The following is a 70,183-nucleotide window of genomic DNA, read 5'->3' on the forward strand; positions in this document are numbered from 1 at the left end:
GGGGTCGAGAGGGTCGGACTTGACCGTCTCCGTTGGTTCGAAGTTGCCGGCGTGGCGCTTCACATCGGGCGCCTCCCTAGAGAGGCTCTCCAGGTCAGCGATGAGGGCCTCGGATTCGGCGAGGGCCTCGGCGTACTCCACGCACTCCACATCGCATTCGTATGTGTGTCGGTACGTGGGCCTGACGGTGATGACCCCGTTGGGGCCCGGCATCTTGAGCTTGAGGTAGGTGTAGATGGGGACGGCCATGAACTTGGCGTAGCATGGCCTCCCCAGCACTGCGTGGTAGGTTCCTCGAAACCCGACCACTTCGAACGTGAGGGTCTCCTTTCGAAAGTTGGAGGGCGTCCCGAAGCAGACGGGTAGATCGAGTTGTCCGAGGGGTTGAACGCGCTTCCCGGGGATGATCCCGTGGGAAGGCGCGGCGCCCGTCCGGACCGAGGACAGATCGATCCGCAGGAGCCCGAGGGTCTCAGCGTAGATGATGTTGAGGCTGCTGCCTCCGTCCATGAGGACCTTGGTGAGCCTGACGTTGCCGACGATGGGGTCAACAACGAGTGGGTATCTCCCCGGGCTCGGCACGTAGTCTGGATGGTCGGCCCGGTCCAAGGTGATGGGCTTGTCGGACCAGTCTAGGTAGACTGGCGCCGCCACCTTTACCGAGCAGACCTCCCGACGCTCTTGCTTGCGGTGCCGAGCCGAGGCGTTCACCACTTGCCCGCCGTAGATCATGAAGCAGTCGTGGACCTCGGGGAACCCCCTGCCTTGTGATCTTCCTCCTTTGCGTCGTCGAGGGCCTTGCCACCCTCCGCGGGTGGCCCGGCCTTGTGGAAGTGTCGTCAAAGCATGGCACACTCTTCAAGGGTGTGCTTGACGGGCCCCTGATGATAGGGGCACGGCTCCTTGAGCATCTTGTCGAAGAGGTTGGGACCTCCGGGAGGCTTCCGAGGGTTTTTGTACTCGGCGGCGGCGACAAGGTCCGCGTCGGCGGTGTCGTGTTTCACTTGCGACTTCTTCTTGCCCTTCTTCTTGGCGCCGCGCTGAGTTGACGTCTCGGGAGCATCTTCCGGTGGGCGGCCCTGGGGCTGCTTGTCCTTCTGAAAAATGGCCTCAACCGCCTCTTGGCCAGAGGCGAACTTGGTGGCGATGTCCATCAGCTCGCTCGCCCTGGTGGGGGTCTTGCGACCTAGCTTGCTCACTAGGTCGCGGCAGGTGGTGCCGGCGATGAACGAGCCGATGACATTTGAATCGGTGACGTTGGGCAGCTCTGTGCGCTGCTTCGAGAATCGCCGGATGTAGTCCCGGAGAGACTCTCCCGGCTGCTGGCGGCAGCTTCGGAGATCCCAGGAGTTCCCAGGGCGCACGTACGTGTCCTGGAAATTGCCGGCGAAGGCTTGGACCAGGTCGTCCCAGTTGGAGATCTGCCCCGGGGGCAGGTGCTCCAACCAGGCTCGAGCGGTGTCGGAGAGGAACAGGGGGAGGTTGCGGATGATGAGGTTGTCATCGTTCGTTCCACCCAGTTGGCAGGCCAGCCGATAGTCCGCGAGCCACAGTTCCGGTCTCGTCTCCCCCGAGTACTTTGTGATAGTAGTCGGGGTTCGGAACCAGGTCGGGAACGGTGCCCATCGTATGGCGCGGCTGAAAGCCTACGGACCAGGTGGTTCGGGCGAAGGACTCCGATCCTCCTCGCTGTCGTAGCGTCCCCCACGCCTGGGGTGGTAGCCTCGGCGCGCCCTGTCGTCGAGGTGGGCCCGACGGCTGTGATGATGGCGCTCGTTGCCGAGGCGACCCGGGGCCGCAGGCGCTGTGTTGCGTGTGCGCCCGGAGTGGACCGAGGCTTCCCGCATGAATCGGGGAGTCGCGGCGCGATGTTCCGAGGGGAACTTTTGCCTTCGGGAGGCAGAGCTTTCGGCCCATCGGACCGCGGCGTCCTCCAGGAGATTCTTGAGCTCTCCCTAGATACGCCGCCCCTCGGTGGTTGATGGCTCCGGCATCGCGCGGAGGAGTATTGCCGCTGCAGCTAGGTTCTGGCCGACTCCGCTGGAATCCGGCGGCGGCCTCACCCTGCCGTCGTCGGTGATGTGGTGCTAGATGTCCTGGGGGAGATGACGCGCTTCTCCGGCCGGGGGTTGGATCGCCCATTCCTGCCCGATGTCCCGGCGGATCGGCACAAGCGTTCCTGCTCCCTCGTCGAGCCTGGCCTGCCTCTCGCGGATTTGCTCGAGCTGTGGGTCAGAACCCCCCGTCAGGACGGGGACCACAGCTAGCTCCTGAAGGATGTCAGCGCGAGGCACGGGCCTAGGGGGATCACCGTTTTCCGGCATACCAAGATGGTTGCCTTCACCGGGACCCCCTAGATCGACGTGGAAACATTCACGACTTGGGCCGCGGTCCTCATTGTCGAGGCCGCGGCTTTCGGTCGACGGTCGGTGATGAGGTCGCGTCTGGGACTGACTGCACCGTTGCCTCAGGTACGAGGGTGACACCCAGCAAGTCCCTCGCAAGCGTGCTGGCGTCGTGCGTTTGCTTGAGATTGGCGTGTTGCGGGGAAGCGGCGCTCGTCTTCGTCTCAGACGCGAGATCGATGCCCGACGCGCCCTCTGTTGGGGCGCCGGCGCCGTCGACTCGCTCAACAGCCAACGAGGCGCCGCTTGGCCTTGGTTGCCCCGCCTCCTCCTCCATCGGCGGGGGAGGGGATGGGACAAGCCTGAATGTCGTCCTTCCACCACGTGGGGAAGGCGTCGTCGATTTCCCCGCCGGCGAGCGGGTTGTCGACCGCCATTGTCGCTGTCGCGCGGCGGGAGAAGGAGTATCATGTCGCAGCTGCCGTCGAGGGACATGAACTCAAGATTCCCGAAACGGAGCACCGTCCCGGGCTGGAAAGGTTGCTGGAGACTGCCCATCTGGAGCTTGACAGGAAGCTGTTCGTCAACACGCAGCAGGCCCCTACCTGGCGCGCCAACTGTCGGTGTTTCGAAACCCGGGGGGTCCCTGGATCGACGAGTGAATTGTCGCCGCCTGCCCCAGCCCAGATGGGTCGACGCGAGGCGGAACGCAAAGGGGGAAAGGAGGCAGCCGGAGGGAGGCAGACGTGAGAGAGTGGATCCCGCGGCCTTCGTGTTAGCCCCGCGTCTGGGTCGGGTGCGCTTGCAGTAGGGGGATACAAGCGTCCACGCGGGAGTGGGAGCGAGCGGCCTTGCGCGAGCGCCGTCCCGTCCTTCTCCGCGCGGGCCAACCCTCCCGTAAGAGGGCCCTGGTCCTTCCTTTTATAGGCGCCAGGAGAGGATCCAGGTGTACAATGGGGGGTGTAGCAGAGTGCTACGTGTCTAGCGGAGGAGAGCTAACGCCCTAAGTACATGCCGTCGTGGCAGCTGGAGAGGTTTTGGCACCCGGTTCATGTGGTGTCGTGGCCGTCGGAGGAGCGCTGGAGCCTGGCGGAAGGACAGCTGTCGGGGCTGTCGAGTCCTTGCTGACGTCCTCTTGCTTCTGTAAGGGGGCCGAGAGCCGCCGTCGTCACAGAGCGTGCGGGGCGCCATCATTGCCTATCTGGCGGAGCGAGCCAGATGGGACGTCGGTCTTGTTCCCCGTAGCCTGAGTCAGCTCGGGGTAGGGTAATGATGGCGCCTCCTATCAACTTGGTCGGTCCACGCCCTAGGTTGGGCAATGTGGAGGCTCCTCCGAGGTTGAGGTCGAGTCTGTCTTCTATGGCCGTGGTCGAGTCCGAGCCCCTGGGTCGGGTGAGGCGGAGACCGTCGGCTGAGGCCAGGGCTGAGTCCGAGCCCTGGGGTCGGGCGAAGCGGAGTCCATCGTCTCCTGGGGCTGAGCCCAAGTCTGAGCCCTGGGTCGGGTGGAGCAGAGTTCGTCGTCTTCTGGGGCTGAGCCCAAGTCCGAGCCCTGGGTCGGGCGGAGTGGAGTTCATCGTCTTCTGGGGCTGAGCCCAAGTTCGAGCCCTAGGTCTGGCGGAGCGGAGTTCGCCGTCTTCCGGGGCTGAGCCCGAGTCCGAGCCCTGGGTCGGGCGGAGCGGAGTTCGCCGTCTTCCGGGGCTGAGCCCGAGTCCGATCCCTGGGTCGGGCGGAGCGGAGTTCGCCATCTTCCGGGGCTGAGCCCGAGTCCGAGCCCTAGGTCGGGCAGAGCGGAGTTCGACGTCTTCCGGGGCTGAGCCCGAGTCCGAGCCCTAGGTTGGGCGGAGCGGAGTTCGCCGTCTTCCGGGGCTGAGCCCGAGTCCGAGCCCTGGGGTCGGGCGAGGCGGAGTTTCCTATGACGCCCGAGGCCGGGCTTGGCTGCTGTCAGCCTCACTCTGTCGGGTGGCTCAGCAGTCGGAGCGGCGCAGGCAGCGCTGTCCTCTTGTCAGACCGGTCAGTAGGGCGGCGAAGTGACTGCGGTCACTTCGGCTCTGTCGACTGGAGGGCGTGCGTCAGGATAAAGGTGTCAGGCCACCTTTGCATTAAACGCCCCTGCGATTTGGTCGGTCGGCGTGGCGATGTGGCCAAGGTTGCTTCTCGGTGAAGACTGGGCCTCGGGCGAGCCGATAGTGTGCCCATTGCTGGAGGGGGGTCCTCGGGCGAGACGTAGGTTTTCCGGGGTCGGCTTCCCTTGCCCGAGGCTAGGCTCGGGCGAGGCACGATCATGTCCCTTGAATGGACCGATCCTTGACTTAATCGCACCCATCAGGCCTTTGCAGCTTTGTGCTGATGGGGGTTACCAGCTGAAATTTAGGGGTCTTGAGGGTACCCCTAATTATGGTCCCCGACAGGGGTCTTGAGGGTACCCCTAATTATGGTCCCCGACAGTAGCCCCCGAGCCTCCAAGGGAGTACTAATACTCGCTTGGAGGCTTTTGCCGCACTTTTTTGCAAGGGGACCAGCCTTTTTCGGTTGCATTCTGTTCCGGTGGGTGCGCGCGAGCGCACCCGCCGGGTGTAGCCCCCGAGGCCTCGGAGGAGTAGTTTTACTCCTTCGAGGTCTTAGTGCATTTCGCAACACTTCGGCTGGTCTAGTTGTTCCCTCATGCGAGTTGGCCGTAGCCCGAGTGCACGGTCGGGTCCCAAGTTCTCGGGCTGGTATGTTGATGCTGTCAACGGTTTGGCCGGAGCCAGGTTTGCGAGAGCAGCCCCCGAGCCTCTGCACAGGGCGAGAGGACGGTCAAGGACAGACTCGTCTTTTTTACATACGCCCCTGCGTCGCCTTTCCGCAAGGAGGAGGGGGGGAAAGCACCATGTTGTCCTCGGAGGGCGCCGAACATGGTGTTTCCGGTGAGCTGCTGGCGGGTAATCCGAGCGGACGCCCGTGCCCCATTTGCTAGGGGTCGGCTAGAGGCCCGGAGGCGTGCTCCAAAAGTACCTGCGGGTGATCTGCCGGACCCGGTCCCCTTTGACGGGGTCCGAGGGCTCGATGCCTCCCTCTGATGGGATTCCGTTACAAGATCGCTCCCGCTGGTCTCGGAAATGTCCTAGGGTACCTCGGGAGCGTAGCCCGAGCCTTGGTTATGTATCGAACGTACCCAGGGTCATCCCTCGCTCTGTGTCTGAGGCGACTGTGAACCCTTCAAGGGCCAGCCTACGAACCCCTGATCAGTAGTGGGCGCGGAGCCCGAGTGGCCTGAGGCAGCTGTTGAACCCTTCGAGGGGCCGGCCATCGAACCTCTGACCAGTAGTGGGCGCAGAACCCAATCGATCTGAGGCGGCCGTTGAACCCCTCCGAGGGGCCGGCCTTCGAACCTCTGATCAGTAGGGAGGCTCGGAGCCTGTTTCCTTCACGGAGAAGGGTCCTTTTCGGGGTATCCCCCTTTCCCGGTCCCTGTTGTAAGAGAGAGAAAGAGGAAAAGGAAAAGGACACGAAATCGAATGACGCGGCGTACCTTTTTCGACGCGGTCATTATGACGAAGGCGAAGCGTCGCTTGCTTCTCCCGCCTGAGGCGCCGCCTGTCCTGCCGCGGAGTTAAGGCGACGGGGCGAGTGGTTCGCGAGACGGTCGTCGCGCGTGTGCGAGCCGTTCGAGGAACGGATCACGGGCGCACCGTCTTCACGCCGTGGGAGAGGGCTCCCTCACTGCCCCTGGATGGGACGTAAGCCTGGCTGACGACGTGACCGCTGCTCCTGCCCGCCTGTCACCGCCATTACTGTCGGCCCATTTTTTACCGCATTTGACCGTCGCGCTTGGCTGGCACTGCAGGGTTGCCTCGAGTCGCGGTATTGACTCCGCAATCGAGGAGGCGCGGTAATGGCGCGAGTAGCGGTGCAGTTGCTCGCACGTAGCAGCAGGCGTGCCGGTTGCATGACGCGCGGGCCTGGACCTCCATGCTGGGCGCGTTGGAGTCGAAGGGGCGCGCCCACTTGGCACGGTTGCATGCCGCCTGCATGGCTGTCCGCCCTTTCGCCCGCTGGTCTGGGCGAAAGTGGAGGAGTGGTTGTAACCGCCGGGTGGTTGCATGCACCGCGCGCTTGGTGGGTTGGCTTCTTCTCCCCTGGACCGGCTTGCATGACGTGTGGGACCCAGCCCCCGCGCCGTGGGGGGAGAATCTTGGAGCGTGTCGGAGAAGACTCAACCCGCAACGGTTGAGGGCGCAAGTGGGGAGAGTCGCCTTTAAAAGGGGGGCGACCCCCTTGGAGGGCAACCATGTCCTTCGCGCTCCCCTCATGCATCGTGCCTTTCCATCTTCCGAGCCCCCTGGATGGGGGACGCCCGCAGTCCTTCCGCCTTGTCGTCGGAGGAACGCAACTTCGTGGAAGTTGGTACCTCTCAGCCATCGTTCGGCTTCAAGGATTTTCATCAGGCAGCACGACTGCATCCCCTCGCTGGTGGTCACCCAAGACGGTGACCACCAGCTTGACGTCGGGGAGAAGCAAGCCGGGCTGCGGCCTCTGCCCCTCCCTCAGCCTCAAGGATTTTCATCACCAGTCCTGGGGAGGGGAGTGTGCCGAGTTGGGGTCGGTCCCTGTGCGGGCGGCGACCCGCTCCTTCCCTCAGTGATCAGGGGGAAGGGCGTCCGCCGTTCGCGGCATGGGCAGCTGCCGCGTGCCCGGCTCTCTGAGCCGAGTGGCTTCGGAGCCGCTCCCGGTGCCGCCTTCCGCCACGGCAGCTGGAAGAGGTTCCGTCGCCGACGAGCTAGCCGGCGCCACCCATGGACCGACCTCCAACTCTACGGCCTCTTGCCCATCCTTGCCTCTCGAGTTGGGGGCATGGGCGAGGGCCTCATGGCAGCAGCATCCGCCCTGAGGTCATCACCGCTGCTGTTTGGCCCTCCAGAGCAGAAGTCGTCGTCGTTGCCGCTGCTGGGGTGGGCGGCGACGAGCCGTTCGTCGGTCTTCTGTTGCTCCGCAGGCCCCCCCCCCCAATCGCGTGGGGTTGTTCGTACCTGCGGAGGTGGAACCGGAGTTCCATTTGTAAAGGCACCTTAAGTGCCGGTGTTTTGTTCAATGCGGCTGTCGAGGCCTGAACGTGTATGTATTTTTCGGCACGGAGCCGTGTTTTTTCTTCATTCCGAGCACTGAGACTCGCCTTGTCGATTATCTGAACCGCTTCACCGAGCGTGAGTTGCCTCGTGCAAAGGCGACGAGTGAGGTATCTGTATCCCGGAGGAGTAGGAGTCCCTCGGCTCGGTCGGCCTTGCTGTCCGAGGCCCCTCTTGCTTAGTTAAAGGAATCCCTCGGCCGCCCTTCGATGAGCCAAAGCCGGAGGTTGCGGTGTCAGCACGGACGGAGGCAGAGTTGGCTTCGAAAAGGAGGTGTAGTTGGCCAGAGCCTGGCCGGGTCGTCCACTAGCGGGACCGACGCCGGAGTTGAGCTGCCGAGGCCACAAGCCGAGCTGATGTCTTTGGGGGTCAGCTGGCCGAGGCCTCGGGGTGGCCGGATTCTCGAAGAAGACCCTAGCGGCGATGGCCCGGGTGTGGTGCTGATGTCGTCCTTCAGAGTGGGGGCCCTCCGACCGCGTCGCCGTCCGAGGCTAGGTCAGACCCCGCCGAAGGTGTAGTTGATGCCGAGGGTGCTGCTGCCCCCTTCAGCTGTGACGTCTGAGCCTGCAGGATCAGGTTGTCTTGTAGTGTGTGTATGTTTTCTGCGGCCGCCGAGGCCTAAACACACCGTCGTCGTGTTGTAAAGCTGCGTTTCTTTTCCTCTGGTTTCGAGTATCCGGACTCATTTATCGGTAACAGAATTGTTTGTGCGGGCGAGAGTTGCTTTTCACAGAAGGCGATGAGTGAGGTATCCATATCCCGGAGGCATAGGAATCCCTCAGCTCGGTCGGCCTTGCCGCTTACGCGTGCTCTTACTCGTCCATAGGGTTCTGTTACCGACGCAGTCGAGAAGGCCCGAGAAATCATTTCGGCAGAGGAGCTTCTAGAGTATGAAGACTTGTTCGGTCCACGGAGTCAGTTATCCGAACGCGAGTCACTTATCGCAGAAGGTGATGAGTGAGGTATCCGTATCCCGGAGGCGTAGGAGTCCCTCGGCTCGGTCAGCCTTGGCTGCTTACGTGTACTCCGTCGTTTTCAGGATCCACTTTTGAAGTAGTCGAAGAGCACGAAAGGCATTCTGGCAGAAAAGATTTTTTTCTTTTTTCGAGGAAAATTTTGACGCAGAGGGGGTTGCCCCCTTCTAGCCCCCGAGGGAGGGTCGGGCTTTGTCGAGGCAAGGCTGGCCCTTCCTTGATGACCAGACTTGGTGTGTGAACGAGGTATACGAGCAACTTGAAAGCATCTTAAGGGTAGAAGCGATGTAGCTGTTGGATGTTCCAAGCATTGCTGTAGACCTCGCCTTGGCTGTTGGCCAGCTTGTACGTTCTGGGCTTCAGGACCTTGGCGATGACGAATGGCCCTTCCAAGGGAGGCGTGAGTTTGTGCCGCCCTCGGGCGTCTTGTCGCAGCCGAAGCACCAGGTCGCCCACCTGGAGGTCTCGGGACCTAACCCCTCGGGCGTGGTAGCGTCGCAGGGACTGCTGGTACCGTGCCGAGTGTAGTAAGGCCATGTCCCAAGCCTCCTCCAGCTGGTCCAGTGAGTCTTCTCGGTTGGCTCAGTTGCTTTGGTCGGTGTAGGCCCTCGCCCTCAGGGAACCGTATTCCAAGTCTGTGGGCAAGATGGCCTCGGCCCCATAGACTAGAGAGAACGGTGTGATGCCCGTGGCTCGGCTCGGCGTTGTTCTCAGACTCCAGACCACCAAGGGGAGTTCCTTCATCCACTGCTTGCTGAACTTGTTGAGGTCATTGTAGATCCGAGGCTTGAGTCCTTGCAGGATCATACCGTTAGCCCGCTCCACTTGCCCATTCGTCATGGGGTGAGCCACGGCAGCCCAGTCCACCCGGATGTGGTGATCCACGCAGAAGTCCAGGAACTTTCTGCCGGTGAACTGGGTGCCGTAGTCGGTGATGATGGAGTTCGGGACCCCAAAGCGATGGATGATGTTGGTGAAGAAAGCCACCGCCTGTTCGGACCTGATGTTGTTTAGGGGTCGGACCTCGATCCACTTGGAGAATTTGTCGATGGCGACCAACATGTGCGTGTAGCCCCCGGGTGCCTTCTGCAAGGGGCCAACGAGGTCCAGACCCCACACAGCAAATGGCCAGGTGATGGGTATGGTCTGCAGAGCCTGAGCGGGCAGGTGGGTCTGCCTCGCGTAGAACTGACACCCTTCGCAGGTGCGGACAATTCTAGTAGTGTCGGCCACCGTCGTCGGCCAGTAGAATCCTTATCGGAAGGCGTTTCCAATGAGGGTTCGAGGTGCTGCGTGATGGCCGCAAGCCCCCGAGTGTATCTCTTGCAAGAGCTCCTGGCCTTCGGCGATGGAAATGCATCGCTGGAGGATGCCTGAGGGGCTGCGATGGTAGAGCTCCTTTCCATCTCCCAGCAAGACGAAAGACTTGGCGCGCCGCGCCAACCGCCGAGCTTCGGCTTGGTCGAGGGGCAGCTCCCCTTGGTGGAGATATTGCAGGTACGGGGTCTGCCAGCCTTGATTAGGCGTGACCTCGCTCGGTTCCCCCTCAACGCGCAGTGCCTCACCCTCAGGGGCCGAGGGTACCTTGGGCTGAGCCGAGGGTACCTCGGACCGTGCCGAGGGTACCTCGGACTAGGCCGAGGGTACCTCGGACTGAGCCGAGGATACCTCGGGCGGAGCCGAAGGTGCCTCAGGCTTGGGCGTGTCCTCGGTCTTGACGGAGGGTTGATGCAGGTCTCTGGAGAATACGTCCGGGGGAACTGTTGTTCGTCCCGAGGCTATTTTAGCCAGCTCGTCCGCAGTCTCGTTGTAGCGTCGGGCGATGTGGTTGAGCTCGAGCCCGTAGAACTTGTCTTCCAGGCGCCGAACCTCATCGCAGTAGGCTTCCATCTTCGGGTCGCGGCAGTGGGAGTTCTTTATGACTTGGTCGATGATGAGCTGCGAGTCACCGCGAGCGTCGAGGCGTCGGACCCCTAGCTCGATGGCGATTCACAACCTGTTTACCAGAGCCTCGTACTCTGCCACATTGTTGGACGCCGGGAAGTGGAGGCGCAGCATATAGCGTAGGTGCTTTCCGAGGGGCGAGACGAAGAGGAGGCCTGCGCCGGCCCCTGTCTTCATCAGCGACCCGTCGAAAAACATGGTCCAGAGCTCCGGTTGGATCGGAGCTGTCGGGAGCTGGGTGTCGGCCCATTCAGCCACGAAGTCCGCCAAGACCTGTGACTTGATGGCTTTCCGAGGGGCGAACGAGATCGTCTCGCCCATGATCTCCACCGCCCACTTCGCAATTCTACCCGAGGCCTCTCGGGACTGGATGATCTCTCCCAGGGGGAAGGATGACACCACAGTCACCGGATGAGACTCGAAGTAGTGTCGCGACTTCCGCCGTGGCAGGATCACCGCGTACAGTAGCTTCTGGATTTGCGGGTAGCGGATCTTGGTCTCAGACAGTACCTCACTGATGAAGTAGACTGGCCTCTGGACGGGCAATGCATGCCCTTCTTCTCGTCTCTCAACCACGATCGCGGCGCTAACCACTTGGGTGGTTGCGGCGACGTAGATCAAGAGGGCTTCTCCGGCAGCGGGGGGCACCAAGATGGGCGCGTTCGTGAGGAGCGCCTTCAGGTTCCCGAGGGCTTCCTCGGCCTCGGGAGTCCAAGCGAAGCACTCGGCCTTCCTTAAGAGGCGGTACAGAGGCAGACCTCTTTCGCCGAGGCGCGAGATGAAGCGGCTCAGAGCCGCGAGACATCCCATGACCCTCTGTACGCCTTTCAAGTCCTTGATTGGCCCCATGCTGGTGATGGCTGCAATCTTCTCCGGGTTGGCTTCGATGCCCCGCTCGGAGATGATGAACCCCAAGAGCATGCCTCAGGGGACCCCGAAGACACACTTTTCAGGATTAAGCTTCACGCCTTTCGCCTTGAGACATCGGAATGTCGCTTCAAGGTCAGAAAGGAGGTCGGAGGCCTTCCTCGTCTTGACTATGATGTCATCGACGTAGGCCTCGACCGTTCGGCCGATGTGTTCGCCAAACACATGGTTCATGCATCGCTGGTACGTTGCCCCCGCATTCCTCAAACCAAACGGCATTGTAACATAGCAGTACATGCCGAAGGGTGTGATGAATAAAGTCGCGAGCTGGTCGGACTCTTTCATCCTGATCTAGTGATACCCTGAGTAGGCATCGAGGAAAGACAGGGTTTCGCACCCAGCAGTGGAATCCACGATCTGATCGATGCGAGGCAGAGGGTAGGGAACCTTCGGACATGCTTTGTTTAGACCAGTGTAGTCTACACACATCCGCCATTTCCCCCCTTTCTTTCTCACAAGCACAGGGTTGGCAAGCCATTCGGGATGGAATACCTCTTTGATGAACCCTGCCGCCAGTAGCTTGTGGATCTCCTCGCCTATGGCCCTGCGCTTTTCTTCGTCGAATCGGCGCAGAGGTTGCTTCACGGGTCGGGCCCCAGCTCGGATATCCAGAGAGTGCTCGGCGACTTCCCTCGGTATGTCGAGCATGTTCGAGGGGCTCCACGCGAAAACGTCGGCGTTTGCGCGGAGAAAGTCGACGAGCACTGCTTCCTATTTGGGGTCGAGCTCAGAACCGATCCGGATCTGCTTGGAGGCGTCATTGCAGGGGTCGAGAGGGTCGGACTTGACCGTCTCCGCTGGTTCGAAGTTGCCGGCGTGGCGCTTCACGTCGGGCGCCTCCCTAGAGAGGCTCTCTAGGTCAGCGATGAGGGCCTCGGATTCGGTGAGGGCCTCGGCGTACTCCACGCACTCCACATCGCATTCGTATGCGTGTCGATACGTGGGCCCGACGGTGATGACCCCGTTGGGGCCCGACATCTTGAGCTTGAGGTAGGTGTAGATGGGGACGGCCATGAACTTGGCGTAGCATGGCCTCCCCAGCACTGCGTGGTAGGTTCCTCGAAACCCGACCACTTCGAACGTGAGGGTCTCCTTTCGAAAGTTGGAGGGCGTCCCGAAGCAGACGGGTAGATCGAGTTGTCCGAGGGGTTGAACACGCTTCCCGGGGACGATCCCGTGGAAAGGCGCGGCGCCCGTCCGGACCGAGAACAGATCGATCCGCAGGAGCCCAAGGGTCTCGGCGTAGATGATATTGAGGCTGCTGCCTCCGTCCATGAGGACCTTGGTGAGCCTGACGTTGCCGACGATGGGGTCAACAACAAGTGGGTATCTCCCCGGGCTCTGCACGTAGTCTAAATGGTCGGCCCGGTCGAAGGTGATGGGCTTGTCGGACCAGTCTAGGTAGACTGGCGCCGCCACCTTTACCGAGCAGACCTCCCGACGCTCTTGCTTGCGGTGCCGAGCCGAGGCGTTCACCACTTGCCCGCCGTAGATCATGAAGCAGTCGCGGACCTCGGGGAACCCCCCTGCCTTGTGATCTTCCTCCTTTGCGTCGTCGAGGGCCTTGCCACCCTCCGCGGGTGGCCCGGCCTTGTGGAAGTGTCGTCGAAGCATGGCACACTCTTCTAGGGTGTGCTTGACGAGCCCCTGATGATAGGGGCACGGCTCCTTGAGCATCTTGTCGAAGAGGTTGGGACCTCCGGGAGGCTTCCGAGGGTTTTTGTACTCGGCGGCGGCGACAAGGTCCGCGTCGGCGGCGTCGCGTTTCACTTGCGACTTCTTCTTGCCCTTCTTCTTGGCGCCGCGCTGAGTTGACGTCTCGGGAGCATCTTCCGGTGGGCGGCCCTGGGGCTGCTTGTCCTTCTGGAAAATGGCCTCAACCGCCTCCTGGCCAGAGGCGAACTTGGTGGCGATGTCCATCAGCTCGCTCGCCCTGGTGGGGGTCTTGTGACCTAGCTTGCTCACCAGGTCGCGGCAGGTGGTGCCGGCAAGGAACGCGCCGATGACATCTGAATCGGTGACGTTGGGCAGCTCTGTGCGCTGCTTCGAGAATCGCCGGATGTAGTCCTGGAGAGACTCTCCCGGCTGCTGGCGGCAGCTTCGGAGATCCCAGGAGTTCCCAGGGCGCACGTACGTGCCCTGGAAATTGCCGGCGAAGGCTTGGACCAGGTCGTCCCAGTTGGAGATCTGCCCTGGGGCAGGTGCTCCAGCCAGGCTCGAGCGGTGTCGGAGAGGAACAGGGGGAGGTTGCGGATCATGAGGTTGTCATCGTCCGTTCCACCCAGTTGGCAGGCCAGCCGATAGTCCGCGAGCCACAGTTCCGGTCTCGTCTCCCCCGAGTACTTTGTGATAGTAGTCAGGGTTCGGAACCGGGTCGGGAACGGTGCCCGTCGTATGGCGCGGCTGAAAGCCTACGGACCAGGTGGTTCGGGCGAAGGACTCCGATCCTCCCCGCTGTCGTAGCGTCCCCCATGCCTGGGGTGGTAGCCTCGGCGCGCCCTGTCGTCGAGGTGGGCCCGACGGCTGTGATGATGGCGCTCGTTGCCGAGGCGACCCGGGGCCGCAGGCGCTGTGTTGCGTGTGCGCCCGGAGTGGACCGAGGCTTCCCGCATGAATCGAGGAGTCGCGGCGTGATGTTCCGAGGGGAACCCCTGCCTTCGGGAGGCAGAGCTTTCGGCCCATCGGACCGCGGCGTCCTCTAGGAGATTCTTGAGCTCTCCCTGGATACGCCGCCCCTCGGTGGTTGATGGCTCCGGCATTGCGCGGAGGAGTATTGCCGCTGCAGCTAGGTTCTGGCCGACTCCGCTGGAATCCGGCGGTGGCCTCACCCTGCCGTCGTCGGCGATGCGGTGCTGGATGTCCTGGGGGAGATGACGCGCTTCTCCGGCCGGGGGTTGGATCGCCCATTCCTGCCCGATGTCTCGGCGGATCGGCACAAGCGTTCCTGCTCCCTCGTCGAGCCTAGCCTGCCTCTCGCGGATTTGCTCGAGCTGTGGGTCAGAACCCCCCGCCGGGACGGGGACCACAGCTAGCTCCCGAAGGATGTCAGCGCGAGGCACGGGCCTAGGGTGATCACCGTTTTCTGGCATACCAAGATGGTTGCCTTCACCGGGACCCCCTAGATCGACGTGGAAACATTCACGACTTGGGCCGCGGTCCTCATTGTCGAGGCCGCGGCTTTCGGTCGACGGTCGGTGACGAGGTCGCTTCTGGGACTGACTGCACCGTTGCCTCAGGTACGAGGGTGACGCCCAGCAAGTCCCTCGCGAGTGTGCTGGCGTCGTGCGTTTGCTTGAGATTGGCGTGTTGCGGGGAAGTGGCGCTCGACTTCGTCTCAGACGTGAGATTGATGCCCAACGCGCCCTCCGTTGGGGCGCCGGCGCCGTCGACTCGCTCAACAGCCAACGAGGCGCCGCTTCCCGCTTGGCCTTGGTTGCCCCGCCTCCTCCTCCATCGGCGGGGGAGGGGACGGGACAAGCCTGAATGTCGTCCTTCCACCACGTGGGGAAGGCGTCGTCGATTTCCCCGCCAGCGAGCGGGTTGTCGACCGCCATTGTCGCTGTCGCGCGGCGGGAGAAGGAGTATCATGTCGCAGCTGCCGTCGAGGGACATGAACTCAAGATTCCCGAAACGGAGCACCGTCCCGGGCTGGAAAGGTTGCTGGAGACTGCCCATCTGGAGCTTGACAGGAAGCTGTTCGTCAACACGTAGCAGGCCCCTACCTGGCGCGCCAACTGCCGGTGTTTCGAAACCCGGGGGGTCCCTGGACCGACGAGTGAATTGTCGCCGCGTGCCCCAGCCCAGATGGGTCGACGCGAGGCGGAACGCAAAGGGGGGAAAGGAGGCAGCCGGAGGGAGGCAGACGTGAGAGAGTGGATCCCGCGGCCTTCATGTTAGCCCCGCGCCTGGGTCGGGTGCGCTTGCAGTAGAGGGATACAAGCGTCCACGCGGGAGTGGGAGCGAGCGGCCTTGCGCGAGCGCCGTCCCGTCCTTCTCCGCGTGGGCCAACCCTCCCATAAGAGGGCCCTGGTCCTTCCTTTTATAGGCGTAAGGAGAGGATCCAGGTGTACAATGGGGGGTGTAGCAGAGTGCTACGTGTCTAGCGGAGGAGAGCTAGCGCCCTAAGTACATGCCGTCGTGGCAGCCGGAGAGGTTTTGGCACCCGGTTCATGTGGTGTCGTGGCCGTCGGAGGAGCGCTGGAGCCTAGCGGAAGGACAGCTGTCGGGGCTGTCGAGTCCTTGCTGACGTCCTCTTGCTTCCGTAAGGGGGCCGAGAGCCGCCGTCGTCACAGAGCGTGCGGGGCGCCATCATTGCCTATCTGGCGGAGCGAGCCAGATGGGACGTCGGTCTTGTTCCCCGTAGCCTGAGTCAGCTCGGGGTAGGGTAATGATGGCGCCTCCTATCGACTTGGTCGGTCCGCGCCCTAGGTTGGGCGATGTGGAGGCTCCTCCGAGGTTGAGGTTGAGTCTGTCTTCTGTGGCCGTGGTCGAGTCCGAGCCCCTGGGTCGGGCGAGGCGGAGACCGTCGGCTGAGGCCAGGGCTGAGTCCGAGCCTTGGGGTCGTGCGAAGCGGAGTCCGTCGTCTCCTGGGGCTGAGCCCAAGTCCAAGCCCTGGGTCGGGTGGAGCGGAGTTCGTCGTCTTCTGGGGCTGAGCCCAAGTCCGAGCCCTGGGTCGGGCGGAGCGGAGTTCGTCGTCTTCTGGGGCTGAGCCCTAGTCCGAGCCCTGGGTCGGGCGGAGCGGAGTTCGCCGTCTTCCGGGGCTGAGCCCGAGTCCGAGCCCTGGGTCGGGCGGAGCGGAGTTCGCCGTCTTCCGGGGCTGAGCCCGAGTCCGAGCCCTGGGTCGGGCGGAGCGGAGTTCACCGTCTTCCGGGGCTGAGCCCGAGTCCGAGCCCTGGGTCGGGCGGAGCGGAGTTCGCCGTCTTCCGGGGCTGAGCCCGAGTCCGAGCCCAAGGTTGGGCGGAGCGGAGTTCGTCGTCTTCCAGGGCTGAGCCCGAGTCCGAGCCCTGGGGTCGGGCGAGGCGGAGTTTCCTATGACGCCCGAGGCCGGGCTTGGCTGCTGTCAGCCTCACTCTGTCGGGTGGCTCAGCAGTCGGAGCGGCGCAGGCAGCGCTGTCCTCTTGTCAGACCGGTCAGTAGGGCGGCGAAGTGACTGCGGTCACTTCGGCTCTGTCGACTGGAGGGCGTGCGTCAGGATAAAGGTGTCAGGCCACCTTTGCATTAAACGCCCCTGCGATTTGGTCAGTCGGCGTGGCGATGTGGCCAAGGTTGCTTCTCGGTGAAGACTGGGCCTCGGGCGAGCCGATAGTGTGCCCATTGCTGGAGGGGGGTCCTCGGGCGAGACGTAGGTTCTCCGGGGTCGGCTTCCCTTGCCCGAGGCTAGGCTCGGGCGAGGCACGATCATGTCCCTTGAATGGACCGATCCTTGACTTAATCGCACCCATCAGGCCTTTGCAGCTTTGTGCTGATGGGGGTTACCAGCTGAGATTTAGGGGTCTTGAGGGTACCCCTAATTATGGTCCCCGACAAGGGTCTTGAGGGTACCCCTAATTATGGTCCCCGACAGTAGCCCCCGAGCCTCCAAGGGAGTACTAATACTCGCTTGGAGGCTTTTGCCGCACTTTTTTGCAAGGGGACCAGCCTTTTTCGGTTGCATTCTGTTCTGGTGGGTGCGCGCGAGCGCACCCGTCGGGTGTAGCCCCCGAGGCCTCGGAGGAGTAGTTTTACTCCTTCAAGGTCTTAGTGCGTTTCGCAACACTTCGGCTGGTCTAGTTGTTCCCTCATGCGAGTTGGCCGTAGCCCGAGTGCACGGTCGGGTCCCAAGTTCTCGGGCTGGTATGTTAACGCTGTCAACGGTTTGGCCGGAGCCGGGTTTGCGAGAGCAGCCCCCGAGCCTCTGCACAGGGCGAGAGGACGGTCAAGGACAGACTCGTATTTTTTACATACGCCCCTGGGTCGCCTTTCCGCAAGGAGGAGGGGGGGAAAGCGCCATGTTGTCCTCGGAGGGCGCCAAACATGGTGTTTCCGGTGAGCTGCTAGCGGGTAATCCGAGCGGACGCCCGTGCCCCATTTGCTAGGGGTCAGCTAGAGGCCCGGAGGCGCGCTCCAAAAGTACCTGCGGGTGATCTGCCGGACCCGGTCCCCTTTGACGGGGTCCGAGGGCTCGATGCCTCCCTCTGATGGGATTCCGTTACAAGATCGCTCCCGCTGGTCTCGGAAATGTCCTAGGGTACCTCGGGAGCGTAGCCCGAGCCTTGGTTATGTATCGAACGTACCCAGGGTCATCCCTCGCTCTGTGTCTGAGGCGACTGTGAACCCTTCAAGGGCCAGCCTACGAACCCCTGATCAGTAGTGGGCGCGGAGCCCGAGTGGCCTGAGGCAGCCATTGAACCCTTCGAGGGGCCGGCCATCGAACCTCTGACCAGTAGTGGGCGCAGAACCCAATCGATCTGAGGCGGCCGTTGAACCCCTCCGAGGGGCCGGCCTTCGAACCTCTGATCAGTAGGGAGGCTCGAAGCCTGTTTCCTTCACGGAGAAGGGTCCTTTTCGGGGTATCCCCCTTTCCCGGTCCCTGTTGTAAGAGAGAGAAAGAGGAAAAGGAAAAGGACACGAAATCGAATGACGCGGCGTACCTTTTTCGATGCGGTCATTATGGCGAAGGCGAAGCGTCGCTTGCTTCTCCCGCCTGAGGCGCCGCCTGTCCTGCCGCGGAGTTAAGGCGACGGGGCGAGTGGTTCGCGAGGCGGTCGTCGCGCGTGTGCGAGCCGTTCGAGGAACGGATCATGGGCGCACCGTCTTCACGCCGTGGGAGAGGGCTCCCTCACTGCCCCTGGATGGGACGTAAGCCTGGCTGACGACGTGACCGCTGCTCCTGCCCGCCTGTCACCGCCATTACTGCCGGCCCATTTTTGACCGCATTTGACCGTCGCGCTTGGCTGGCACTGCAGGGTTGCCTCGAGTCGCGGTATTGACTCCGCAGTCGAGGAGACGCGGTAATGGCGCGAGTAGCGGTGCAGTTGCTCGCACGTAGCAGCCGGCGTGCCGGTTGCATGACGCGCGGGCCTGGACCTCCATGCTGGGCGCGTTGGAGTCGAAGGGGCGCGCCCACTTGGCACGGTTGCATGCCGCCTGCATGGCTGTCCGCCCTTTCGCCCGCTGGTCTGGGCGAAAGTGGAGGAGTGCTTGTAACCGCCGGGTGGTTGCATGCACCGCGCGTGTGGCGGGTTGGCTTCTTCTCCCCTGGACCGGCTTGCATGATGTGTGGGACCCAGCCCCCGCACCGTGGGGGGAGAATCTTGGAGCGTGTCGGAGAAGACTCAACCCGCAACGGTTGAGGGCGCAAGTGGGGAGAGTCGCCTTTAAAAGGGGGGCGACCCCCTTGGAGGGCAACCATGTCCTTCGCGCTCCCCTCATGCATCGTGCCTTTCCATCTTCCGAGCCCCCCGGATGGGGGACACCCGCAGTCCTTCCGCCTTGTCGTCGGAGGAACGCAACTTCGTGGAAGTTGGTACCTCTCAGCCATCGTTCGGCTTCAAGGATTTTCATCAGGCAGCCCGGCTGCATCCCCTCGCCGGTGGTCACCCAAGACGGTGACTACCAGCTTGACGTCGGGGAGAAGCAAGCCGGGCTGCGGCCTCTGCCCCTCCCTCAGCCTCAAGGATTTTCATCACCAGTGCTGGGGAGGGGAGTGTGCCGAGTTGGGGTCGGTCCCTGTGCGGGCGGCGGCCCGCTCCTTCCCTCAGTGATCGGGGGGAAGGGCGTCCGCCGTTCGCGGCATGGGCAGCTGCCGCGTGCCCGGCTCTCTAAGCCGAGTGGCTTCGGAGCCGCTCCCGGTGCCGCCTTCCGCCACGGCTGCTGGAAGAGGTTCCGCCGCCGACGAGCTAGCCGGCGCCACCCATGGACCGACCTCCAACTCTACGGCCTCCTGCCCGTCCTTGCCTCTCGAGTTGGGGGCATGGGCGAGGGCCTCATGGCAGCAGCATCCGCCCTGAGGTCATCACCGCTGCTGTTTGGCCCTCCGGAGCAGAAGTCGTCGTCGTTGCCGCTGCTGGGGCGGGCGGCGACGAGCCGTTCGTCGGTCTTCTGTTGCTCCGCAGGCCCCTCCAATCGCGTGGGGTTGTTCGTACCTGCGGAGGTGGAACCGGAGTTCCGTTTGTAAAGGCACCTTAAGTGCCGGTGTTTTGTTCAATGCGGCTGTCGAGGCCTGAACGTGTATGTATTTTTCGGCACGGAGCCATGTTTTTTCTTCATTTCGAGCACTGAGACTCGCCTTGTCGATTATCTGAACCGCTTCACCGAGCGTGAGTTGCCTCGTGCAAAGGCGACGAGTGAGGTATCCGTATCCCGGAGGAGTAGGAGTCCCTCGGCTCGGTCGGCCTTGCTGTCCGAGGCCCCTCTTGCTTAGTTAAAGGAATCCCTCGGCCGCCCTTCGATGAGCCAAAGCCGGAGGTTGCGGTGTCAGCACGGACGGAGGCAGAGTTGGCTTCGAAAAGGAGGTGTAGTTGGCCAGAGCCTGGCCGGGTCGTCCACTAGCGGGACCGACGCCGGAGTTGAGCTGCCGAGGCCACAAGCCGAGCTGATGTCTTTGGGGGTCAGCTGGCCGAGGCCTCGGGGTGGCCGGATTCTCGAAGAAGACCCTAGCGGCGATGGCCCGGGTGTGGTGCTGATGTCATCCTTCAGAGTGGGGACCCTCCGACCGCATCGCCATCCGAGGCTAGGTCAGACCCCGCCGAAGGTGTAGTTGATGCCGAGGGTGCTGCTGCCCCCTTCGGCTGTCGACGTCCGAGCCTGCAGGATCAGGTTGTCTTGTAGTGTGTGTATGTTTTCTGCGGCCGCCGAGGCCTAAACACACCGTCATCGTGTTGTAAAGCTGCGTTTCTTTTCCTCTGGTTTCGAGTATCCGGACTCATTTATCGGTAACAGAATTGTTTGTGCGGATGAGAGTTGCTTTTCACGGAAGGCGATGAGTGAGGTATCCGTATCCCGGAGGCGTAGGAATCCCTCGGCTCGGTCGGCCTTGCCGCTTACGCGCGCTCTTACTCGTCCATAGGGTTCTGTTACCGACGCAGTCGAGAAGGCCCGAGAAATCATTTCGGTAGAGGAGCTTCTCGAGCATGAAGACTTGTTCGGTCCGTGGAGTCAGTTATCCGAACGCGAGTCACTTATCCGCAGAAGGTGATGAGTGAGGTATCCGTATCCCGGAGGCGTAGGAGTCCCTCGGCTCGGTCAGCCTTGGCTGCTTACGTGTACTCCATCGTTTTCAGGATCCACTTTTGAAGTAGTCGAAGAGCACGAAAGGCATTCTGGCAGAAAAGATTTTTTTCTTTTTTCGAGGAAAATTTTGACGCAGAGGGGGTTGCCCCCTTCTAGCCCCCGAGGGAGGGTCGGGCTTTGCCGAGGCAAGGCTAACCCTTCCTTGATGACCAGACTTGGTGTGTGAACGAGGTATACGAGCAACTTGAAAGCATCTTAAGGGTAGAAGCGACGTAGCTGTTGGATGTTCCAAGCATTGCTGTAGACCTCGCCTTAGCTTTTGGCCAGCTTGTACGTTCTGGGCTTCAGGACCTTGGCGATGACGAACGGCCCTTCCCAGGGAGGCGTGAGTTTGTGCCGCCCTCGGGCGTCTTGTCGCAGCCGAAGCACCAGGTCGCCCACCTGGAGGTCTCGGGACCTAACCCCTCGGGCGTGGTAGTGTCGCAGGGACTGCTGGTACCGCGCCGAGTGTAGTAAGGCCATGTCCCGAGCCTCCTCCAGCTGGTCCAGTGAGTCTTCTCGGTTGGCTCGGTTGCTTTGGTCGGTGTAGGCCCTTGCCCTCGGGGAACCGTATTCCAAGTCTGTGGGCAAGATGGCCTCGGCCCCATAGACTAGAAAGAACGGTGTGAAGCCCGTGGCTCGGCTCGGCGTTGTTCTCAGACTCCAGACCACCGAGGGGAGTTCCTTCATCGACCGCTTGCCGAACTTGTTGAGGTCGTTGTAGATCCGAGGCTTGAGTCCTTGCAGGATCATACTGTTAGCCCGCTCCACTTGCCCATTCGTCATGGGGTGAGCCACGGCAGCCCAGTCCACCCGGATGTGGTGATCCTCGCAGAAGTCCAGGAACTTTCTGTCGGTGAACTGGGTGCCGTTGTCGGTGATGATGGAGTTCGGGACCCCAAAGCGATGGATGATGTTGGTGAAGAAAGCCACCGCCTGTTCGGACCTGATGCTGTTTAGGGGTCGGACCTCAATCCACTTGGAGAATTTGTCAATGGTGACCAACAGGTGCGTGTAGCCCTCGGGTGCCTTCTGCAAGGGGCCAACGAGGTCCAGACCCCACACAGCAAACGGCCAGGTGATGGGTATGGTCTGCAGAGCCTGAGCGGGCAGGTGGGTCTGTCTCGCGTAGAACTGACACCCTTCGCAGGTGCGGACAATTCTAGTAGCGTCGGCCACCGCCGTCGGCCAGTAGAATCCTTGTCGGAAGGCGTTTCCAACGAGGGTTCGAGGTGCTGTGTGATGGCCGCAAGCCCCCGAGTGTATCTCTTGCAAGAGCTCCTGGCCTTCGGCGATGGAAATGCATCGCTGGAGGATGCCTGAGGGGCTGCGGTGGTAGAGCTCCTTTCCATCTCCCAGCAAGACGAAAGACTTGGCGCGCCGCGCCAACCGCCGAGCTTCGGCTTGGTCGAGGGGCAGCTCCCCTCGGTGGAGATATTGCAGGTACGGGGTCTGCCAGCCTTGATTAGGCGTGACCTCGCTCGGTTCCCCCTCGACGCGCAGTGCCTCACCCTCGGGGGCCGAGGGTACCTTGGGCTGAGCCGAGGGTACCTCGGACCGTGCCGAGGGTACCTCGGACTGGGCCGAGGATACCTCGGACTCAGCCGAAGGTGCCTCGGGCGGAGCCGAAGGTGCCTCGGGCTCGGGCGTGTCCTCGGTCTTGACGGAGGGTTGATGTAGGTCTCTGGAGAATACGTCCGGGGGAACTGTTGTTCGTCCCGAGGCTATTTTAGCCAGCTCGTCCGCAGTCTCGTTGTAGCGTCGGGCGATGTGGTTGAGCTCGAGCCCGTAGAACTTGTCTTCCAGGCACCGAACCTCATCGCAATAGGCTTCCATCTTCGGGTCGCGGCAGTGGGAGTTCTTCATGACTTGGTCGATGATGAGCTGCGAGTCACCGCGAGCGTCGAGGCGTCGGACCCCTAGCTCGATGGCGATTCGCAACCCGTTTACCAGAGCCTCGTACTCTGCCACATTGTTGGACGCCCGGAAGTGGAGGCGCAACACGTAGCGTAGGTGCCTTCCGAGGGGCGAGACGAAGAGGAGGCCTGTGCTGGCCCCTGTCTTCATCAGCGACCCGTCGAAAAACATGCTCCAGAGCTCCTGTTGGATCGGAGCTGTCGGGAGCTGGGTGTCGGCCCATTCAGCCACGAAGTCCGCCAAGACCTGGGACTTGATGGCCTTTCGAGGGGCGAACGAGATCGTCTCGCCCATGATCTCCACCGCCCACTTCGCAATTCTACCCGAGGCTTCTCGGGACTGTATGATCTCTCCCAGTGGGAAGGATGACACCACAGTCATCGGATGAGACTCGAAGTAGTGTCGCGACTTCCGTCGTGTCAGGATCACCGCGTACAGTAGCTTCTGGATTTGCGGGTAGCGGATCTTGGTCTCGGACAGTACCTCACTGATGAAGTAGACTGGCCTCTGGACGGGCAATGCATGCCCTTCTTCTTGTCTCTCAACCACGATCGCGGCGCTAACCACCTGGGTGGTTGCGGCGATGTAGATCAAGAGGGCTTCTCCGGCAGCGGGGGGCACCAAGATGGGCGCGTTCGTGAGGAGCGCCTTCAGGTTCCCGAGGGCTTCCTCAGCCTCGGGAGTCCAAGCGAAGCACTCGGCCTTCCTTAAGAGGCGGTACAGAGGCAGACCTCTTTCGCCGAGGCGCGAGATGAAGCGGCTCAGAGCCGTGAGACATCCCATGACCCTCTGTACGCCTTTCAAGTCCTTGATTGGCCCCATGCTGGTGATGGCTGCAATCTTCTCCGGGTTGGCTTCGATGCCCAACTCGGAGACGATGAACCCCAAGAGCATGCCTCGGGGGACCCCGAAGACACACTTTTCGGGATTAAGCTTCACGCCTTTCGCCTTGAGACATCGGAATGTCGCTTCAAGGTCGGAAAGGAGGTCGGAGGCCTTCCTCGTCTTGACTACGATGTCATCGACGTAGGCCTCGACCGTTCGGCCGATGTGTTCGCCAAACACATGGTTCATGCATCGCTGGTACGTTGCCCCCGCATTCCTCAAACCAAACGGCATTGTAACATAGCAGTACATGCCGAAGGGTGTGATGAATGAAGTCGCGAGCTGGTCGGACTCTTTCATCCTGATCTGGTGATACCCTGAGTAGGCATCGAGGAAAGACAGGGTTTCGCACCCAGCAGTGGAATCCACGATCTGATCGATGCGAGGCAGAGGGTAGGGAACCTTCGGACATGCTTTGTTTAGACCAGTGTAGTCTACACACATCCGCCATTTCCCCCCTTTCTTTCTCCCAAGCACAGGGTTGGCAAGCCATTCGGGATGGAATACCTCTTTGATGAACCCTGCCGCCAGTAGCTTGTGGATCTCCTCGCCTATGGCCCTGCGCTTTTCTTTGTCGAATCGGCGCAGAGGTTGCTTCACGGGTCGGGCCCCAGCTCGGATATCCAGAGAGTGCTCGGCGACTTCCCTCGATATGTCGGGCATGTCCGAGGGGCTCCACGTGAAAACGTCGGCGTTTGCACGGAGAAAGTCGACGAGCACTGCTTCCTATTTGGGGTCGAGCTCGGAACCGATCCGGATCTGCTTGGAGGCGTCGTTGCAGGGGTCGAGAGGGACGGACTTGACCGTCTCCGCTGGTTCGAAGTTGCCGGCGTGGCGCTTCACGTCGGGCGCCTCCCTAGAGAGGCTCTCCAGGTCAGCGATGAGGGCCTCGGATTCGGCGAGGGCCTCGGCGTACTCCACGCACTCCACATCGCATTCGTATGCGTGTCGGTACGTGGGCTCGACGGTGATGACCCCGTTGGGGCCCGACATCTTGAGCTTGAGGTAGGTGTAGTTGGGGACGGCCATGAACTTGGCGTAGCATGGCCTCCCTAGCACTGCGTGGTAGGTTCCTCGAAACCCGACCACTTCAAACGTGAGGGTCTCCTTTCGAAAGTTGGAGGGCGTCCCGAAGCAGATGGGTAGATCGAGTTGTCCGAGGGGTTGAACGCGCTTCCCGGGGACAATCCCGTGGAAAGGCGCGGCGCCCGTCCGGACCGAGGACAGATCGATCCGCAGGAGCCCAAGGGTCTCGGCGTAGATGATGTTGAGGCTGCTGCCTCCGTCCATGAGGACCTTGGTGAGCCTGACGTTGCCGACGATGGGGTCAACAATGAGTGGGTATCTCCCCGGGTTCGGCACGTAGTCTGGATGGTCGGCCCGGTCGAAGGTGATAGGCTTGTCGGACCAGTCTAGGTAGACTGACGCCGCCACCTTTACGGAGCAGACCTCCCGATGCTCTTGCTTGCGGTGCCGAGCCGAGGCGTTCACCACTTGCCCGCCGTAGATCATGAAGCAGTCGCGGACCTCGGGGAACCCCCCTGCCTTGTGATCTTCCTCCTTTGCGTCGTCGAGGGCCTTGCCACCCTCCGCGGGTGGCCCGGCCTTGTGGAAGTGTCGTCGAAGCATGGCACACTCTTCAAGGGTGTGCTTGACGGGCCACTGATGACAGGGGCACGGCTCCTTGAGCATCTTGTCGAAGAGGTTGGGACCTCCGGGAGGCCTCCCAGGGTTCTTGTACTCGGCGGCGGCGACAAGGTCCGCGTCGGCGGCGTCGCGTTTCGCTTGCGACTTCTTCTTGCTCTTCTTCTTGGCGCCGCGCTGAGTTGACGTCTCGGGAGCATCTTCCGGTGGGCGGCCCTAGGGCTGCTTGTCCTTCTGGAAAATGGCCTCAACCGCCTCCTGGCCAGAGGCGAACTTGGTGGCGATGTCCATCAGCTCGCTCGCCCTGGTGGGGGTCTTACGACCCAGCTTGCTCACCAGGTCGCGGCAGGTGGTGCCGGCGAGGAACGCGCCGATGACACCTGAATCAGTGACGTTGGGCAGCTCTGTGCGCTGCTTCGAGAATCGCCGGATGTAGTCCTGGAGAGACTCTCCCGGCTGCTGGTGGCAGCTTCGGAGATCCCAGGAGTTCCCAGGGCGCACGTACGTGCCCTGGAAATTGCCGACGAAGGCTTGGACCAGGTCGTCCCAGTTGGAGATCTGCCCCGGGGGCAGGTGCTCCAGCCAGGCTCGAGCGGTGTCGGAGAGGAACAGGGGGAGGTTGCGGATGATGAGGTTGTCATCGTCCGTTCCACCCAGTTGGCAGGCCAGCCGATAGTCCGCGAGCCACAGTTCCGGTCTCGTCTCCCCCGAGTACTTTGTGATAGTAGTCAGGGTTCGGAACCGGGTCAGGAACGGTGCCCGTCGTATGGCGCGGCTGAAAGCCTGCGGACCAGGTGGTTTGGGCGAAGGACTCCGATCCTCCCCGCTGTCGTAGCATCCCCCACGCCTGGGGTGGTAGCCTCAGCGCGCCCTGTCGTCGAGGTGGGCCCGACGGCTGTGATGATGGCGCTCGTTGCCGAGGCGACCCGGGGCCGCAGGCGCTGTGTTGCGCGTGCGCCCGGAGTGGACCGAGGCTTCCCGCATGAATCGGGGAGTCACGGCGCGATGTTCCGAGGGGAACCCCTACCTTCGGGAGGCAGAGCTTTCGGCCCGTCGGACCACGGCGTCCTCCAGGAGATTCTTGAGCTCTCCCTGGATACGCCGCCCCTCGGTGGTTGATGGCTCCGGCATCACACGGAGGAGTATTGCCGCTGCAGCTAGGTTCTGGCCGACTCCGCTGGAATCCGGCGGCGGCCTCACCTTGACGTCGTCGGCGATGCGGTGCTGGATGTCCTGGGGGAGATGACGCGCTTCTCCGGCCGGGGGTTGGATCGCCCATTCCTGCCCGATGTCCCGGCGGATCGGCACAAGCGTTCCTGCTCCCTCGTCGAGCCTGGCCTGCCTCTCGCGGATTTGCTCGAGCTGTGGGTCAGAACCCCCCGCCGGGACGAGGACCACAGCTAGCTCCCGAAAGATGTCAGCGCGAGGCACGGGCCTAGGGGGATCACCGTTTTCCGGCATACCAAGATGGTTGCCTTCGCTGGGACCCCCTAGATCGACGTGGAAACATTCACGACTTGGGCCGCGGTCCTCATTGTCGAGGCCGCGGCTTTCGGTCGACGGTCGGTGACGAGGTCGCGTCTGGGACTGACTGCACCGTTGCCTCAGGTACGAGGGTGACGCCCAGCAAGTCCCTCGCGAGCGTGCTAGCGTCGTGCGTTTGCTTGAGATTGGCGTGTTGCGGGGAGGCGGCGCTCGTCTTCGTCTCAGATGCGAGATCGATGCCCGACGCGCCCTCCGTTGGGGCACCGGTGCCGTCGTCTCGCTCGACAGCCAACGAGGCGCCGCTTCCCGCTTGGCCTTGGTTGCCCCGCCTCCTCCTCCGTCGGCGGGGGAGGGGACGGGACAAACCTGAATGTCGTCCTTCCACCACGTGGGGAAGGCGTCGTCGATTTCCCCGCCGGCGAGCGGGTTGTCGACCGCCATTGTCGCTGTCGCGCGGCAGGAGAAGGAGTATCATGTCGCAGCTGCCGTCGTGGGACATGAACTCAAGATTCCCGAAACGGAGCACCGTCCCGGGCTGGAAAGGTTGCTGGAGACTGCCCATCTGGAGCTTGACGGGAAGCTGTTCGTCAACACGCAGCAGGCCCCTACCTGGCGCGCCAACTGTCGGTGTTTCGAAACCCGGGGGGTCCCTGGACCGACGAGTGAATCGTCGCCGCGTGCCCCAGCCCAGATGGGTCGACGCGAGGCAGAACGCGAAGGGGGGAAAGGAGGCAGCCGGAGGGAGGCAGGCGTGAGAGAGTGGATCTCGCGGCCTTCGTGTTAGCCCCGCGCCTAGGTCGGGTGCGCTTGCAGTAGGGGGATACAAGCGTCCACGCGGGAGTGGGAGCGAGCAGCCTTGCGCGAGCGCTGTCCCGTCCTTCTCCGCGTGGGCCAACCCTCCCGTAAGAGGGCCCTGATCCTTCCTTTTATAGGCGTAAGGAGAGAATCCAGGTGTACAATGGGGGGTGTAGCAGAGTGCTACGTGTCTAGCGGAGGAGAGCTAGCGCCCTAAGTACATGCCGTCGTGGCAGCCGGAGAGGTTTTGGCATCCGGTTCGTGTGGTGTCGTGGCCGTCGGAGGAGCGCTGGAGCCTGGCGGAAGGACAGCTGTCGGGGCTGTCGAGTCCTTGCTGACGTCCTCTTGCTTCCGTAAGGGGGCCGAGAGTCGCCGTCGTCACAGAGCGTGCGGGGCGCCATCATTGCCTATCAGGCGGAGCGAGCCAGATGGGACGCCGGTCTTGTTCCCTGTAGCCTGAGTCAGCTCGGGGTAGGGTAATGATGGCGCCTCCTGTCGATGTGGTCGGTCCACGCCCTAGGCTGGGCGATGTGGAGGCTCCTCCGAGGTTGAGGTCGAGTCTGTCTTCCGTGGCCGTGGTCGAGTCCGAGCCCCTGGGTCGGGCGAGGCGGAGACCGTCGGCTGAGGCCAGGGCTGAGTCCGAGCCCTGGGGTCGGGCGAAGCGGAGTCCGTCGTCTCCTGGGGCTGAGCCCAAGTTCGAGCCCTGGGTCGGGCGGAGCGGAGTTCGTCGTCTTCTGGGGCTGAGCCTAAGTCCGAGCCCTGGGTCGAGCGGAGCGGAGTTCGTCGTCTTCTGGGGCTGAGCCCAAGTCCGAGCCCTAGGTCGGGCGGAGCGGAGTTCGCCGTCTTCCGGGGCTGAGCCCGAGTCCGAGCCCTGGGTCGGGCGGAGCGGAGTTCGCCGTCTTCCGGGGCTGAGCCCGAGTCCGAGCCCTGGGTCGGGCGGAGCGGAGTTCGCCGTCTTCCGGGGCTGAGCCCGAGTCCGAGCCCTGGGGTCGGGCGAGGCGGAGTTTCCTATGACGCCCGAGGCCGGCCTTGGCTGCTGTCAGCCTCACTCTGTCAGGTGGCTCAGCAGTCGGAGCGGCGCTGTCCTCTTGTCAGACCGGTCAGTAGGGCGGCGAAGTGACTGCGGTCACTTCGGCTCTGTCGACTGGAGGACGTGCGTCAGGATAAAGGTGTCAGGCCACCTTTGCATTAAACGCCCCTGCGATTTGGTCGGTCGGCGTGGCGATGTGGCCAAGGTTGCTTCTCGGTGAAGACTGGGCCTCGGGCGAGCCGATAGTGTGCCCGTTGCTGGAGGGGGGGGGTCCTCGGGCGAGACGTAGGTTCTCCGGGGTCAGCTTCCCTTGCCCGAGGCTAGGCTCGGGCGAGGCACGATCATGTCCCTTGAATGGACCGATCCTTGACTTAATCGCACCCATCAGGCCTTTGCAGCTTTGTGCTGATGGGGGTTACTAGCTGAGATTTAGGGGTCTTGAGGGTACCCCTAATTATGGTCCCCGACAATTTGACTCTCTATTTACCTTTTCATAAAGATTATATTTTATATGTAGCATCTACACTCCAACAGATTAGAGCAACTCCAAGAAATTAGCTAAAAAGACTAGCCAAATTTACTGATTTAGCTACTCTCTAAAATAGATTTTAGAGAAAAAGTGTAGGCTAATCCAACAAACTCGGTAAAACCTACGGACTGAATAGAGAGTGAAGCAGGCTATCCAAAATTGGAGAGCGAAGATAGAGAAATAGAGAGCCACTAAATTTGAAGAGTCGTTTACAGAGTCTATTGGATACAATTTTCTTTTAATATTAGCTAAATTTACCTTTACAAAACCATATACCTAGTCTCTTGGAGTTGCTCTTATCTATCTAGTTTGGCTAGTTAGGTGGGTAGCCAAATTTAACTAGTGAGGGAGTCAATTTGAAGAGTCATATAGCTAGTTTGTTGGAGAGTTATTTTGCTGTTGAGTAGCTAAAATTTGGCTTGGCGAACCATTTAGCTAGTCTTTTGTAGATGCTTTTATAGTTAACTATATGTAACATAGAAATTGTTAGCTATATTACTCCCTCCGTCCAAATTAAAAATTGTTTTAGGTTTCTAATAAGTTCGTACAATGATATCACTTATGTGTTTTATCTATTTATCTATTCATCATTAGAATAGATACATTAAAAATAACTCTCTCCCGTGTGAGGCGTGTCCACCATTGCCATTTGCCGGTAGGGAAAACACGTTTTGCAGTTAAGCCCTGGGAGAAGGTGGTAAGCCTATTAAATCCCTCATCGTCGTCCCCTGCCAGCTGCCCTGCCTTCTCTCTCCTGTGCAATCTTCTCTCTCGGTATCCCTACCCTTCTTCAATCCCCAACCAAACCCCTCCTCTCCGCTCTCACTCTCGCCCGCGTCGCAATCATTCTCGTGGGGGCGGGGGGCGCTTTAATCCCTCCCCGGATTTCTGTGGCGTCTGCTCCCTCCACCCGGATTCCGCCAGGATTGAGTTAATCGCATCGCATCCTCTCTCTTCCTCCCCCCGATTGTTCCATCTGGGTCGCGTTGCTTCTTTCTTCCCGATTTGCCGCCGCCATCCACGTCTTGCAGGAGTAGGACTCCGCCCTGTCCGTCCTATCCACCTGTCCTCGCTTCCGTCCACGCCATCGCCGCGCTCTCTCTCCCTGCTGCTGCTTTCTTGGGCCGGTCCGGGGCTTCGTCCCTGCCGGGCGTAAATGCGCGTCCGTGCAGCGGATCCCAGCCTTCGCCGCTCCAAGTCCTGTCCTCGTCTGATTCCAACTAGGAGCAGGAGGAGGAGAATCTTCTGCGCATGCTAATCCTAGCAGCGGTGGCCAGAGATGACGAAATCGTTCTGACTTCACCTGCGCTGGCGGCTGCTCAGCTCCGAGCCCCGAGTACTGAGCCCCTCCACTGCTATGGACATCTTCTTGATCCGCGCCTGTCTCCTCCGGCTGCTGCTGGTGCTCTTCGCCGCCGCCGCCACCTCTCCGGCGGCGGCGCAGTCGCAGCCGCCGTCGCCCGCCAGGATACTCGACGCGGCGCTGCAGGACTACGCGTACCGGGCCTTCGCGCGCCCCCGCACCGGCATTGTCTACAACGCCACGCTCCCGGGCAACCTCACCGGCATTGCCGTCTCCGCGGTCCGCCTGCGCAGCGGCAGCCTCCGCCGGAAGGGCTTCCCGGGCTACTTCCAGTTCGGCGTCCCCACGGGCGTCGTCGTGCAGCCGTACGTCGAGCGGGTGGTGCTCGTGTTCCACGACCTCGGCAACTGGTCCGACCACTATTACCCGCTCCCCGGGTACACCTACCTGGCGCCGGTGCTCGGCCTGCTGGTCTACGACGCCGCCAATCTTTCCGCCGCGGGGCTGCAGGAGCTCAACGTCATCGCGTCGGGCGGCCCAATTTCGGTGCGCTTCGGCGGTAATGTCAGGGCGGTTCCGGCAGGCAGTGCAGCGCCAAGGTGCGTGGTGTTCGATTTGGATGGCGTGCCGCAGTTCCGGGACCTGGAGGCAACCGATATGTGCTCGACGTATCGCCAAGGGCATGTCTCGATAGTGGTGAACTCCAGTGGGATTGCTCCTGCTCCACCTCCACCTGGCGCGATAGCCCCGTCGATTCCGACCACTGGAGGAAATACCAAGGGAAGCTCAAAGGCGTGGAAGATTGCCGTCAGTGTGGTTGGTGCTGCCGTAGCACTGGGTCTCATGGCTGCGCTTCTGCTGTGTTTGGTGAGGCATAAAAGGGATAAGAAGCTTCAGGTGATGGAACGGAATGCGGAGGTTGGAGAGACATTGCGGATGGCGCATGTTGGGCGGACACAAGCACCGGTGGCGTTGGGGACACGGACACAGCCGGTGATTGAGAACGATTACACCGCATAGTGGAGTTTTGGGGTCTTCTGCATGATTCTACTAACATGAAGACATCACCATGGTGATGGCTGGAGATGAGATTGTCCATTGGTTGCTTGACGCGGACAGTTTTCCATATCAGCAGAGGGCAACTGCAGCTGCTAATTTTCAGGTCCAAGGTTCAGCTCCATGAGGGTTCAGCACATTATTTTGGTGGGTTTGTTGTGATGCTCAAGTTTTCTACTGCAAGACAATGGCTATTGTTTGTTCATGTTCATATGTGAGGAGTTCCTTTTCATTTCCAAGCAAGCAGGCAGTGTTGTGGAAATCTTATTCCTATCAGACTTGGAGTCCTCAGTTATTCTTTTGGGGGTATCTGTATTCAATAGAAAAACAGGCTTGGCAATGGAGCTGAGGTAACATTCATTGCACATTGCGATCACGCAGCATGAGTCAGGCGGATTCATGCTGTGCTGGAGAAATTCATTCATCCAGCTTCAATAATTCGATTCCATTTCTTTTTTTTCTTCTTCTTCTTGGTTTCATGTTTAGACAACTGCTAAGATGATGTAGTGCTGCACATGTTTACTGCTTATCTGTTGTTGTGGTAGTTAGTCTGATTGTGATCATCTAGATTTCTGGACATTTATTTTACATCCGTTGTGATTGTTCTCTTGGAAACAACTTATGTTCTAATTGCATCATTTTTTTTCCGACCTGGCAAAGAAGTTATGGTTCATGTAGTCGGATTACAATTACCAGCGATCAAAAACATAAGGCAAAGAAGCAAGTTATGGTTAATGTAGCCCATGCCAGTCGGCAAAAGAACTTTGAATTAGCAGAGGGATTCATGGCGAATATGCACAAGGAAGGTCTGGTTGATGTAAAAGTTAGAAGAAGAAAAAAAAATTCTGAAGTTTCTTCTCTGCTAGTGTTCTGGCATTGTCCATTGCCTCGTTACGAGTATTGCAAGTCTCATCATGTAGAGCTGCTAGTGTGGACCTAGATGTTCAATGAAGGAACCGTGCAAGTGCGAGCAGTTTGCAGAGTAAAAATATGAGCTGGACAGAAGGATTCAAGAATGCTCCATTAGAAAGAAGAAGAAGAAAGAAAGAAAGAAAAAAAGTTCCGAAAGCTTGTCTTTCTGCCTGGTAGTGTTCTGGCCTGGGTGGCGATGGTCGAGTTGGTTAGAGATATTATAAGGTTTAGGTAGAGTTGTCAGTGGAGACCTACATAAGGACTGAAGAACGCTCCATTAGAAAAGCTCCAAAGCTCATCTTTTCTTCCCCTGGTAGGGTTGTGGCCTGGGTGGCAACAGCACGAACGATGTGTGACACACACCAGTATGAGATCTGGGCAGACGAAAATGAAACCCGCATGTGTGAGAGAGCATGAACAAATGTGTGATGAGTATCAATGTGAGGAAAGGAGAGGTGGCAAGAGCTCCAGCTAGGCCACCCACTTTTTAAAAATTTTTTGAGCATGAAGTGTTCTTTTTTGGGGAGGGTGGGGGGGCATTTCATGCTTGGAATCATGGGATCATGAGTGAACTGAGCTGACAGGCACATGATGTGCACTTGGGAGTCTAGGAACCGGTGCTGGGAATGTGGTTGCCGCCACTTGGGAATTAGAGGTGGACTTAGTTATGATGCGTCGTCCCAAAGCCCAGTTGCTTTGTTCAAGGTGCAGTGCTGCTGGATTGTGAAGCAACCTTGAGGAGGAGTACTGCTAAATTTTAGTAGCGCTTGCTGGGTTCACAAGCATGTGCGTGCAGTTCAGACTCAGCTAGCTAGACCTGCGCTGCTACGCACACGTGAGTGGGTGGGTATCTGCTGCTGCTTGATCCATCCTACGAGGTGAGGCCAAAGCATGCCAGCCACGATGGTTTGTCTGTATTGTTAATTTGCTAACTGTACTGTGCGTCTGCATATATAGACAGAAATCTCCCATCTCATTCATCTCTGTAGGTGGTTCTTGCGATATGAGCTGTAGGTGGTTTTGTGTCTCTGTGTGTGTGGAAGAGGAGGAAAGCACAACAGAACACAGCTTTAGTGACTGTGGAGGACGTTTTGCTGCTGGCTGGCTGGCGGCCCTTGGCATTTGTGTTGGAATCTTTGCTGTGAATACGCTCCCAGCTCATGTGCGCTGGCCTGGCCTGGCCTTGCCCTGCCTCTCCGTTTGCTCCCCAGTCTCCACAACGTATTGTTTTGATTTTTGAACAAGAGAGGACACGGGTCAGGTCAGGTGGTCCGTGAGACCACACGTAGCAGATGGCAGGTGCTCAGTGTTAAATGGAAAGGGGGGGGGGACCCGGGGTCGATTGCTTAATGAACTAGTTAGTTTGGAACTTTGGATTATACATGAGATAAAATAATCTGAATTATATAATATAAATTAAATAATCTGGTCGTGGTTAGGGCTGGAAACGAGTCGAGCCTGGTCACTTAGCGAGCTCGGTAATGAGGCTCGCGAGCTTGTACACTCAAGTACTCAACAACAGTAATCATAGTCATTAGCTCAAATTTGAAGCACAATATGTTCCATATAATAAAAAATTATGTCCTTGCACTCTAGTTCCTTGTGAGTTGTGACCAAAACAGTACACTTACACACTGGTCAACAGAGATACGAGTAACCAGTAGTTTGGACCGAGCCTCGAGCCGGCTCGCGAGTCTCACCGAGCCGGCTCGGCTCGTTAGTGTAGCGAGCCGCGGAATTAGGCTCGGCTCGGGCTCGTTTAGGCTCGCGAGCCGAGCCGAGCCGGCTCGCGAGCCTCGAACTTTTTTTTCAGCCCTAGTTGTGGTTGTTTGCAACTTAGTTTATTAGGACTCTACTTATACCCTGTTTGGATGTGATATAGAATTAGGAAATTAGAAACAACTTTCTAGAATTCTATTGTTTAGTCTTTCTAGAATTCTATTGTTTCGTAGTATAGAATTTGGAATCAGAGACCTAGTTCCCTAGATTTAGACTATAACTAGAAATTTTATCTCCTGTGTATTTAGTGGAGTTGAATCACTCGATCCCAAGCTCTAATTCAGTAACATTCAAATGATAGAATTAGAATTACAACTTTGTGGGTCGCACCAGCTTAGTTGCTGAAACGTGTTCACTTGTGTCCCTTAGTGCTTGCCATCATGTGGGTCCTGGAAACGTCTACTGGCTCATTCCTAGAAGTGTCTATTGCCTCATAAACAAAAAGGTGCATACAAAAATAGCCACTTTCTCCTTGCGTTCAAACGGAGACAGAAAAAAAAATCGTCCGTGGTAGTCAACACGGCTACGGCGGAGAGCGCCGCCTGTTTCGAAACCTCGGCGACCACGGTACCCACTGACAAGCGTTTCTCTCTCAGGAAAAATTAAATTTGATTTCTTCCTTTCCATCTATTCTAATTCTTGCTGCTTAGTTAAAGTTAAGGATGAAAACGGTCGGAAACGGTAGGTAAACACTAAAACCATTACCGTTTTCATATTTTTTTATCGGAAACAAAATTGAAAACGGTAACTCCGGAAACAGAAACGATATCGGTATTTCGGAAACATCGAAAACGAAAGTTTGGTGCGAAAAATACACCGGTAACGGTCGAAATCTAAAATACGATCGGTAAACATATCAAACTTCATAATACAACAAAGTTGACAAAAGACCACAAGTTCACAATTCATGATATAACAAGTTCACAATATAACAAGTTCACAAGCAGCACAAATTTATAATATAAAAAGTTTACAAAGATCACAAGTTCACAATATAACAAGTTCACAGTATAACAAGTTCATAAAGACCACAGGTTCACAGACTCAAAGTTCACAATTCACAATATCCACTCGATCTAGCTGACATGACATGCTTACTTATGAAATACTAGGTGAGTGCCCGTGCGTTGCAACGGAAACATATATAATACTAAGATAACTTATGTGTGAATGTGTACTTTTATGAGAAAATGTTTCGTAATCCATTTGTGATCCTAGCCAAACATAAATTTTTGTTCTTTTAATCTAGTTATTTCACCACTACATTAAACCATCATACCATGCAGACTTGTATACTTGATTTTAATAATGTCATGTCAATTGCATCATTTAAATGCTAAGACTATCACAATAAATTACAAACTTATACAAATCTTCAGAAAATATCACAAAGTCTTACAACTCAAACGGATACTCATTGATGGTCTTACAACTCAAAGGGTCCGTAGCGAAGAAGCGGCAATATGTTGGCTAGTCATCCATTCGATGTAATAACTCCAGCTGTAAAACAGTGGGCATCATCTTGACAATATCAATAACTCTGGATGACACTTGATGGAAAGTAGGCTTTAAATTCAACAAGATTTAGCTTTTCTCCAGCATTGAAGACATGAAAGCATCCCCTAAAAAGCAAATGAAAGCTAAACATTGGATATACAACAATATATATATATATATATATATATATATATATATATATATATATATATATATATATATGAAATTAGGGTCAACTGCCACAACAATAGAAGAGAACCATTTGTCTTTTATGAAAAAGCATAGGTAGCAGCGAGATATAATAATCAACTCAGAACAGCACAAACTTGAATACATTAGAGTATTGTGTCAAGGAACTCCATGGACAAATCAGGAAACTGTCAGGAATTGACCAGAAAACATTTAGAGTTGTATCCTGGATTTATGGAAATGTTACTTGCAGAGAAACTTCCACATATATCCAGCAGTTAAAATCTGATTGTGAAATATCTAGAATTATTTCCTGAGAAACACAAAAGTATAATTTGGTAATTTATGGAAGCATTGCCCATGAAAACATAAGCCGCGGGAATTTACCCATACATATTCATGTGAAACAGTTGGGCCGATGCAGCTACATCCATATCATTAAGAAACAATGTCTAGTTAATTGATTCCTGAAGCTAGAAAAAATCCATAATGAAGGTAAAACATGACTCACCTCCAACAATTTGTAGGTGCTGGGCGTCTTGAATACTGCATAGTTGAAACCATAGTGAGAATCACATCTTTGTTCTGGTTCAGACTCCCCATTTCTGATTTGCATCCAATATCTTCATCTATTGGTACATTGGAAATGAACAGCAGCGCCCACTTTTAGTGTACTTAAACCTCAGGCCATATTGAAACTAAATAAAATCTAAATGTGGCCCACAAGGCCATAACTAAATGTATATACATCAAAACTGAGTCCTTTTTACATGTCATGGTGCTATTCTTTTTGAGACACGCAACATTAAACAACCAAAATAAAAATAGATTTCTATAATCACATACCTGAAGTGCATAAGGTCCCCTTTTCCCTAGGTTCAAGCTCAGTCTGAGATTTAATTTTTCCTTTGTCTGCATTCACTATCTTCTTTTCTCTAGCTTTGTGTTCAATCAGATAGTCCATTTTTACTTTTACTGATTCACTTGTTCTACATTCATGCATTATAGGCATGGAACCACCAGATCTTGCTTCACAATCCATATTTATGTCATCAATACTTGCCTGATCATGACTTGGAGTAGCAGATCGTTTGGTGGCATGCACTTGCGTGGCAGTCCTATTTGACAACTGTTTCACATGAGGTTGACCTTCCCGCATAGGAGCATATCATTTCTGGTTTTGCACTTGCATGTCTCTCCTACCAGGGGATATTGATTTCATATTGGATGGCTGCTTCATGCTTGAAGGAGATGCAGGATGAACCTGCCTTTGCTGCATATCAGAATATGACCTATCCTCAAGTTTTGCTTGACTATGACTTGCATCAGCACATCGTTTCAGGGCTTGCACATTTTTATCACTCAAGACTGAGCTTGAACCTAGGGAATAGGTGACATGAAACGGAACAACATATTTTCTATGTGGACCTATCTATCAAGTCATGTCAAAAATTTCTATGGCAGATAGGTCCACCATAGACTGAATCATAAGGAAAAAGTATCAAGTACACACAAAGCTAAAGGATATATCCAGTCATATCTTTGAACAACTATTTTCAACAATAGCAAATTAAATCACTTCATATTTGAGATCCAATTTTACTTTAAACCACTTGTCTACTTTCTCCAATAGTCTGAAGCTCCTAATACAGAAGAGGGTCATATTAATTAATAGTACATGTAGTCATGTAGAAAGGACCGGTAGCAACAGAGAGGAAATTCGGACAGAGATGGAAGATTAACAGTTACCATAACAAGGAAAAAATGGTTGGTTCAGCATTCCAGTTCAACTGCCCAATAATAAATAGTGCCCCATGCTTTGCTACGGAATCTTGAACATGTTAGTTCCATTGTCACAAATAAGGGGCTCTCGTCGTTTGCCATTTGATATAGATTCTGGAATAAAAACAAGACGATGAGACAAAAGGTAAAATCAGTAACATAATATTTATCTCAATAGGAAACAACATAATGCTTGGTATTAACAAGATAACTATATTTTCAGCAAAGGAAACAGGACAAAAGCACTCTCAACGACTATCAACCAAGACACATAGGACCTTGGGTCTCCTCTATTTTCAGATTTAGCAAAGGATTCAGGTGAATCTTGTCTATCTTGACACTCATCTAGATCTACGCATATAAATGTCTAGGGAAGTGCATATAACAATTTACGTACTAACAACAGTTTCCTCCCTGATTTTGCACGAGCTCAAGCGGCTGCTGTTTGGAACCTCGACAGCTTCACGGCAGCCTTCCTCTCCTTCCCAGTCCGGGAAGGTGGTGGTGCCGGAAGGCCTCTGCGCAAACGGAAAGTGAAGAGAAATGTGTGTGTCAGGTCTGCCAGCGGTACAACGGAGTGTTAACCGCCAGTGTGAGGAGTTCAGCAAAGAAGTCCTGCAAACCTTGCTGGTTTGGTTGTGCTAGCGAGAGGACGAGAAGGAAGGTGACCCGTCGGAGCCAGCTGCTGGGTGGGGACTGGGGTGGTGCTAGCGAGGGGATCATGGTGGGGACTGGGGGCTGGTGAAGGTGCACAGGAAGAGAAGAGAAGAGGGGCGGCGACGGAGGCCTCATGAAATATGTCAGTGTGAAACTTCTTTGGACGGATTAAATGATCCATGGATAAATTGTTGTGGTACAACTGCTAGAATATATACTGCATTACTGCTAGGTTGAAATTTTTTAGGACTGCAAAGGTCAGCCTCATGAAATATGTCAGTGTGAATTTGGTCTGACTATCTGTTCAACTGATTCTCTTGCAGAAGGAAGAAGCGGGTTTTGAGCATCAGGCTGCAATCATGCCTGATGTTCCTCCGCCAGAACAGGCAAGGATTTTTCTCTCTTTTCTTTGATATATGTGGATGAAAAAACAAATATCTAATAAGCAATCAAATGCAGCTCTCTTTCCTTTGATGTATCTCCTGCTATAGATCGGCTTTGATTTGTGCAACCAAAAAAAAGGCAGACAGACAGAGAGCTCGTTCCGCACTTTCTGAAAATTTCTTGCATTCCGTTTCTTCCAGATCTCCAAGATGGTAAAAGGGGTGAACCCATTTAAACACCCTTGACAGTTCCATTCCATATCTATGCTACTTCCTTGAAATTAGAGGACAATTAAGAGCATATACAGTTGGTTAGGAAGAACATTTGCTGCATATCACATTTGCTGCAGATCCCTGTCTGAACTTCTAGATTAGTAGATACAACTTATGAAAATAAGAGGTTGAACCATAATAATTAATACTGACCAGGGCAAATGCTAAATCTAACAACAACACCTTGAACTTATAATAAAAAACCGAAGGCTCCAGATTCCGTACCTAATGAGGTTCTTAGACATGATCCTAGGCGCCTTGATGGCGACCCCGACGAGGCTGCTCCCTGCGATGAAGATACCCATGTAGATAGAGAGCAGAATAAAATCATATTGATAGGATATAGATGTAACAAATTAGTGCATCATGACTGATAATCATATCAAGTAGACCTTGTTTTATATAGATTATATTCCTTGAGCAAAAATCATGAATTATACTATGTTTTTAAGGTAGCCATGATTTGCACACCATGTAAAGTCTGATGGTGACAACATCAACAATGACATGTGTTCAGTCACCTCATTTAGCCAGAAATCCTCATTGGTCTTGTAGTAATCAGATTGATAGTCCAGCTATGTGCGAACTCATGGGCCACAACCAAAGCACATGCAACATCCCCTTTGATGACCATGGAAGTTACCAAATTTGCAAAAATCATAAAGTAAAATTATAAAAGAATGCCACAATTCACAGAACAGCTTACAGTAACAGAGCAAGAAAGAAGATTAACTAATCAGTAATAACCAGAACCGAATTTGCAAATTACCTCATATTGGTTATTTTATTAAGTAAATTTCAATTTCTCCAAATTGAATGTATCCAAAAGACACGTAATAGTAAACTAAACCAGCATAGTTGAAGAGTAGTGACTGAAAGCATACGTAACTCAAGCTCAAAAGTTATATTTGAAGCAGGCTATGTTATAAAACTTGCCTATATGTAAGCTGGGTCATGGATGGGTGTTAGGTGAAGTTGCCTTCCACTCTACTCAGTTCAAAGAATTCTGGTAATAAGGCCATGGATTTAGTATCGCAGCAAGTAGTGAGATCCAAAGAATTCTGGTAATAAGGACTACAGATCCTATTTGGAAAGGTAGTGAGATCCAAATCCCATGGATTTAGTATCGCAGCAAGTATTCTGGTAATAAGGCCAAATGAAACTGTTTAAGGTCATCTTCACTTTTCGAGTAGTTGAAGCCTAGTAACCAATAATTGAAGATAAGTGAGAATTCATCAAGTGAAAAGCTATTGTGCATAAAACATGGATTCCCTTCACACGGAAAGCCCCCAGGAGTTTACCTTTTAGATAGCAGAAATATTTGTCTTGTGGGCTCATGCGTTCAGTTTCAGCTTGGACATATGTCTATGCTCAATGATGTCATTTATAATGTTGGGTTCCAATGAGGATACCTTATTGAGAGTACCTATAAGCAACACAGATTCCACAAAACAGGCAACCTCATTCTACAACCATGTGTCATAATTGTAACAAATCAAGAATAAAAGAATGCAACGGACTTCCAAGCATCTATGCAGAATGCTGCCTCTACTCTGCAATGTAACTTGTGGATAGACTTCCAAAATTAATTAGATAGTACATGTAGAAGTTGAACGTCTGAACCCAATCCATTCACTGTTCTTATTAGGTAGGCATACTATTTTTGTCAGATAAAAACTCTCAATTACAAGGCTAGAAGCAAAAAAACGAACATTTAAAAACATCATCAATTAGGGGTTCTGCCGTTACCTCCAGTAAACAAAATGAACAAACTACTGATAGGCGACATCGTGCGCAAAAAAACGAACATTTAAAAACTATTGTGGTCATCGTGCGCAATATAGGCGACATCCACCAAACCCGGCCGACCAGCTTAGTTGGTTAGGGGACGAAGGTAATCAGGATTATAGGAGTTCATTTTTAAGTTTGTTAGAAGTGCACCAAAGTATATGGGGCACTTACCTTGCCGAAAACAAGCATCGAGAATATTTAACTTGTAGAATGGGCAGCTCTTGTAGAATGGGCAACACGAACGCGCCCGTTCTCCCGAACCCCGTCTTCGCCAGCACGATCAAGTCCTTCTCTGCGAAAACCAGGGCGACCAACGAATTAAGAGTCGGCAACTATACATTCTTGAATGCATCAGAGTTTCACCCAAAAAAAATATTTAACTATATCACTCAACATGAGTAGGGAAAAAAGCTTTTTATATGACTATAAAAGGTATAAAATAAATCCAAGTTATTTTTATGGGTAAAATAATTGAATAGAACACAAAGTTCCAACATTAGAAGGTTTGATGGTAGAAGTTGAAAATGTCCACGAATAAACCATTAATGAAAAAGGAGCAAAGTGAGACTAAATAAAAAGAACATGAAAGATTGCAGCGAATTGGTAGTCATTTGACTCATCTGAAATTTTGTGCCTTCTCAGTATCATAAACAAATTGAGTTTAATATTCTTTGTTGATAGCAAACACCTACCTTCAGTAAGAGATGGTGGTAGCCCACCGATGAACATCTTTCTTGCCTTAGGGTCGTCTTTGGTAGTCATTTCTTCCATCGAGACTGTCCTCTTGACCCCAACCTACATAAATAAGTTGAGAGGGCTCGAAAGAAGCTAAATGTCAACTAAATTGCATTGTGGAGCTAGAAACTTAGGTACCATGTTACGATCGATCTAAATTAAAGCCCTACTATTCTGCCATCCATAACGTGATCTTCCTCCAAAACCTTGTCTATAACAGACAGATCAAAAAATGTAAAAAATTTAAATCCGTGAGGCATATTAGTATGCTTGTCCTACATAATTACAAAATCAGCTATTGCCCCATACTTCTCAAAATGCTTGGAGAATTACTCAATTTGGCTGCATGGTACCCCTAAGTGGCTAAAATTCTAGTAAAATGTAACTTAAAACAACAAAATAGCGAGATCATAAGCTTTTGCCGAGACATGGGCAGCTACCTTTGTTGAAATATATTCAGCTAGTTCTTCAGCTGTCCAATCCACAAACCAGTGACCCCAAAAAAAGACGCATAAATAGTAACTGTACAACAGTAAAGCATATCTGGAAATGAATGATCCTCTCGAAATCTAGCAGATCGTGTTTACCAGTAGCAAGGACCATATCATCTAACACCCGGACCGCTCCTGAGATCACCACCCCTAGTCAAAAACCCTAGGAAAATTTACGCACTGATTGCCTGTTATAGTTCAAGATAAAGTTCGCAAATAGCTGAAACTGTTTTGATATCACAAACAATTTTTCATACTTCAGCAGGCACTGTATTCTCAGACTGAGGCATTCGAAATAAATTTGGCATGCAGAAAGATGAAACTAAGCATGAAACTCTATCTGACTCCATGTATATGCTTGTTCAATATAGTACATTCAGACTCTGGCGTTGGGTTTGATAGAGCAAGAGTTAATCAGTCTTTACATTTCACTGGAGTTAATTCTAAATATTTGACAAAACTATACAAAACAAACTATCTAGATAAGGAAGTGATAGAGGCTATGTCAGCGATGCTCACCTGGTGGGCGTAGGCGAAGTGTTGAGGAAGATGAGTACGACGCAGGAGTCGAGCCCCAGCGCCCACGCTCGGAATGGCAGTGACGAGCTTGCTAGGGGCAGGATGGAGATCAGAGAAGGTCGAACCTTCTCGACGGGGAACGTGAAGGGCACGACGTCGACAACGGCGAGGCGGACAACCGAGGGTCACGAGAGCTAGCCATGGACGCAACTGCATCGTCCGCCTGTCGTAGACCTCCCCGCCATCTGCAACGTCCGCCTAGCCCCCAAGCTCTCTGGCACGGCGATCTCGCCCTCCCGCCGCCGGGGCATGGCCGGGGCCGCGCGCCTAGGCCGCCTGCTCGCGCGCGCCGCCGGGGGGCCCGCCCGTCGAGCCGGCCGGATGTCGCGCTCTCGAGCCGCGAACTGATTGCGGGCGCCGTGGGGCTGCTCCCGCGCCGCCGGGGCCGCGGCTAGGAGCCGCACCGCCGGGGCTAGGGGCCGCATCCGCCGCGGGGACGGGCTCCCAAAACCCTCGCCGGACGCCGGTGGAAGGCTTCCCGGGCGTCCAGAAATCGTCGACATCGGGGGATGGGTGTTGAGCAGGCTTCAAGGGATTGGTGAGGCTGGGAGTTTCTGCGCGTGGGGGAGGGCATCGGGGATCGCGGGACGGGACAGTGGGCGAGGATTGCGTCGGCAGGGGCACGGATTGCGGCGGCGGATGCGTGGTGGGGCCAGACGCGGACGCGCGGTGGGAGGAGGCAGAACCGTGGTGCACGGACTGTGAACGCCTACGGTACTGTCTTATAGAGTAGTAAGGATTTTTTCCTCACATAAAGAGTTTTTCACAACCTCACAGGAAAACCGTAAAACCTAGTGTGTGGAAAAGACCAAATCGTTAATCTCAACTGCCTTCCAACACCATCTGTTGGAATGTGAACCCATGACCCTAAGCAGGGCTGGGAGTAGTATTAATAGACTTAGTAAATGGGCCAGACCCATTACAGTGAGGGTGAGACGGTAATTACAAGGGGAACACCCCAAACCCTAGACGGGTAGTCTAACACCCCCCGCAGTCACAACTCTATCCTGTACAGATGTTGAGACTGGATCAAAAGTCTAAAAATACACTCGACGGTAACCCCTTGGTGAAGATGTCAGCGAACTGCAGCGTGGTGGGGATGCTGGGAACCCGAACGTCACCGGCAGCGACACGCTCGCGGACGAAGTGCAGGTCGATCTCTACGTGCTTCGTGCGCTGATGCTGCACGGGGTTGGTGGAGAGGTAGACCGCACTGACATTGTCGCAGTAGACGAGAGTGGCGCGCTGGAGGGGACTGTGGAGCTCGTGGAGGAGCTGGTGCAGCGCAAGACGAGGCGCCGGGGGTGGGAGAGGAATAGGATCGGACTCGAGGAGGGAGTCAAGATCAGTGGGTGGGGTGGAGCCAGCAAGGGGAAACACATCTTCGTCGAAGACGACGTGACGAGAGATGATGATGCGGTGGGAGGTGAGGTCCAGACACCGGTACCCCTTGTGGTCAGGAGAGTAGCCAAGGAATAGGCAGCGGGTGGAGCGAGGAGAAAGCTTATGAGGGGCGGTAGCGGAAGTGTTAGGGTAGCAGGCACAACCGAACACGCGAAGGTGGTCATAGGAAGGGGTTGTGCCATATAGGGCGAAGTGAGGGGTAGGGTGGCGCACCGCCTTCGAGGGAAGGCGGTTGAGGAGATGGGTGGCAGTGTGCAGGGCCTCTGCCCAGTAGTTGGCAGGGAGAGACGCCTGGAAGAGAAGGCAGCGGAGCATATTGGTGGTGGTGCGGATCATGCGTTCGGCTCGGCCGTTCTGTGCAGAGGTGTAGGGGCACGAGAGACACAACTGGATGCCATGAGTGAGGAAGAAAGAACGAGAGGTGTTGTTGTCGAACTCGCGGCCATTGTCACACTGCAGAGCACGGACCGGGCGACGAAACTGAGTGGATACCCAGGCGAAGAAGTGTGTGAGGGTGGGGAATGTGTCAGACTTCAACCGAAGCGGGAAAGTCCAGAGAAAATGGGAAAAATCATCCAAAATCACCAAATAGTATTTATAACCAGAAAGGCTGAGTACAGGGGAGGTCCAAAGATCACAATGCTTTAAGTTTCAGTCTGTGCATTGACACAAATTTAGGTAGTTGTTGTTAGCCGATAAAAAGAAAATAGGAATGCAAATATATATCTATGTTGATATTGGTATCTAGCACACACGATGGAGGAGATTGTGGAATAGTTTGTTGATGCCTTTGCTAGCTGCAGGCCAAGGGAGGACATGTCGACATGCGATTGGCTAGATTCTCTACTTAGATTAAGCATCGAATCAGAGAAAAGAGTAAACCTCTACTTACATTAAGAGGGTTCTGCCTTCGCAATCCCTCTGTTTCGCCTTTGCCTTGCTGTCCTCGTGTGTCTCCTTCCCCATGGCAATGCCACCGCATCCACCTCGTGCGCACCATCAGGTTGCAGAATGTACAACTCAGTTCCAGCAGATTGTCTAAAATCTTAAACGACACAGGTTACACTCTCTAAAATCTAAAACATCGTGTTTTCACTTTGAAAGTCGCCTAGAGGGGGGTGAATAGGGCGAATCTGAAATTTACAAACTTAATCACAACTACAAGCCGGGTTAGCGTTAGAAATAAGAACGAATCCGAGAGAGGGCGTAAAACAAATCGCAAGCGAATAAAGAGTGAGACACAAGGATTTGTTTTACCGAGGTTCGGTTCTTGCAAACCTACTCCCCGTTGAGGTGGTCACAAAGACCAGGTCTCTTTCAACCCTTTCCCTCTCTCAAACAGTCCCTTGGACCGAGTGAGCTTCTCTTCTCAATCAAACGGGAACAAAACTTCCCCGCAAGGACCACCACACAATTGGTGTCTCTTGCCTTGGTTACAATTGAGTTGTTCGCAAGAAAGAATGAAAGAAGAAAGCAATCCAAGCGCGCAAGAGCTCAAATGAACACAACAAATCTCTCTCACTAATCACTAAAGCTTTGTGTGGAGTTGGGAGAGGATTTGATCTCTTTGGTGTGTCTTGTATTGAATGCTAGCTCTTGTAAGGTGTAGAAGTGGGAAAACTTGGATGACTTGAATGTGGGGGTGGTTGGGGTATTTATAGCCCCAACCACCAAACTTGACCGTTGGTGGAGGCTGCAGTCGACGGGCGCACCGGACAGTCTGGTGCGCCACCGGACACTGTCCGGTGCGCCAGCCACGTCACCTGGCCGTTGGGTTCCGACCGTTGGAGCTCTGACTTGTGGGCCCGCCTGGCTGTCCGGTGGGGCACCGGACAGGCCCTATAGGCTGTCCGGTGTGCCACCCGCGCGTGCTCTGCTCCTCTGCGCGCGCAGGTGCGCATTTAATGCGTTGCAGTCGACTGTTGCACGCGAAGTAGCCGTTGCTCCGCTATCATACCGGACAGTCCGGTGTGCACCGGTCACTGTCCGGTGACTCACCAGACAGTCCGGTGAATTATAGCGGAGCGGATTCTCGAAGCTGGCGAGTTCAGAGTTGCTCTTCCTTGGGGCACCGGACACTGTCCGGTGGTGCACCGGACAGTCCGGTGAATTATAGCGGAGCGCCTCTGAGAATTCCCGAAGGTGAGGGGTTCAGCTTGGAGTCCCCTGGTGCACCGGACACTGTCCAGTGGCACACCGGACAGTCCGGTGCGCCAGACCAGGGTGCACTTCGGTTGTCCCTTGCTCTCTTTGTTTGAACCCTTTTTTTGGGTCTTTTTATTGGCTTATTGTGAACCTTTGGCACCTGTAGAACTTATAGACTAGAGCAAACTAGTTAGTCTAATTATTTGTGTTGGGCAATTCAACCACCAAAATTAATTAGGAAATAGGTGTAAGCCTAATTCCCTTTCAATCTCCCCCTTTTTGGTGATTGATGCCAACACAAACCAAAGCAAATATAGAAGTGTATAATTGAACTAGTTTGCATAATTGTAAGTGCAAAGGTTACTTATAATTGAGCCAATAGAAATTCTCATAGGATATGCATGGATTGTTTCTTTATATTTTCATCATTTTTAGACCACGCTTTGCACCACATGTTTTGTTTTTGCAAATTCTTTTGTAAATTCTTTTCAAAGTTCTTTTGCAAATAGTCAAAGGTAAATGAATAAGATTTTGAGAAGCATTTTCAAGATTTGAAATTTTCTCCCCCTGTTTCAAATGCTTTTCTTTTGACTTAAACAAAACTCCACCTCAAAAATTCCTCCTCTTAGTGTTCAAGAGGGTTTTAAGATACCAATTTTTGAAGGTGCTACTTTCTCCCCTTTTTGAATATAATAGGATACCAATTGAAAAATTCATCATTTCAAGACTTTTAAATTTTTGAAAATAGGTGGTGGTGCGGTCCTTTTGCTTTGGGCTAATACTTTCTCCCCCTTTGGCATGAATCGCCAAAAATGGATACTTTGAGTGAAATATAAGCCCTTGTGACTACTTTCTCCCCCTTTGGCAACCAATATATGAGTGAAGATTATACCAAAGTTGGAGAGATGCTTGGAGCGACGGCGAAGGATGAGTTGATGGAGTGGAGTGGAAGCCTTTGTCTTCACCGAAGACTCGAATTCCCTTTCAATACACCTATGACTTGGTTTGAAATTCACTTGAAAACACATTAGTCATAGTATAGGAAAGAGACATGATCAAAGGTATACTTATGAGCTATGTGTGCAAGACTTTAAAAGAAATTCCTAGAATCAAGAATATTTAGCTCATGCCTAAGTTTGTTAAAAGTTTGTTCATCTAGTGGCTTGGTAAAGATATCGGCTAATTGTTCCTTAGTGTTAATATATGCAATCTCGATATCTCCCTTTTGTTGGTGATCCCTTAAGAAATGATACCGAATGGCTATGTGTTTAGTGCGGCTATGCTCAACGGGATTATCCGCCATGCGGATTGCACTCTCATTATCACATAGAAGAGGAACTTTGGTTAATTTGTAACCATAGTCCCTAAGGGTTTGCCTCATCCAAAGTAGTTGCGCGCAACAATGGCCTGCGGCAATATACTCGGCTTCAGCGGTAGAAAGAGCTACGGAATTTTGCTTCTTTGAAGCCCAAGACACCAAGGATCTTCCCAAGAACTGGCAAGTCCCCGATGTGCTCTTACTATTAATTTTACACCCCGCCCAATCGGCATCCGAATAACCAATTAAATCAAATGTGGATCCCCTAGGATACCAAAGCCCAAACTTAGGAGTATGAACCAAATATCTCAAGATTCGTTTTACGGCCGTAAGGTGAGCTTCCTTAGGGTCAGCTTGGAATCTTGCACACATGCATACGAAAAGCATAATATCCGGTCGAGATGCACATAAATAGAGTAAGGAGCCTATCATCGACCGGTATACCTTTTGATCGACGAATTTACCTCCCGTGTCGAGGTCGAGATGCCCATTGGTTCCCATGGGAGTCTTGATGGGCTTGGCATCCTTCATCCCAAACTTGTTTAGAATATCTTGAATATACTTCGTTTGGCTAATGAAGGTGCCCTCTTGGAGTTGCTTCACTTGAAATCCCAAGAAATACTTCAACTCCCCCATCATAGACATCTCAAATTTCTGTGTCATGATCCTACTAAATTCCTCACAAGTAGATTCGTTAGTAGACCCAAATATGATATCATCAACATAAATTTGGCATACAAACAAATCATTGTCAAGAGTTTTAGTAAATAAAGTAGGATCAGCCTTTCCGACTTTGAAGCCATTAGTGATAAGGAAATCTCTTAGGCATTCATACCATGCTCTTGGGGCTTGCTTGAGCCCATAAAGCGCCTTAGAGAGTTTATACACATGGTTAGGATACTCACCATCTTCAAAGCCGGGAGGTTGCTCAACATAGACCTCTTCCTTGATTGGTCCGTTGAGGAAGGCACTTTTCACGTCCATTTGATAAAGCTTAAAGCCATGGTAAGTAGCATAGGCAAGTAACATGCGAATTGATTCAAGCCTAGCTACGGGTGCATAGGTTTCACCGAAATCCAAACCTTCGACTTGTGAGTATCCCTTGGCCACAAGTCGGGCTTTGTTCCTTGTCACCACACCATGCTCATCTTGCTTGTTGCGGAACACCCACTTGGTTCCTACAACGTTTTGATTAGGACGTGGAACCAAATGCCATACCTCGTTCCTAGTGAAGTTGTTGAGCTCCTCTTGCATCGCCACCACCCAATCCGAATCTTGTAGTGCTTCCTCAACCCTGTGTGGCTCAATAGAGGAAACAAAAGAGTAATGCTCACAAAAATGTGCAACACGAGATCTAGTGGTTACCCTCTTATGAATGTCGCCGAGAATTGTGTCCACGGGGTGATCTCGTTGGATTGCTTGGTGGACTCTTGGGTGTGGCGATCTTGGTTCTTCATCCTCCTTGTAATGATCATTTGCATCTCCCCCTTGATCATTGCCGTCATCTTGAGATGGCTCATCTCTTTGATCTTCTCCTTCATCAACTTGAGCCTCATCCTCATTTTGAGTTGGTGGAGATGCTTGCGTGGAGGAGGATGGTTGATCTTGTGCATTTGGAGGCTCTTTGGATTCCTTAGGACACACATCCCCAATGGACATGTTCCTTAGCGCGATGCACGGAGCCTCTTCATCACCTATCTCATTAGGATCAACTTGCTCTACTTGAGAGCCGTTAGTCTCATCAAACACAACGTCGCAAGAAACTTCAACTTGTCCAGAGGACTTGTTAAAGACTCTATATGCCCTTGTGTTTGAATCATATCCTAGTAAAAAGCCTTCTACAGTCTTAGGAGCAAATTTAGATTTTCTACCTCTTTTAACAAGAATAAAGCATTTGCTACCAAAGACTCTAAAATATGAAATATTGGGCTTTTTACCGGTTAGGAGTTCATATGATGTCTTCTTGAGGATTCGGTGTAGATACAACTGGTTGATGGTGTAGCAGGCGGTGTTGACCGCCTCGGCCCAAAACCGATCCGAAGTCTTGTACTCATCAAGCATGGTCCTTGCCATGTCCAATAGAGTTCTATTCTTCCTCTACACTACACCATTTTGTTGTGGCGTGTAGGGAGAAGAGAACTAATGCTTGATGCCCTCCTCCTCAAGGAATCCTTTAATTTGAGAGTTCTTGAACTCCGTCCCGTTGTCGCTTCTAATTTTCTTGATCCTTAAGCCGAACTCGTTTTGAGCTCGTCTCAAGAATCCCTTTAAAGTCTCTTGGGTATGAGATTTTTCCTGCAAAAAGAACACCCAAGTAAAGCGAGAATAATCATCCACTATAACTAGATAGTACTTACTCCCACCGATGCTTATGTAAGCGATCGGGCCGAATAGGTCCATGTGTAGGAGCTCGAGTGGCCTGTCAGTCGTCATGATGTTCTTATGTGGATGATGAGCACCAACTTGCTTCCCTGTTTGACATTCGCTACAAATCCTGTCTTTCTCAAAATGAACATTTGTTAGTCCCAAAATGTGTTCCCTTTAGAAGCTTGTGAAGATTCTTCATTCCAACATGTGCTAGTCGGCGATGCCAGAACCAGCCCATGTTAGTCTTAGCAATTAAGCAAGTGTCAAGTTCAGCTCTATCAAAATCTACTAAGTATAGCTGACCCTCTAACACTCCCTTAAATGCTATTGAATCATCACTTCTTCTAAAGACAATAACACCTACATCCGTAAAAAGACAGTTGTAGCCCATCTTACATAATTGAGAAATGGAAAGCAAATTGTAATCTAAAGAATCTACAAGAAAAACATTGGAAATAGAATGGTCAGGAGATATAGCAATTTTACCCAATCCTTTGACCAAACCTTGGTTTCCATCCCTGAATGTGATCGCTCTTTGGGGATCTTGGTTTTTCTCGTAGGAGGAGAACATTTTCTTCTCCCCTGTCATGTGGTTTGTGCACCCGCTATCGATGATCCAACTTGAGCCCCCGGATGCATAAACCTACAAAACAAGTTTAGTTCTTGACTTTAGGTACCCAAATGGTTTTGGGTCCTTTGGCATTAGATACAAGAACTTTGGGTACCCAAACACAAGTCTTTGATCCCTTGTGTTTGCCCCCAACATACTTGGCAACTACCTTGCCGGATTTGTTAGTTAAAACATAAGATGCATCAAAAGTTTTAAATGAAATGTTATGATCATTTGATGCACTAGGAGTTTTATTCTTAGGCAATTTAGCATGGGTTGATTGCCTAGAACTAGATGTCTCACCCTTATACATAAAAGCATGGTTAGGGCCAGAGTGAGACTTCCTAGAATGAATTCTCCTAATTTTGCTCTCGGGATAACCGGCAGGGTACAAAATGTAACCCTCGTTATCCTGAGGCATGGGAGCCTTGCCCTTAACAAAATTAGATAATCTTTTAGGAGGGACATTAAGTTTGACATTGTCCCCCTTTTGGAAGTCAATGCCATCCTTTATGCCAGGGTGTCTCCCACTATAGAGCATGCTTCTAGCAAATTTAAAATTTTCATTTTCTAAATCATGCTCATTAATTTTAGCATTAAGTTGAGCTATGTGATCATTTTGTTCCTTAATTAAAGCTAGGTGATCATGGATAGCATCAACATTAATGTCTCTACATCTAGTACAAATGGAAGTATGCTCAACGGTAGATGTAGAGGGTTTGCAAGATTTTGATTCTACAACCTTAGCGTGCAATATATCATTTTTACTTCTAAGGTCGGAAATGGAGGCATTGCAAACATCTAATTCTCTAGCCTTAGCAAGCAATTTTTCATTTTCAATCCTAAGGCTAGCAAGAGAAATGTTCAATTCTTCAATCTTAGCAAGCAAATCAACATTATCATTTCTAAGATTGGGAATTGAAACATCACAAGCATTTGAATCAACCTTAGCAATTAAATTTGCATTCTCATTTCTAAAGTTGGCAATTAAATCATGGCATGTGCTTAGCTAACTGGTTAATTTCTCACATTTCTCAACTTCTAGAGCATAAGCATTTTTAACCTTAACATGCTTTTTGTTTTCCTTGATTAGGAAATCCTGTTGGGTATCCAAGAGTTCATCCTTTTCATGGATGGCACTAATTAATTCATTCAATTTTTCTTTTTGTTGCATGTTTAGATTGGCAAAAAGGGTACGCAAATTATCTTCCTCATCACTAGCATTATCATCACTAGATGACTCATATCTAGTGGAGGATTTGGATTTAACCTTCTTCTTTTTGCCATCCTTTGCCATGAGGCACTTGTGGCCGACGTTGGGGAAGAGGAGTCCCTTGGTGATGGCGATGTTGGCGGCGTCCTCGTCGGAGGAGGAGTCGGTGGAGCTCTCGTCGGAGTCCCACTCCCGGCAAACATGGGCATCGCCGCCCTTCTTCTTGTAGTACCTCTTCTTCTCCTTTCTTCTCCCCTTCTTGTCGTCGCCCCTGTCACTATCACTAGATAATGGACATTTAGCAATGAAATGACCGGGCTTACCACATTTGTAGCAAACTTTCTTGGAGCGGGGCTTGTAATCTTTCCCCCTCCTTTGTTTAAGGATTTGGCGGAAGCTCTTGATGATGAGCGCCATCTCCTCATTGTCGAGCTTTGAGGCGTCGATTGGTTGTCTACTTGATGTAGACTCCTCCTTCTTTTCTTCCGTCGCTTTGAATGCGACCGGTTGTGCTTCGGACGTGGAGGGGCCATCAAGCTCGTTGATCTTCTTTGAGCCTTTGATCATCAATTCAAAGCTCACAAAATTCCCGATTACTTCCTCGGGAGTCATTAGTGTATATCTAGGATTGCCACGAATTAATTGAACTTGAGTAGGGTTAAGGAAAACAAGTGATCTTAGAATAACCTTAACCATTTTGTGGTCATCCCATTTTTTGCTCCCGAGGTTGCGCACTTGGTTCACCAAGGTTTTGAGCCGGTTGTACATGTCTTGTGGCTCTTCCCCTTGGCGAAGTCGGAAGCGACCGAGCTCCCCCTCGATCGTCTCCCGCTTGGTGATCTTGGTCACCTCGTCTCCTTCGTGTGCGGTCTTTAGTGTGTCCCAAATCTCCTTAGCACTTTTCAACCCTTGCACCTTGTTATACTCCTCTCGACTTAGAGAGGCGAGGAGTATAGTTGTGGCTTGGGAGTTGAAGTGTTGGATTTGGGCCACTTCGTCCTCATCATAATCTTCATCCCTTACGGATGGTACCTGTACACCAAACTCAATAACATCCCATATACTTTTGTGGAGTGAGGTTAGGTGATATCGCATCAAATCACTCCACCTAGCATAATCTTCACCATCAAACGTTGGTGGTTTGCCTAATGGGACGGAAAGTAAAGGCGTATGTTTAGGAATGCGAGGATAGCGTAGGGGGATCTTACTAAACTTCTTGCGCTCATGGCGCTTAGAAGTTACGGACGGTGTGTCGGAGCCGGAGGTGGATGGCGACGAGGAGTCGTTCTCGTAGTAGACCACCTTCCTCATCATCTTCTTCTTGTCACCGCTCCGACGCGACTTGTGTGAAGGGGATTCCTTTTCCTTCCCCTTCCCTTTGTTGTAGGACTCTCCCGATGGAGCCTTCCCGTGGCTTGTAATAGACTTCTCGCCGGTCCCCATCTCTTTCTTGGCGTGATCTCCCGACATCACTTCGAGCGGTTAGGCTCTAATGAAGCATCGGGCTCTGATACCAATTGAAAGTCGCCTAGAGGGGGGTGAATAGGGCGAATCTGAAATTTACAAACTTAATCACAACTACAAGCCGGGTTAGCGTTAGAAATAAGAACGAGTCCGAGAGAGGGCGTAAAACAAATCGCAAGCGAATAAAGAGTGAGACACAAGGATTTGTTTTACCGAGGTTCGGTTCTCGCAAACCTACTCCCCGTTGAGGTGGTCACAAAGACCGGGTCTCTTTCAACCCTTTCCCTCTCTCAAACGGTCCCTTGGACCAAGTGAGCTTCTCTTCTCAATCAAACGGGAACAAAACTTCCCCGCAAGGACCACCACACAATTGGTGTCTCTTGCCTTGGTTACAATTGAGTTGTTCGCAAGAAAGAATGAAAGAAGGAAGCAATCCAAGCGCAAGAGCTCAAATGAACACAACAAATCTCTCTCACTAATCACTAAAGCTTTGTGTGGAGTTGGGAGAGGATTTGATCTCTTTGGTGTGTCTTGTATTGAATGCTAGCTCTTGTAAGGTGTAGAAGTGGGAAAACTTGGATGACTTGAATGTAGGGTGGTTGGGGTATTTATAGCCCCAACCACCAAACTTGACCGTTGGTGGAGGCTGCAGTCGACGGGCGCACCGGACAGTCTGGTGCGCCACCGGACACTGTCCGGTGCGCCAGCCACGTCACCTGGCCGTTGGGTTCCGACCGTTGGAGCTCTGACTTGTGGGCCCGCCTGGCTATCCGGTGGTGCACCGAACAGGCCCTGTAGGCTGTCCGGTGTGCCACCCGCGCGTGCTCTGCTCCTCTGCGCGTGCAGGCGCGCATTTAATGCGTTGCATTCGACCGTTGCGCGCGAAGTAGCCGTTGCTCCGCTGTCACACCGGACACTGTCCGGTGACTCACCGAACAGTCCGGTGAATTATAGCGGAGCGGATTCCCGAAGCTGGCGAGTTCGGAGTTGCTCTTCCTTGGGGCACCGGACACTGTCCGGTGGTGCACCGGACAGACCGGTGAATTATAGCGGAGCGCCTCTGAGAATTCCCGAAGGTGAGGGGTTCAGCTTGGAGTCCCCTGGTGGCACACCGGACAGTCCGGTGCGCCAGACCAGGGTGCACTTCGGTTGTCCCTTGCTCTCTTTGTTTGAACCCTTTTCTTGGTCTTTTTATTGGCTTATTGTGAACCTTTGGCACCTGTAGAACTTCTAGACTAGAGCAAACTAGTTAGTCCAATTATTTGTGTTGGGCAATTCAACCACCAAAATCAATTAGGAAATAGGTGTAAGCCTAATTCCCTTTCACACTTCAACAATGCAACCTGATACACTGAAAACTGAAACTAAACAGGTCACAGAAAAACAATATCCACAACTACACTTCTTTAGGCAGCGAGCATCATATAAAAACTATTGCACTTGATTAAACAGTGTAACCCCTGTCTGTATTTTAGGCAATGCTACTCAGTAAACAAGGGTTCCGAATGAAAAAAACAGGGGGTGGCAGTCATACCCAGGATCTTGCTCCACAAGCTCGCAGATTTTGATCTTCTTTTCCCAATCCATCTCCTTGAGCTTGCCACTCATCGCCGCCTTCACCATTTCTGCAGCAATCTTCTCCCCTAGGCCTTCTCACTGTCGATCACATCTAGGCCTCATATGTATAGCTCTTTGTGAACCTGTAAATTAATGCGGGTGTATGATCTACTACCATCTTCTAGGCAAGGTCAATCTGACAGCTACCAACTACTGTACTTCCCTGCGCTGCCTCGCTCCGTCCAACGGTCAGCCGGTGGTCGTCGCCGGGTTCGGGTAAGGGTCGGTCCAGCACCAGTCCTCTGCCACGGCCTTCTTCCATCTCCTGTTGAACAGCTGCGGCTCGGTGTAGGACCGCTACCTGACCGCTAACCGGTCTGCCGTCCCCAATGCCGACGTGGCAGCCGTCATCGTCGCCTTGCCGCCGTCGCCGAGCTTAGGGACGTTGCGGCTCCGGTCGCCCTGCGCGCAGTAGCTAAGCTTGTAGTCCATGCCCCAGGCGTAGATGAGGTCGTTCTGGATCATGTGCCACGCGCACCGCCACGCCGCGCGCGAGAACACGGGCACCATCATCTCCACCCACCCCGCGCACGGCGGGCCCATGTTGTTGCCGTAGCACCGGCCGTGCCCGCTCGTCTTGTAGTACCGCCGGTGGACGCCCCCGCTCCGCGCGGCGCGCGCCGTGAGCTGGTGGTGGATCTGCGACCGCCGGTCGAGCGCCGGCTGCGAGATCTCCAGCCGCTCCTCCCTCACGACCCGCAGGTACCGGAGCGGGTCGACGGCGAGATGGATGGGGTAGCGGAGGGGAGCGCGGGGATGGGATCAGCGGCTGCTGGGCGCCATTAGCGGCTGCGCGCTGGGAGTTGCGCGAGATCCACGCTTGGCGTGCTGGCGGTCGCGGATGTGGCTCCCCATCGTGGGAGGCAAGGTGGGCTAGGTCGCGGATGTGGCGGTCGCTGATGGCGCTCCCCATCGTGGGAGGCAGGGTGGGCGAGGTCGACGGCGAGATAGATGGGGTAGCGGATGGGAGCGCGGGGGCGGCGCGGGATGCAGGCGCGGGCAGGGGCGGGATTGCAGGAGGGACGACGTTGAGGGCAAGGAGAGGGTTTCGGGGGAGGAGATGGGAGGTCGGGGGCGACGGTTTCCAGACGAGAGGGTTTCGGGGCGCGATAGGAGCGGGATCGGTGTGCGCCTGTGCGGGATCGAGGAGCTAGACTGAAACGTAGGATCGGACGGCTGGGATTATAGAATTGTAGAACAGATGGTTGAGATCGTAGAATGGTAGAACGAGAAAAGACAGGCTACCTTTAGAGTCTTAATAAGTAGTATAGATATAGATAGTATAAAATCTGTCCTAATAATCTGCCCCCCTGTTTGCTTTTCTATCTAGATTATTTAAGCTAGTCATAATCTACACAGATTATGAGCTAAAACAAACAGGCTTGGCCCCCTTGATTTTTGGAGCAGGTGGCCGGCGATCCTGCGGCCCGTTCTGGGCCTGTAGAGTCAGTACGGGGCGGCCTGCTCCGTGGCGGCCGTCGATGGCTTTCGTCTCGCCTAAAGCCGGCGGGCCCAGAGGGCCGCGCGGCGCGACCGCGCGACCAGTCCCCCGAACTATGTGTGCTTCAAACTGCCTGCCTGAGGACCACGTCGCCGCCAAAGTGCCGCTTCCCCTCGCGCTGCTTGCCATGTCGCGGCGAAGGCCACGAACTAGAGCCCCGTTACCAGCCCCAAACGGGCTGTTCCGGTGAGATCTGGCCGTCGATCCCACCGTCACGACAGAGCTTATGTTAGTTCGATACTAGATGACTGACAAGTGAATCAAATTTCGGAGTTTAAATTGACCTGCTTCTGGTTAATCAAATTTCGGAGCTTATCATGTTTTTTTACTCACGGGCAGAGTGAAACAAACTATAACCACTACAAGATCTGTATCAGATTTTATTCGGAGATTGAAAACCGAAAAAAGGTTCCAGCAGCTGCTGGACTGAACGAAGCAATACACTAGCAATCAGTATCTGTATCCGATATTCCGATCCCTCCCCTACAGTGCGCCGTATCTTTAGCGCCTATCCCACTGCACTGCACCGCATCCCCAAGGCGCCGCCCGGGTTCGGGTTGCTCTCGTCTTGGTCCCCGCCGCGACGCTAGCTCCGACGACGTGGCGAGCCCCCGCTGGTGCAGCGTGCGGAGGCCGGATTCCTGTGGGCCCCGCCGGCGTTATCCTCCGACGTGGCACGCCGGAGTCCACGGGACGGGAGGGAGGACGCGGGCGGGAAGAGTCTCCGGCGAGGCCTGCTCCGGAACGAACAAGCTAGCATGCGTCGTCGCTTGTTTATTGAGAGCGCTGCTGAAAAAGCACGCAAGCTATACGTAGTACGTAGCACCCTCATGCATGTACTACAGCTTGTACATACACTACACAACTAGACAGCGTTGTTTGCTTTAGCTTTGGCTTTGGACGATGATGTTGCACTTGCACCTACACACTTAACCTACAATTTATCAAGGTTGCAAACAGTGTCACTCACCACGCCGAGAACAACTCGCAAACGGTTCGTGGCCGCAATACACGGTTCCGATCCAGGCTGCAAGCGAGCGAGCATGGCGGCGTAGTCGTAGGCCCGCCCTCCAGATGGAGGCCTGCCGCCTCATGCCGTCCACTAGCTGAGCAGGTCACGGCAAGCGTGCGTCCGTCGACCACCAGTTCAGTTCGGTTGCCGAGAAGTGAATACGACTGTGTCCGCCCGTGTGAGCTGGACGTACGCGAGGCTGCGGCGGCGGCGGCTCAGCTAGTCGTCGTCGACCCCCCCGAAATCAGATAAACACCAGCCACGCAAAAAATCGCCGTATCCAGTCAGATCTTCCTCCTCCCAAATCCATCGCTAGCCAGCCTGCTGCTAGCACGCACAGTACCACACAGTACGTGCTCAAATAATGCTCGCTCCTGGCCTCCTGCTACCAAGGACCAAGAAAAGGAGGGCCGGCGAGGACGTCTGGCCGTCTGGGTCCCTATATATGAGACAGCGAGGAGGTGGGTGTGAAGGCTGTGCCCAGTGAGCTCAGCTCGATCCATCGATCGGAGAGCTTTTGCACTGCACCAGCTCTGAAGCCATGGCTGCTGCTTCTTCCTCCATGGACAGGATCGCCCAGTGGTACGTATGCTGATCGCTCAAGCCTCTGTTCGTACGTGCTTCAATCCGGTTCGGGGAGGTGAATTGACGACGCTCCCTATGTTTGCTGTTGCCCTCTATCTGCAGGGTGTCGTCCCAGGAGGTCCCGACCGACCTCACCGTCCGCATCGCCGACTCCGTCTTCTCTCTCCACAAGGTACGGTGGTGTTCACTCACCGATCATCTCCCCTGTTTAAAAACAATTCTTCTTTTTTTTTCTTTCTTCTCATCAATCAATCAAGGAAAAAAAGGAACACACACGACGACGATGAAGGCAACACAGTCGATCACAGTGGTACGAGTACGGCAACTGATCTCTGACTTTCTCTTCCGACGAGCAGGCGGTGATGGTGCCCAAGTGCGGCTACATCCGCCGGGCCGTGGCGGCGAGCCAGACGCAGGGCCCGGGGGGCGGCGCCGTCGAGCTGGACCTCTCCGCGCTGCCGGGCGGCGCTGACGCCTTCCAGAAGGCGGCGCGCTGCTGCTACGGCGACAGCCTCGAGATCACGGCGCGCGACGCGGCGGCACTCCGCTGCGCCGCGGAGTTCCTCGACGCGCCGGACCTGGCCCGCCGCGCCGACGACTTCCTCGCGCAGGCCGCGCTGCGCGCGCTCCCCGGCGCCGCCGCCGTCCTGCGGTCCTGCGAGGCGCTGCTCCCGGCCGCCGACGAGCTCGGCGTCGCGCGCCGCGCCGCGGACGCCGTCGCGCTCGGGGTCTGCAACGAGGCGCTGTTCCCGACGCCGCGGGCGCCGCCCGGGTGGTGGGCGGCCGAGCTGGCGGCGCTGTCGCCGGCGTCGTTCCGGAGGGTGGTCGCGGCGCTGCGGTGCCGCCGGGCCGGGCCCGAGGTGGTGGCCGCCGCGGCCGCCGCGTACGCGGAGCGCGTCCTGGCCGGGGTCCTCGCGGCGCCCGGCCGCCGGGACGCGGACCAGCGCGCGCTGCTGGAGGCCGTCGTGGACGCGCTGCCTCCCGCCGCCGACGCGCCCCTCCCGGCCGCCTTCCTCTGCCGCCTCCTCCGCGCCGCGGTCACCGCCGAGGCGTCCGCCAAGACGTGCCGCGACATGGAGCTCCGCGTCGCGGCCGTGCTGGACCAGGCCACCGCGGGGGACCTGCTGGGCGTCGCGCTCGACGGCGCCGGGGAGCGCGTCGTCAACGCGGACACCGTCCGCCGCGTCGTCGCCGCGTGCGTCGAGCGCCAGCAGACGCAGCAGGGCCGGCGGGCGTCCCTGGCCGGAGGTCCGGCAGGTGAGCTCAGCGCGCTGGAGAAGGTGGCGAAGACGGTGGATGAGGTGGCGGCGGAGATGGCGTCGCACGAGTCGCTGCCTATCTCCAAGTTCGTGGGCGTGGCGGGCGCGGTGCCCAGGGACGCGCGCCCGTCGCACGACTGCCTGTACCGCGCCGTGGACATCTACCTCAAGACACACCCGGGGCTGGACGAGATCGAGCGGGAGAAGGTGTGCAGCGTCATGGACCCGCTCAGGCTGTCGTACCAGGCGCGGATGCACGCGTCGCAGAACAAGCGGCTGCCGCTGCAGGCCGTGCTCAGCGTGCTCTACTACGACCAGCTGAAGATCCGTAGCGCGGACGGCAGCGGCGGCACGGAGGAAGGGTGGGAGACACAGTCGGCCGCCGGGAAGGCCCGTGCGCAGGCGCGGGCGGACGTGTCGCTGGCAAGGGAGAACGAGGCGCTGCGGTTGGAGCTGGCGCGGATGCGAGCGTACGTGTCAGGGATGCAGCAGAGCAGCAAGGGGAGCGGGTCGAGGCCATCGTCGTCATCGCTGGTACCAGGCCCAGCGACGGCGACGGGGAAGAAGGCAAGCTTCTTAGGGTCGGTGTCGCGGACGTTGAGCCGGCTGAACCCGTTTAAGGGCGGGTGGGCCAAGGACACGACCAGCATTGCCGATGGGCGTGACAGGACTTCCATGCATGTGGTGAAGCCCAAGAGGAGGAGGTTCTCCATCGGCTAATTCTTTTGTGATATATCGATATGATCGTGTCATCGTGTGTGTGACTTATATTAAATCACTGTGATTAGAGGCTAGAACAAGGGGTGTGGATGTTTGTACTTTCTCTGTCAATGAAAAAACAATATGCACTACAAAGGCAAAAGTGTAGGTTAAAATAGTGGACTAAGGAGTAAATATTAATAGTACTGTTGGGGTCGTGCTTCGGTGCGCCGAAGGTCTCACACGAAGAAGCAGCTTCGGCTGAAGTCGTCTCCAAGAGATGGCCGAAGGTCCCTTTTCATGGAGCTTCGGCGTTTTAAACCGACATAGAGATAGAATGACCTTTTTATACATATAGGTCTGAGTCAATGCTATAAACTTTCGCAAGGGGCATAATTGTAATTTGTCACAGGCTGCGACCTGTGCCTATAAATAGATGAACAGTACCTCTGTACTATTGACGGGAATCTGTCATTTGCTTTCGCATCACGCTTGTACTTTTGCCTTCCGCAGGACCGAAGGTACATTTGTAATTCAAAGTCATTTATATTCATTAATACAAGTAGAAATAATTCTATGACAATATTTAAATGTTTATTTCATATTCCATAATTTATGTGAATGCATCATTCTTCGTTGTTATGCTTACGAAGGTATGTCCTTCGTAACCTTCGTCCGAGATGCTTTATATCCCGAAGGGATATATCGTTATGGAGGACGAAGGATCTTAACACTTAACATTTTTTGTGTTGCCTTGTTCTTAATTCTTAGCATTTGAGAACAAGTCCCCAACATTGGCGCCCACCTCCGGTCAACTCACTTCCACCTTTCTGAGCTGATGGCTTCGTTCAACACTCAAGCTGGAGCTGCTTCGGCTTCGAAGCTGGTGCTCCCGATAACAGGCGGTTCTTGCTCAGAGCCAGCTAACAAAAAGCAGAAGAAGGAGGCTCAGAGAAGGGTGCAGCATGTTGGAGTGCAGGGACCCTTCATTAAGTCAAAATGGTCTCACATTCCAATTACTTTCTCTCAGGAAGATCTTCAGCTCAAGGACTATCCTCACAATGATGCTATGGTCATTTCTTGTGTGATCAAAGGGTTTCTGGTTCACAATGTCCTAGTTGACACAGGCAGTGCAGCTGACATTATATTTGCCAAAGCCTTCAGACAGATGCAAGAGCCTGAAGACAAGATTCATGATGCTACGCACCCTCTTTGTGGCTTCGGAGGGCGGCAGATTGTGGCACTCGGGAAGATTACCATGCCGGTAACCTTCGGATTTGTTAATAACACAAGGACTGAGCAAATTGTGTTTGATATTGTTGACATGGAATACCCCTACAACGCCATCATTGGTCGTGGTACCCTAAATGCTTTTGAAGCAATTCTTCACCCAGCTTATCTCTGCATGAAGATACCTTCGGACCAAGGGCCTATTGCTATTCATGGGAGTCAGGAAGCTGCCAGAAGGGCCGAAGGAAGCTGGACTGATTCCAAGGCAATCCATAATATAGATGGAGTTGAAGCTTGTGAACAGTATAAGTTCAGGAGGGAAAAAGCAGCTTCGGCTGATCAGCCGAAGCCCATGCTGCTGTGTGAGGATATAGCAGAGCAGAAGGTGCTATTGGGCTCGCAATTATCTGAAGATCAAGAGAAAACCTTGATAAGGTTTTTATTCAACAATAAAGATGTTTTTGCATGGTCAGCCAATGATCTTTGTGGAGTGAATAGGGATGTTATTGAACATTCGCTCAATGTTGACCCATCCTTCAGACCCCGCAAGCAGAGGCTTCGGAAAATGTCTGATGACAAGGCCGAAGGGGCTCGCAACGAAGTAAAAAGACTCCTAAGTGCAGGAGTTATCAGAGAAGTGAAGTATCCAGAATGGCTAGCTAACACTGTTATGGTGAAGAAGGCCAATGGAAAGTGGAGAATGTGTATTGATTTCACAGATCTCAACAAGGCTTGTCCGAAGGATGAGTTCCCGCTGCCACGGATAGACTCTTTAGTTGATGCAGCAGCTTCTTCGGAACTCATGAGTCTCCTGGATTGTTACTCAGGCTATCATCAAATCTGGATGAAAAAGGAGGATGAGCCGAAGACTAGTTTCATAACCCCAAGTGGTACATATTGCTATCTTCGGATGCCTGAGGGGCTTAAGAATGCAGGAGGGAGTTTCAGCAGGATGACTGCGAAGGTTCTCCAATCTCAGATAGGCAGAAATGTGTTGACCTATGTTGATGACATTATTGTAAAAAGCACGAAGCAAGAAGACCATATTGCTGATCTGCAGGAGACCTTCGCCAGCTTCAGACAAGCTGGTCTGAAGCTGAATCCAGAAAAATGTGTCTTCGGAGTAAAGAAGGGTAAGTTCCTTGGATGCTTGGTTTCAACAAAGGGAATTGAAGCTAATCCAAACAAAATCGAAGCTATACTTCGAATGGAGCCACCAACCACAAGAAAGGGGGCCCAAAGATTGACAGGAAGACTGGCATCTCTTAACAGATTTATATCCAGATCAGCGGAAAGAAATCTACCCTTCTTCGAGGTGCTAAAATCAGCTGAAGTCTTTCAATGGGGCCCAGCTCAACAAAAAGCTTTCGAAGAACTCAAGCAATACCTGATAGATCTAACAACATTAACTCCACCAATGCCAGGGGCTCCTCTGTTGTTGTATGTGGCAGCTTCGCACTCAGCAGTAAGTGCGGCACTTGTGCAGGAGAAGTTTGATGGACAAATCAAGAAGCAGGTCCCAGTATATTTTGTATCTGAAGTCCTTAGTGTCTCAAAGAAAAATTATACAGAACTGGAGAAGGTGTTGTATGCCGTTCTAATGGCATCCAGGAAGCTTCGGCATTATTTTCAGGCATATAATATTATTGTTCCTTCTTCGCAGCCGTTGAAAGATATCATGAGAAATAAAGAAGCTACTGGCCGAATTGGAAAATGGGCTGCGGAGCTTAATGAATTTTACATTGATTATGTGCACAGATCCTCGATCCAATCTCAAGCATTGGCAGATTTTATTGCCGACTGGACGCCAGGGGCTCAGGGCGAAGAAGCGAATAAAGATGCCGAAGCATGGACAGTGTTTTGTGATGGCTCCTGGGGAACCTTCGGAGCAGGAGCAGCTGCTGTTTTGGTTTCACCGTCCAAGGTTAAAACTTGCTACGCAGCAAGACTGGATTTCAGCTGCACAAATAATATTGCTGAGTACGAAGCCTTGCTCCTGGGTCTTCGGAAACTAAAGGCGATGGGGATCAGGAGGGCGATCCTTAAAACTGATTCTCAGATTGTTTCGGGTCATATTGACAAAAGTTGCAAGGCTAAAGACCCGAAGCTTGAAAAATACCTAGACACAGTCCGAAGGATCGAAGCTTCCTTCGAAGGATTCTCTGTTAAGAATATCCCTCGAGGGCAAAATGAACATGCTGATTTGTTAGCCAGGTCTGCAGCACAGGGGCTGCCGCTACCTTCGGATGTATTCTTCGAAACAATAAAGGCACCTTCGGTGGAGTTACTTGAAAGAGCAGTTCTTACTATTTCCCCTGTGTACAGTGAAGATTGGAGAACTGAAATAATTTCTTACCTTCAGGGCAACTTCCTATCAGATGACGAAGCTTATAATAAAAGAATAGAGGCAAGAGCTCGTCCGTATATCATTATAGAAGGGGAGTTATACAAGCATGGAGTTTGTGCCCCGTTGCTCAAGTGCTTGTCTAGAGCCGAAGGTATAGAGTTGATGAAGGAGATACATGCAGGCCTTTGTGGATCCCACATCGGATCCAGGCCGTTACTTGGAAAAGTGTTCCGTCAAGGATTTTATTGGCCGAAGGCAGCTTCGGATGCAGCTGAGTTAGTTCGAAAGTGCGAAGGTTGTCAGAAATGTGCAAGAGATCAAAAACAACCTTCGTCTTTGACACAGCTAATACAACCCATCTGGCCATTGCAAAGGTGGGGCCTCGATCTGCTGGGCCCATTACCACCGGCTCAGGGCAATCTGAAATATGTTGTAGTTGCTGTGGAATATTTTTCCAAGTGGATTGAGGCGAAGCCATTAGCTACAATAACTTCGGCCACTGTCCAAAAATTTTTCTGGCAGAATATTGTCTGTCGCTTCGGAGTGCCGAAGGCTATAACTGTAGATAATGGAACACAATTTGACTCTGAAGAATTCAGAAATTTTTGTGATCAAATTGGCACGAAGATCCACTTTGCGTCAGTCAGGCACCCGGAGTCAAATGGGCTTGTTGAAAGGGCCAACGGCATCATAATGACAGGAATAATGAAGCTAATCTTCAATCAACCAAGGGGAAAGTGGCCAGATCAGCTTACCAAAGTGGTATGGAGCCATAACACAACAACATCAAGATCTACAGGCTTTACCCCATTTAAGTTGTTATTTGGTGACGAAGCAATAACCCCGGAAGAGGCCAAAGCTGGATCAATAAGAGTGGTAGCTTCGGCAGAATCAGGTCCCGAAGATACTTGTCTCGTGGAAAAAGATGCCTTAGAAGGGATCAGGCTCCAGGCCGTGGAGAATATCAATAAGTACCAGGCTGAAACAGTTAAATGGCGAGATAGAAAGGTCCGGCTAAAAAATATTGAGCCAGGACACTTGGTGCTTCGGAGAGTGGCCAATCCGGATACAGTGGGCAAATTGCAACTGAAATGGGAAGGGCCTTTCTTAGTAGCATCTTCGTCAAGGCCTGGTTCGTACAGACTGAAGGACATGGATGGCAATGAAATTCCAAGATCTTGGAATGCGGATGAGCTTCGGCGGTTTTATGTATAACTCGATGTAATTTTGACTTTTCTTTTCTTTTCATGGCACCCTTTTCCTTTCTAAAGGGGGAGAAAGGTTTTTAATGGGGCCATCACATGTAATTTTTCTTTTTAGTTTTATAAGAGCAAAATCCCCCAAAGATGTACATGTAAAAGCTGAGAGCGCACCATCGAGTGCCGAAACTGAAAAAGAGAAGAAGCTCCAAAGACGTTCCCAAGGGAATGCAGAGCTTATACCGTCTAAGTAAAAGACGAAGAAGCTCCAAAGACGTCCCTAAGGGGATGCAGAGCTTACAGCGAAAAGTCAACGCTGATTCCGCCGAAAGTAAAAGGCGAAGAAGCTCCAAAGACGTTCCCAAGGGAATGCAGAGCTTATACCGTCTAAGTAAAAGACGAAGAAGCTCCAAAGACGTCCCTAAGGGGATGCAGAGCTTACAGCGAAAAGTCAACGCTGATATTGCCTAAGTAAGAGGCGAAGAAGCTCCAAAGTCGTTCCTAAGGGAATGCAGAGCTAATGTGTGGTTGTTTCCAAGTAATGGCTGACAATATGGCTTCGGACATATGCTTCGGACATTCATTCGTGCATTACATTACATCATAACATTCGCATGCATAAGCATTCATTCATAGCATTTGTGTTCCCAAGTGGCTGCTTCGGCAAAAAAGCTTCGGAGAAGTGCCTTTTTATGACTTGTTACGCTATGTTATGTGCAAAAGTGAAAAGTTCCGTTGCTTTGGCACAAAGAAAAGTTTCAGTATAAGGGAGAACTGGATTTTTATGAATCGTTGTGTAAAAGAGTAGTAGTCTTTTATGTTTTGTCATGTAAAGGAAAGCTTCGGCAGAAAAGAGAAAGTAGTTTTTTATGTTTTGTAAAGGAAAGCTTCGGCAGAAAAGAGAAGTAGTTTTTAATGTTTTGTACAGAAAAGCTTCGGCAGAAAGGACAAGTAGTCTTTTATGTTTTGTCATGTACAAAAAAGCAAAGCTTCGGCAAAAAGAGGAAGCGACCTTTTAGGCTTCGTTGTGTACGAAAAGAAGGGAAGGTGTTTTTTCGCCTTCGGCTCAAAATACTGATTTCGTCCACAACAAAGCGCCTCAAGCAAAGGGTAAGAATATATTACAAGGTATGTACAAAGTTCCTTGAAGATAGTCTAGTTGTGTTTACAAGAATTGTTACAAAAATATCCTGAGTTTTTCTACAGTACACTTCTACTGATCTTCATTAAGTTTCAGCTTCGACGACATAATTTAGGCATCATCTTCACCTTCGTCATCCTACATAAATTAAGAGTTTATGAGTAAAAATCAAGAGCAAAGGAAAAGGTAACTCCGAAGTATCATTTCTTACTGGTTCAAGATGACTTCGTGCTTCGTCTCCAGCTTTCTCCCGCCCGCCTTTTGTCCATATCATTTTTATAAATCTATTGGAGATGCTTCGGGCGAGGTCAGGCATATCATCCAGGATTGATGGAGATAAGGTGAAGTTGGGCCTGTTGACAATTTTTCCGTGTTCGCAGCCGGCCTTCAGAAATGCAGCAGCGGTCCCTCGAGAAGCCACCCAGGCACAGAAGTCACCATGCCCAGCTATGACTTCGTCGAGCTCGTCAATCTCCCCCTCAATGTGTTCAAAGGTTTTCGGTAGATCTTCAGCTGAGGGGGTAAATTTTTCGCTGCTAGCTCCAACCGAGTAAAAAAATCTTTCTTAATCGTTGAATGCACTTGTTGCTAAATTCCAGGCATTTTTCTTGAAGATTTGTCAGTAGTTTTCTCAAATCTGAATTCTGCTGAGCTTCGGCTTCAAGTTTTTCATTGAGATCTTGTTTTTCTCGTTCGAACTGCTCGGACTGGCGGAGAAGCTTCGAGTTTAGTTCTGATATTTTTGCTTCAGCTTCCGCCAGTAAGCCTTCGGCTGCCTGGAGCTCAAAGTTCTTTTTCTCAAAAGCATCTGATTGCTCCTTTATTTTGTTCTCTAAATTTTCAATTATAGCTTCGTGCTTCTTATCTTCTAGATCTTGCTGCATCCTCAAAGCTTTGCTTAGAAGCATGCTCTACAAATAAACAACCTTCGTTAAAGAATATTGCCATTATTAAAAAACAATAGAAGTTAGGGAGAAGGATGTTTACCTTGAAATTTGAATAAAATAAGCTGCCGACGATATGTTGTCGTCGATAGCGGCTGATGTCTGTCTCTAGCTTCGGAAAACCGATACTCTTTGATAGAGTACCGATGACCTTAGCTCCAGCTGAGTCCCGGATGCAGCCCAGTTGTTCGTCATCAATGCCCCCAAATAGGAGGGCACCTGACTTGTAGCCGCAAGACTTGGCGTAGTCTTTAAGTTCTTCTATTTCGTCCTTCGTCAGTTTTTGCCCAACTAAGTTCTGGAAAGAGTAGGCTTCGTCGTCCGAAGGGTCTTCGGCTATTTCTTTTCCTTTCTCAGGCACTGTGGCCATGGTTTTTTCAGTAGTCGCACCAGCTTCTTCCGCAGCCATGTCTTCCAAAATCTTGTTGATATTCTCAATCGTGGATTTTAAGTTTGTATCTTCGGCTGTAGCGGCTTCGGTAGCCGCGACCCCCGAAGCTACGCCCTCGACGATTGCTGTATCTTCGGCAGCTGCCGATTTTTGGATTGACGCCCTTGGCGGCGTCTTATCGATAACTTCAGTTACCGCAATGATTCTTTGCCGCTTGGGTTTGCTTGTCTTCGTCTGATCCGGCTCGTCCACCTTTCGAAAAAGCTTCGTCAGTTGGAGCCCTAGTGGACTTAGCTTCGTGGGCATGGGTTCAGTCATTACCTTTAAAATTTCATCCACGTCGCTGGTAGAAGGCGGTGTGGGGGACCCCTCTTCTTCGGGAGATTGGCGCTTCGGAGTGGATATTGTTCTTTTCTTGATAATTTTCTTTTTCTTTGCTGGTCCTTCTTCACCTCTGATCAGAGTTTCGGTTTCAGCCACTCTTTTTCTTTTGTGGCCTTCGGCACCCTTATTCAACTGCTCATAGTCTGGATACTCGAGGCCCAGGGCATCGAATACTCGGTTCAGCCTTCGCTTCGGTCGGGTGCCGAAGGCTGCTGTCATTAATTGATCCTCCTTTTTGGAGTAATTCCCCAAGATTTCATTGCACATTGTCTCAACTGTGTCTAACCACTCTTTGCAGGGTTTCTTAAAGTACTTCTTGAATTTAAAGTGATAAGGCAGACGAACTAGCTCCCCCTCCTTCTTCTCTCCCTCCAGCTTCGGCATTTCCCACTCTTTTAGAGTAGGGAAAACCCTGAATGCCAAGAATTCCTGAACTAGATCCCTAGTGCCAATATTTTTTGAGATAATTTCAAATTCACCCAGAGCAGCCCAGGTGGGACCCTTTAAATCACCGATGCGGCAGCGTGGCCTCGTCTCTCCGAAGATTAATTCCAGAGGGCTTTGTACCAATTTTTCTCTGTCTTCGTCAACTTTTACGTAGAACCACTCAGACTTCCAGCCTGCTGGCCATTTGCTTCGGTAGCTGATGACAGGACACTTTGTTGTCTTCCGGTAGGCAAAATTGTAACAGCCGAAATTATCGTGTAGTCCGTCTGTTCTGGCCTTTGTTTGGTAATGTAATTCGTGGGCTCGGCAGAAGCTGTCGGCAAACGGTTCCACAGCTTGGCTTCGGAGGGCCCAGATATAAACATTGAGTCTAACGATGGCGTTAGGAGTCAATTGGTGAAAATAAATGCCAAATTTTTGCAACACATCTCCAATAATTCCATGGAGAGGAAATCTCAGCCCAGCTTTTAAAAAGCTTTTGAAAATTACGATCTCATCCTTCTCTGGCTTCGGGGTAGACTCCTCTCCCCCGAAGCGAAGTAGCTTCTTCTGATCTTCATTGAAAAAACCTGCTTTTACCATCTTCGCAAGGTCAGCTTTTGAAACAGTTGATTTTCCAAAATCCAGGTGACTGGGCTTGCTGGGTGTAGCAGTGTCGTAGTCATCTTCGGAGTCAGTCCCATCAATGTTTTCTTCTTCGGCTGTTGTCGGGTTTGCTTCGGCACCAGGCCCCTCTTCCGCAGTCACTAGACCGGAGCGCTGCATCGCTTCGGAGATGGGCACAGTGCCTGAACTTTCGGCTTCGTCTCCCTCACGAACAACTTTGGCAGTAGATCGCACTCTCGCCATTTGATTCTGAGTTTGGGGAAGTCAGAAACCTTTTTCTTTTTTCTTTTTTCCCGAAGCTCTTCTTTCTGACGAAGCAAGCGTCGAGACGGACCTTCGTTCGATTTTGGGATTTAAGCTTCGGCTATGATGGAAAATTTCGGCAGCAAAACAGTGCAAATAGCAATGAATGCTGTGGTAACTTCACACCTACCTGCTTGTTTATATAGTACTGCAGGAAAGAAGGCGAAGCGGCGGAATTGTTACACCAGGCGCGCCGTAACTTGTACCCGCTGCGCAGTGGACCGCAAGGATCAAACAGTAACTCTGCAAGGTGGGACCGACACGCGCTCGGAAGTCGGATCGTTTCTCCGCAACGAGCTCAGGGAAGGTGTTTTTTGGACCTTCGGCTTCCCGAAGCTGAAGAGGCTTTTTTCACGGGTCAAGCTCGTTACGAAGAACGATCTAGCACCGCGAAAGGGGCTACTGTTGGGGTCGTGCTTCGGTGCGCCGAAGGTCTCACACGAAGAAGGGTGTTTTTTGGACCTTCGGCTTCCCGAAGCTGAAGAGGCTTTTTTCACGGGTCAAGCTCGTTACGAAGAACGATCTAGCACCGCGAAAGGGGCTACTGTTGGGGTCGTGCTTCGGTGCGCCGAAGGTCTCACACGAAGAAGCAGCTTCGGCTGAAGTCGTCTCCAAGAGATGGCCGAAGGTCCCTTTTCATGGAGCTTCGGCGTTTTAAACCGACATAGAGATAGAATGACCTTTTTATACATATAGGTCTGAGTCAATGCTATAAACTTTCGCAAGGGGCATAATTGTAATTTGTCACAGGCTGCGACCTGTGCCTATAAATAGATGAACAGTACCTCTGTACTATTGACGGGAATCTGTCATTTGCTTTCGCATCACGCTTGTACTTTTGCCTTCCGCAGGACCGAAGGTACATTTGTAATTCAAAGTCATTTATATTCATTAATACAAGTAGAAATAATTCTATGACAATATTTAAATGTTTATTTCATATTCCATAATTTATGTGAATGCATCATTCTTCGTTGTTATGCTTACGAAGGTATGTCCTTCGTAACCTTCGTCCGAGATGCTTTATATCCTGAAGGGATATATCGTTATGGAGGACGAAGGATCTTAACACTTAACATTTTTTGTGTTGCCTTGTTCTTAATTCTTAGCATTTGAGAACAAGTCCCCAACAAGTACTTTCTAAAGCTAATTGTGTCGCAATCAGAAACAATACGAAATTAAGAGTATTCAGTTTAGTTAAACAATTATAGTTGATAAAGTCATATGCAACTAGTACTCTAAGCGTGCTAAGAGCTAGTACACTAACACTACTTAACTTGGAAACTACACAAGCTAAAGTAGAGAGCAACAATAACTTAGCTACACAAGCTAAGTGGTACTAGAGAAACAACACAAACACAATATATGAATAAGTAAAAACAAGCTTGTGACATGGAAACGAAAACCAAGAGGTACATAATGTCACGATGATTTTTATCCCAAGTCTCGAAGGTTTGCCAGCCACCTAATTCCCGCTGATGCAAGTGCAAGGTGAGCACCAATCCTTTTCACTAGTGGTGATCACATAAGACCATTATCTTCACCAAAAGGAGCACTCACACAAGAGCTTATAACATTATATCCAACCAACATTATATCCAGCCAAACCATTCAGCCCTCTTCACACCTTGTTCAAGCAGTTGTTTCCCTTTGCGAACTCTCTTGGGGTGAGCACAATCTCCCTCGCAATAGACCATTGAATGGATGTGGTAGCAATCATTGATTGCTTGTTTGGTTGCCC

The 70,183-nt window shown here is 53.3% G+C and overlaps 2 protein-coding genes and 1 pseudogene across 2 annotated transcripts; 2 read left to right on the forward strand and 1 right to left on the reverse strand.

Annotated features, from left to right (window-relative positions):
• Positions 1-30,119: 30,119 nt before the first annotated feature.
• Positions 30,120-31,525, forward strand: LOC100274833 (uncharacterized). Its single transcript, NM_001149100.2, has one exon. The coding sequence runs from the start codon at positions 30,187-30,189 to the stop codon at positions 31,150-31,152; it is 966 nt and encodes a 321-aa protein (NP_001142572.1). The 5' UTR covers positions 30,120-30,186; the 3' UTR covers positions 31,153-31,525.
• Positions 31,526-54,531: 23,006 nt separating this feature from the next.
• On the reverse strand, positions 54,532-56,024 carry LOC103649009 (uncharacterized; annotated as a pseudogene).
• Positions 56,025-56,955: 931 nt separating this feature from the next.
• Positions 56,956-59,663, forward strand: LOC103647148 (root phototropism protein 2). The gene is made up of 3 exons (XM_008671710.4): positions 56,956-57,489; positions 57,595-57,664; positions 57,849-59,663. Exons 1-3 carry the CDS (start codon positions 57,449-57,451, stop codon positions 59,469-59,471), a joined length of 1,734 nt encoding a protein of 577 aa, XP_008669932.1. The 5' UTR covers positions 56,956-57,448; the 3' UTR covers positions 59,472-59,663.
• The last annotated feature ends 10,520 nt before the right edge of the window (positions 59,664-70,183 follow it).

Source organism: Zea mays, chromosome 2, assembly GCF_902167145.1.
Source record: "Zea mays cultivar B73 chromosome 2, Zm-B73-REFERENCE-NAM-5.0, whole genome shotgun sequence".
Classification (NCBI taxonomy): domain Eukaryota; kingdom Viridiplantae; phylum Streptophyta; class Magnoliopsida; order Poales; family Poaceae; genus Zea; species Zea mays.

Excerpts from the sequence above, each read along its gene's own strand:
- LOC100274833 (NM_001149100.2), top strand. The coding sequence starts at position 30,187 with ATGGACATCTTCTTGATCCGCGCCTGTCTCCTCCGGCTGCTGCTGGTG.
- LOC103647148 (XM_008671710.4), top strand. The coding sequence starts at position 57,449 with ATGGCTGCTGCTTCTTCCTCCATGGACAGGATCGCCCAGTG. Across the intron at positions 57,490-57,594 it reads ATGGACAGGATCGCCCAGTG|GGTGTCGTCCCAGGAGGTCC; the intron begins GTACGTATGCTG and ends CTCTATCTGCAG. Across the intron at positions 57,665-57,848 it reads CCGTCTTCTCTCTCCACAAG|GCGGTGATGGTGCCCAAGTG; the intron begins GTACGGTGGTGT and ends TCCGACGAGCAG.